At 45.8% G+C, this 72,089-nt stretch overlaps 1 protein-coding gene across 1 annotated transcript; it reads left to right on the top strand.

The window, feature by feature from the left end:
• Positions 1-29,512: 29,512 nt before the first annotated feature.
• LOC140411388 (probable G-protein coupled receptor 139) lies at positions 29,513-39,352 on the top strand. The gene is made up of 2 exons (XM_072500501.1): positions 29,513-29,579; positions 38,442-39,352. Exons 1-2 carry the CDS (start codon positions 29,513-29,515, stop codon positions 39,350-39,352), a joined length of 978 nt encoding a protein of 325 aa, XP_072356602.1.
• The last annotated feature ends 32,737 nt before the right edge of the window (positions 39,353-72,089 follow it).

The following is a 72,089-nucleotide window of genomic DNA, read 5'->3' as shown; positions in this document are numbered from 1 at the left end:
TGTTCCAGTGAAAAGTCTTTTCTGCTGATGAAGGCTGCCGTTTGCTCTGTGGGAGCTTTTTAATCACACGCGTACAGTCGATGGTTTCCCATGCTTGTGAGCATACTATACTGGCCTTGCACCTTAGAGTCCGACTGATTCAATTCGCTGGACCTCTGGAAGGTTGTAGTGATGACCATCTGCATTCGGTAAAGAGCCACAGACTGGGAGATCACCTAACTATCTCAAGATGATCACTGGGAAGATCATGAGGGATAAATGTCTCAGTCACTTTGGTTAGTATATTAATTTGGAGCTCGACAATTTCTCTAGGGCTCAGCACATTCTCAGTCATGTTTCACAACTTGATAATCGTCTCCCTGAAGAGGTAGTCCTCAGTAGCATTGCAGGAAACTGAACGTATGTACGGCAATATCCTAGTGGTAGGTAGCGCCAAATATGCAACACCGTCCAGTTGTTTGCTTATCTGCACCCGCCTCGTTTGAACTTCCACTCAGTTTCATAATCCTGTTGCCACTCTCTGTGATGTGGCTACTGCTTTCATGTGGCTACTGCTTTCTCCCTGTCGAATATGCTTCCTCACTGGAAGTCTCAAAGGCTGAGTGAAATAGTTCATAAGCAAATAGTTGCACTCACTGTTGCAGGCAATCTGACGCCCTCTTTATTGTTGCCATGCCGCCCTCTTACCATGGAAAAATATAATTAAATTCAAGTCAATTTCCTGGTTACAAGCCACAATTACATCCCGCCAGTTTTCAGCTTCACTGGTTTCCAAATAAAATCCCTTCCCTGCACTCTGGCAATATTCTTTTCCAACATAATCACGATGGGCTTGTCTTCTCTCACTGTGGCTGCCATTCAACTAATGGACCTCACTCACAGTTGTAAAAGGCTGATCCCTTATCTCTGAAGTTCTTCGCCGACCTGCTGATTATTTTCAGCACCCTGTGCGGCAACTTGGCACTGCTGCTTTCCGCTTTGAGTTGTGTAGTGGTTACACTGCAGGATACAGTGGGAAGTGATTTCGAATTACCACTTGGAGATGACTGAGGACAAGAAATCTCAGAATACCTGGAGTTCTGGCCCAAGCACGGAAAGCGGCAAGTGGGACACGCTACACATGTGCAAAGGGTGGATTAAAAATTCCCCTTCGTGAAAACCCGAACATCGGTCCAGAATTTGATAGCAAAGTAACTGACTAGGTGACTGGGTTTATTTTATGGCACGAGAGATAACGAGTAATAAGGTTGGACCACAAGTCAAAGTGTAGAAAACCGCCAGCTGCGTGCAGCTGTAACTCGGAGAAACGGTAAGAAAATTGCTCTTCATGAAGTCCTGGACGGGTGACAGCTTCACTGAACTGAGAAGTTCGGTTTTTGTAACATCCTAGAGCAGTTGTATGTCCATACTGTTGGTAATTGCGGGTCAGTGAAGTCGAGGAACAGTGTAAACGACACAATACAGGTAAATGGTGGTTTACAGAAGCCCTGGAGCAGTGGTAACTGAATCAAACAAGCCTTAGATTATTAGACAGCTCAGTGAAGTTGAAGTGAAGCTTTCCGCTCTGTGGAAATTAGCATTTTAAGTAAACAGAAATCTGTAGCGATCAGCAGTCATCCGGTCAGTACAATTAGTATTTCGCAGTTAGTTATTTACTGGGGCACAGCCTGTCAATCCAGTAGAATGCAGTCTTGAAACAAGTGATTGAGGGTTCAGAAGTTAGCTGCCATCAGGAACTCGGCTCCAGTGTTAGCTGAGCTGAAAACCCATTGTCACGAAGTGCGTCACAAGAGTTAACATTACACAAAACGAGCCACATAAGAAGGCAGTTAAGAGGTGGGGCTGAAGGGCCGTCTCACAGGAACAGTGAAATGGAGAAATGGCGACATTTATCGGCAAAACCCCAGAGTGTAGGATCTAGTCAGCTGAGCGTTCAACAACCAGCGATGGAGTGAAGAAAATCGGAGATGCACAATAGGTCAAATTTGGAAGGTTACATATATCTCTGGAGATTTGTACAGTGGAGGGGAGTGAGCGAGATATATGGGGAGGGCCAAAGTATGGCAAGTATAACAGACTAAGAATGATAAGTTTATGTGTGTGGCATTTTATAAATCAGGAGCCAATTAATGTCTGTGAGCACAGCGGTAATAGGGGAGTGGGACTTCACGCAAGTTAGGATACACAAAGCAGAAGTTTAGACGAGCACCAAGTTGAATATGGAGGAAGATGGCAAAATAACCAGGAACATTTTTAATAATCAAGACTTTGACACAAAGGCAGTGATGACCGATCCAGCATAGGCGGGATGAGGCCGATGCAGAAGTGTAATTAGGTGATATTACAACGTGGTAACAAATTGTCTTCCTGGTGGTTTTGAAGTTTAAAACTCAGAGTAGAGATGAACTGCGAGTTGTAGTTGGAAACTGCATTCCACAGACCAAGTTAATCGTTACCGTGGAGCAGGGAATTGTTTGGCATGGGCTGTAGATTGCGGAAGAGGCTGAAGTCAACATCACTATACTTTCCAAGGTTAACTGGAAGAAACATTTTTCATCCAGTGTTCAGGATTGGAGGAGCAACATCAGAAAAACGGTGGAGAGTGGGGACGAGATAAGTCATGGAAAAGTAGAGCTGAGTGGTATCCGTCGACATGTGGAACCTTTCGTTCAGTTTTCAGATAATGTTGTCGAAGGGTGGCTTGTAGTTGAGAAATAGACAGGGGACAAGGATAGATGCTTAAGGGATACAGAATGCGACGGCGTTAGAGGACAAACAGAACATACAGGAGGAAATTATTCTACTGATAGCGGATGAATAATCATGGAACCACGTTAGTGCAATCCCATCCGACTGGGGAATGTAGAAAATGTGTTGGATGATGTTGATGTGGTCAAGTATGTGGAGATTTTTGGAACGTCGGAAGGCTTGTGAGTCCAGGGGGCGAGAGAGGCTGACGTTTTTGCCTTTGCTCCGTTGGTAGCCCGGAGAAAGATATCATTGGCATGGAGAGACTCGAAACCCCCGAAATCAGGGGTATGGATCCGTGAAATGGCTGGGTTTCTCAGGCTTGAAAAAATTAAGTTCGCCCTGAGATGGTCAGTATTAGGATTCCGTCGGAATGGCAGCTGTTTATCGACTTCTTCGCGGAAAACTAAACTGTTAGCCGATTCAATAATGGGCGAGGGTGTTAGGGAGTAAGGGGTGGGTGGGTAGGGGGAGTTAGGATACGTTTTTGTCTAGCTTAGGCGGGGACAGTGGGAGATGGAGGGGTGTGTTACGCACTGAATTATGCTTACATTTGTATTTGTATTTTTTGTTGTTATAAAACCATAACTGCCTTAATAAAATGTTTGTTAAAAAAAGAAGCATGTCAAGGCTGCAAACGACTGGAAAAGGATAAAGGCGGACACAATTTGTAACTTTGAAAGCATATCCTTTCCTGCTCTGGCATGAGCAGGAACCTAATTGCAGAGGTACTAACATATAGTTGTAGCAGCACAACATTAGGTATTCCAATACCAGCCAGTCTCGATGATTTTCCTGTTTTTGCATATCACCCAGCCAGAATTTTCCACTCAATGTTTAATACAATAATAATGCTGATATTCAATGTTATTAATAATGTTATTTCTGATCATAACAGTTTAGTGTCAGGCATGTATTTATTTTTAACATGACATCAGAGAGCTTGGTACTTACTGTCCTTTCTATATTTCACATTTTGGATTTATCGGAGCCGCAGACAGTATTTTCGCTCCTGAATCTCCCAGTTTATTGCGAGTCAGTTGAAATGGAAAGACGGGGAAACACATTAAAGTAGGCTAATTTTTACCGAAGAAGTGAAAAGCAGAGCTGGGTGTATTTTACCGCTAGAAAATTACCACTATGGGAATTTCTGAAGTCATGATTTTTCAAGCACAAGACATTACTTCGGATGGAGATGGGTTTATTGCTCACTTAGGACGTAGAAACAGTGGAAACTGCCATGGATCGATGTCAGATTAACATAATCATTTAGACTAATTCGGCAACCATCATTGAGGGTGCTGGTTGCTCTGAGGAACAGATCAGCAGTTGATGTCAATTCTTCCACAGCACCAGAGGGAAGTGAGTTGTCTCAGTGATGCCCGATTCCCAGCGCCCGGGGCATGGCCTCTCTGATCGATGTGGAATTGGAGGTCATGAGTGACTGCATGGACGCCACTTCCAACAGGAAGGCAGGAGGAAGTGACCTCTTTATACCATTTGACAAATGTCCTATCCAACACATGAAAGAGGGTAACCAGGGCCTGCGAGATGCAATGATACACAGCTGTATACTATCTGCAATTTAGGTCCACTGCTAATCCTAGAAAGGAGCCAGTAGTGAAACGGGTCAAGGCCACAATGATTGTGGCCTGTGTTGTGAGTTCTTCAGCAACAAGGGCACAAGGATCTGTGAACAAATGCCTGAAGAGTCAAAATACCCTGCATCGCAGGGTCTTGATCATGCACCGATAGCTCCATCTTCAGTTGCTGTGTTATGGGAGCGTCCGTTGTTGCTTGCTGCCCCCTCTTTATTTTGGTCCAGTGCAGCCCCGGGCTCTGTTCTTCCGCTATTGCCTCTCATTCAGCATAAGACAGCGGTACTTTCATTGCTAGCAGGAGCTTTCTTTCTGGGATATCAGCGGTACATTTCACTTGGCAACCTTTCCCTGCTCCTCTGTCTACGTGGTCACCTACCGACCCCGTTCAATTCCAGTGCTGAAAGCACACACACATTGCCACTCACACAGCATTAATGAATGCGCAGTTCTCCCACACGCGCTAACTGTCTAATACCCATGTACCACTCATCCTCTTGCGTGCGCGGTGCGAAGCACCACGGTATCAATAACAGGCTCCACATGTCTACCCACTACCCTTCAGATGAACAGAATCTGTAAAGTCTTTTAACTTGAATCTCCACCTACCTTGTGTGGTAAATGAGATTTTGATCGAACTTAGTCAAATTCAGTTTGGTTTGCTGACCTAAGGGGTCAGCATGGTGGCGCAGTGGTTAGCACAGCTGCCTGGCTGCGCCGAGGATCCTGGTTTGATCCCCGCCCCGGGTCACTGTCCATGTGGAGATGGCACATTCTACCTATGTCTGCGTGGGTGTCATCTTCACAACCTAAACAGCTATGCAGGGTAGGTGAATCAGCCACGCTAAATTGCCACTTAATTGGAAAGAAATGTTTCAAAAAACGTTTCCTGAACTTCTCCACCAACGCCTGGTGATGACTGTGGGGTCCAGGATTGTCATTCTGAAACTGACAACACCTGGCTCCAGTGTCTTTTCTATCCACACTCCGGTACCCCATTAGCCAGAGCCTGGCTGCACTTGAGTGATCTGCTAACTATAACTCTGCTTTCTGCCTGTAAGCCAATCCTTATTGCATGGGAGTATGTTGACTCCTACCCCACACGTTTTTAGTTACTGATCAACTTTCGAGGGGGAAATTGACAAAAGCCATCTGAAAATCCGAAAATACTACTTCCAGCGACTCTCCTTCATAATTTTGTACACAGCATCTGCAATTAATTCCAACACATTCGCCCAGCATAATTGTACGTACGTAAGCCCTTGTTAACGATGCCTAATCAGATCATGATTGCCCACGTGTCCATTTCTCACAATTCTTTGGAACAGAATTTCTCCTATTATTGATGTACGTTACCAGATCTGCAGTTTCCAGTGTCTGCAGTTGCTCCTACAGTCCAAAGATGTGCAGGTTAGGTGGATTGGCCATGCTAAATTGCCCCTTAGTTTTCAGGAATTGTAGGCTAGGGTAAGGGGTTATTGGAATAGTGGGAAACTGGGCTTGTGTGGAGTACTCTTTTAGAGGTTCGGAGAAGAATCGATGGGTCAAATGGCCTCCCTCTGCATTGCAGAGATTCTATGATTCAATTTCTGCTATTCTGCCACTTTGTAAATGCCTAATTTTAATGGTTACAGCATTGCCAGCTGTGGTTTCTGCTGACCTGCCCTAAATTCTGGAATCCACCCCTAAACAAGTCCACTTCTCTTGCCGACTCTCCTCTGTAAGATGCTCTGTAAAATATATCTTTCTATTCATGTTTTTGGCATTTGACTGAATCTGCTTTTGTGGTTCAGCATCAACTTTGTTTCTTTTAATAATAACGTGATTATTAAATGTCTTTGGACTATTCATTGTATGGTGGGCGAGGTAGGGAGTGTTGGTGGGCCAGTGGTGAATATAGCTATTTTCCAAGCAGTTGACCAGTGTTTGATTCCCCGCCATGACATTTCGTCGAACCAGAAACCCAAAGCTTGGTGCTGACATTGGTCCGTTTCGGTGAGATTTTGCAGCAAATTCACATGCGGGTGTAATTTAAGTGAAACGATTTCCAGTCTCCACTTATCTTCCATTTAGAATGTAACTCGGGTGTGTTCCTGATTGCATATAATTATGGTTTTCCCTAATCCTAATCCTAACTGAACCGAACATTCAATATGTAATGAAACTTTAAAAAGTAATTTCGATATCCTTTTGAAGTTGCGTGATCAATGGGCCTTCATTCATGCCTCTATGGCTCGCACATTGATTTAAAATCACCTATGTTCCTCCTTCGTTGATTTCATTGGATCAGATTTCATTCAAAATGTTTTATTATTTCGACCTACGTATTTCGCTGCTATATTACAATACTCCGAAAAGACAAGTGGATTGAGAAGTAACACACAGTTACACAGACATCTCTGATGAATAACATACAGATACATCCACAATTCATTTGCAAAGACCACAATATGTTTTTAATTGAGATCCCTGCTTTTGCAAATATTGCAATTTGGGGGCAGTGGCTTCGGCAAGGTGGCTGGGTTGCATCTGGACAGCATTGGAAACAGCGTCCGTGCAGGGAGTATGGCTGGTGCTGTTTAACAAGGTTTAAATTAACTTGGGAATGGGAGATACACAGCCACATTTATGACACAAGAAGTGAGCCAGAAAGGCATAGAACCTGCAGTCCAGTTAAATTCGAAGTGAGTTTGGTAAGTGTGCATGGTATTTATTTCAATGCATGAGTCTCACTAAAAAAGAGATGAGTTGTAATGTCATTGTTGTCGCTGAACCATCGGTGAGGGGGTCAGGGTTCGCACCTCTGTATTACAGGGTGTCGGATATTCAGCTGAGACACGGAAAAAGGTGAAAGAGTCAATGTTGTCGCAATCCTGAGCAGGAAATCGATTCCATCAGAAAGGAGGGATGACAATTTAGAAAGTTCTAAATATCAAGCCATTTGGGTAGAATTAAAAAAACAAAAAGGAAATCACATGGCTGGGATTGCTTTTGATCCCCAGAACGGTCTGAGATAAACAGAAGAGCAGACACTGAGACAAGCTTTAGAGAAGCGTATAAGTAATCGGCGAGTGATAGTAATTGATTTCAACTTCCCCAGAATTAACTGGGGTAGTCCTACTGTTAAATGCGAGACGAGGCGGGATTCTTAATATGCGTCCAGGAGAACATTTTCAACCAGTACATTAAAAATCCTGCAAGAGCGGGAACGGCCCAGCACTTAATTATAGGTACGAAACCGCTCAAATGGTTGAAGCAGCAGGGAGTGTGAATTTTGCAGACAGAGATCGTAACTCTGTTAGATTGAAGATTGTTATGAAGGAGAAGGATGGGCCTGAAATCAACGTTCTGAACTGGGGGGAGACCGATTTTAATAACATCAGATATGATTTAGCCAGAGTGGACCAGGAGCACGTATTTACAGGTAAATCTGTAAGAGAACAGTTGGACGCATTCAAGAAAGAAATAGGGATTTTACAGGGCCAAATGTTCCAATAGAATAAAATGTTGGGACGAACATATCCATTGAACCCTGGGTGCTGAGGGAGAAAGAGCAGTCGATAAAGGAAAAGGAGAGGCTTATGGGTTATATCGAGAGCATCAAAAATCAGGAGCCCTATTGGAGGATGGAATGAGAAAGAGAGAGCTTCAAAGGGAAATTAAGAGAGCAAATATGGGGCATGAAAGGATACAGGCAGGTAACGTAAAAGAACATCCTTAATTGTTTTATGACTGCATTTAGGTAAAAATTATAACAATGGAAAGAATAAGGCCCATTACGGATAATTTATGTGTGGAAGTAGCGGACTGAGGCAGTATTCTAAATTAATCCTTTTTGTCCGTGTTGACTAGGGAGAGGGATATGGGATCGGTATAAAATTATGAGAAGGACTGTGATAGAATAAAATAAATTAACATAGAAACAGTGGACGTGTGGCAGGTTTACATTGGATATGTATCCAGTGCCGGATGAAATCTAGAGACACCACATCCACCGGTTCCCCGTTGTCGTCCGCGCACATAATGCCTCATCCTACTCTGCTTCCTGCCACTTACCCAATTCTCGATCCAATATCCCAAATGCCTTTGAATTCCAAGGGCTCTTACCTTTACGATCAGTCTCCCATGTGGGACCTGATCAAAAGCCTTGTTAAAGCCAAAGTAAACTATCTCAAATTCATTGCTCTCATCTGCACACCGTTTGGCCCATCGAGTCTGCACCGGCCCTCAGGAAAGAGCACCCCACTTAGGCCCAAGACTCCACACTGTCCCCGTAACCCAGTAACCCCACCTAACGTTTTTGGACACTAAGGGCAATTTATCATCGCCAATCCACCTAACCTGCGCATCTTTGGACTGTGGGAGGAAACCGGAGCACCAGCAGGAAACCCACGCACACACGGGGAGAACGTTCAGACTGCGCACAGACAGTGACCCAAACCGGGAATCGAACTTGGGACCCTGGAACTGTGCTAACCACTGTGCTACCGTTCCGCCCATTGAAGATGACACTGAAAGTCGGCAGAGGGATTGTACGTAGTTTACGTGAGTCTGCAAGATCTGGCAGATGGATAACAATATTGGTAAATGTGTGATCATCCATTTTGTCAGGAATTACAGAAAACTGGGCTATCATTTAAATGGTAAAACATTGCAGCATGCTGCTGTGCAGGGGGACCTGGGTGCCGTTGTGCATGAATCGAACATAGTTGGTTTGCAGTTTCAGCAGGTAATTTAGAAGGCAAGCGGAATTTGTTGTCCTTTATTGCAAGAGGGATGGATTTAAAAACAGAGAGGTTATGCTGATGCTGTATAGGGTGATGGTGAGGCCACACCTGGAGTACTGTGTACAGTTCAGGTCTACTTACTTGAGAAATGATGTACCGGTACTGGAGGGGGTGTAGAAGAGATTCATTCGGTTGATTCCGGAGTTGGGTGGATTGGTTTATGAGGAGAGACTGAGTAGACTGGGCTATACTTCACTGATTTTTTTTTAAGGCAAAGACATAGATTTTTCAACAGTAAAGGAATTAAGGGTTATGCTGACCGGACAGGGAAGTGGAGCTGAGTCCATAAAAAGATCAGACATGATCTTATTGAATGGCGGAGCAGGTCCGAGGGGCCAGACGGCCTACTCCTGCTCTGACCTCTTCTATTCTTATGTTCTTATAGTCAAGAGGTGATTTTTTGACTGGAAGCATGTGTCCGCTGGTCTTCCGCTGGGATCAGTGTTGTGTCTGTTGCCGTCTGTAGTTTGTATAAATGATTTAGAGATGAATGGAGGTAAATTGATCGGTAAGTTTGCGGATCATACGAAAATTGGTGGGGTGGGAAATATTGAGACGGATAGCTTTTGATATAGACGAAGATATAGACGAGCTGGTCAGATGGGCTGATCGGGTAAAGTGGGATTTAATTTTGATAAGTGTGAGGTGGTGCACTTGGGCAGGATAAAAATGCAAATGAATGTAAGAGTGCAGGACCCTTGGAAGTATCCGGATAAGAGCGAACTTGGTGTGCATGTATCCCATTCCCTTAATGTTACAGGGAACATGGGTAATTTGGGTAAGAAGGTACATGGTATAATTCGCTTTAGTAACCGAGGCACAGATTTACAAACAGGAAGGTTATGCTGGAACTGTATAAAACGTGAATTAAGCTAGAGCAAGAATATTGTCTTCCGTTCTGGAATCCACATTATATTATAGATATGGTAGTACTGGAAAGCATGCAGAGGAGACTTACCAGGATGTTGTCCAGCCTGTATAGTTTCTTTAGCAATAGATATTGGACAGACTAGGGTTGTTTGTATTAGTTCATAGGAGACAGTAGGGTCACATGATGTACACTTCATATTTGACCTGCTAATTAATTCTGTTTTAGTATAAATAAGCCTGTGTCCTCACTTGCTTTGCACTGAATCAACATTAATTTGTTTTAATTTTGAACTGAGATGCATAAATCATGAGGGGCATAGAGAGATTAGACGGGAAGAAACGTTTCCTCTTGGTGGAGCGATCAATGACCAGGGTGCACAGATTTAAGAGAATGGACAGGGGTTTAAATGTGGATGTCAGGAAAAAGCGTACGAACGTGGAAACACGTAGGAGTCTGCAGGTCGCTGACTGAAAAGGAAGATGGAGGCAGAGACCCACATAACATTTAAGAAGCATCTGTGTGTCCACTTTAGATGCCCAGGCATACGCGGCTATTTTCCAAGTGCTGGGAAATGGGATTAGAATAGATAGATGGTTATTCTGGAGTAGCACAGACGTGATAGACAGAAGCGCTTTTTTCATGTGCTCCAGGCATTTATCACTCCATGGCCCATTCATATTTTAAAATATTTCACATTTTGAATCACAACGATTTTTACGGTTTCAAAAGTGCAGTACTCCATTGGCTGACTTGACTCTCTCTCTCCCTCTCCTACTGTCTCCTTCTCCCTCTCTCTCTCTGTCTTCAAGGCATCCTTTGTTCCAATGGACTGGAAATAAACAAATATGTGTCGTTTTGGCCTTGTTGGCTGGACGAGGAATATTAACGTGTGAGATGCTTTGACTTGTTAATATCTATTTAGTGTGATCCCTACATCCACTCCAGAGTTATGGGGTGAGATTTAGGGAACAGAAAGTATATTATCTGGAGTTTGGAATATCGATCCTGGTGAGAGCTTTCTTCAACAAATTGGTGGACATATACATATCGCCACCCTGGAGTGTAGGGTTAAAAGTGCTCAAGGCTTAGATTCAGAGTTAAATGAACACTGAAGATATAACAGAATATGGGACCAGTCCTGGATTACTTCACCATTATGATTTTCTAAGATTCATTTGTGTCACATAAGGATCAAGAAACTTGAAACCGAGAGACAACAATCGGATATCCAAAACATGTTTGATTGATTTCATTTATTGTCACATGTACCAAAGTACAGAGAAAAGTAATTTCCTGCGGCTAGGGGTACGTACACAGTACATACGTAGTAGACAAAAAAGAATAATCGGCAGAGTACATTGACAAATGCTACATCGACAAACAGTGATTGGTTACAGTGCGGAACAAGGAGCCAAACAAAGGCAATACATGAGCAAGAGCGTGAATAGGGCGTCGTGAATAGTGTTCTTACAGGGAACAGATCAGTTCGAGGGAGAGTCGTTGAGGAGTCTAGTAGCTGTGGGGAAGAAGCTGTTCCTATGTCCAAACTTCTGTACTTTACCAGATGGAAGGGTCTAGAAGAAGGCGAAGCCTGTGTGGGACGGGACTCTGATAATGCTGTCTGCCTTCATGAGGCAGGGGAAGGTGAAAACAGGGTGGGAAGCTTGTGTGATTCGTTGGGCTGTGTTCAGCACACTCTTGCGATCTTGGGGCGAACAGTTGCCATACCAAGCTGTGAAGCAGCTAGAAAGGATGCTCTCTGTGGAACATCTGTACAGGTTTGTCAGAGGCATTGCAGACGTGCCGAATTTTGCTAGCTTCTGCAGGAAGTAGAGACGTTGCTGGGCATTCTTGACTATTGCATCAACGTGAGTGGACCAGGACAGACTGTTGGTGCTGATGGCCCCCGACGGCAGTGGGAGAGGGGGGCGGGGCGGGGGGGGGGGCGTCGTGCTACGCTTCCTGAAGTCGAAGATCAGATCCTTGGTCTTTCCGACATTTCGAGAGAGGTTGTTTTCGGTACACCATACAACCAAGTGAGCTCTCTCCATTCTGTTGTCTGATTCGTCATTGTCTTGATACTTGCCATCACAGTCGTATCATCCGCAGACGTATAGATTGAGTTGGAGTTAAATCTTGCCACATAGTCGTGTGTGTATAGGGAGTACATTGAATGACTGAGCACTCCTCCTTGCGCGGCCCCGGTGTTGAGGACTATTGTGGAGGAGGTGGCGGTGCCTATCCTAACAGATTGCGGTATGTTGGTGAGGAAGTCAAGGACCTAGCTGCACAGGCAGAGATCAATCCAAGACTGCACAGTTTGGTTACAAGTATCGATGGGATAATGGTGTTGAAGGTGGAGCTGGTCTAAGAACAGTAATCTCACGTAGTGTCCTTGTTGTCGAGGTGTTCGAGTGTTGATTGTAGCGCCAGGGAGATAACTTCTGCTGTGGACCGGATGCGGTGATAGGCAAACTGCAAAGGTTCAAGACTACCTGGAAGGCTGGCGTTGATCCGTTTCATGACTAGCCGCTGGAAGCATTTCATGATAAAACACGTCGGGCCACCGGTTGGTAGTTGGTATGTCAGATAGAGAATGCAAGGCAATGATATGGATCACAAGTCTATCTCTTCATTAGTTGAAAGTGACAGAAGAAGACTTACAAAGCAACTGATACGGTCAGAACGGAATAAAGATAGAAAGATGCATGCATTATAACAACGCATTAAAATAGACAGAATTCATCAGAGAAAATGAGAAGTGAAAATATGAACTTCAAAACGGCTACTGTGGAAAGGCAGCAATTGTGTTTTTTTTGTAATGTGTACATGGGCAGAGAGACATTGATATCCATGTACTCCATGTTCCTCATGTAGTTCGATAAACATGTCGGGCAGGGCTGGATTCTCCGGTCCCTCAGTAGCGTGTTCCTCTGTGGCTCGCCATTCGCTGGCAGCGGGATTCATTACTCTCGTCGCTTGTAAATGGTTTTCCCATTTAAGACATCACTCACCACCGGGAAACCCGCGAATGGAGGTGTCGTGACCGTGGAACTTGAATCGCAACGGCTGGACATCTGCCTCTGAGATACTTCCTGCACCTGCATTCTAACTTTACCTAATTCATTTACCAGGCAATTAAGATCCCTCTGTACCTCATCTTGGGGAACTCCTCACAATTAACGGATGGCACGGCAGCACTGTGGTTAGCACTGTTGCTTCACAGCGCCAGGGTCCAAGGTTCGATTCCGCTTGAGTCACTGTCTGCGCGGAGTCTGCACGTTCTCCCCGGGTCTGCGTGGGTGTCCTCTGCGTGCTCCGGTTTCCTCTCACGTCACTAAGGCGTGCTTATTATGTGAATTGGAAATTCTTAATTATCCCTCATGTACCCAAGCAGGCGCCGGAATGTGGCGACTAGGGGGTTTTAAACTAACATCATTGCCGTGTTAATGTCTGATGTGGAGATGCCGGCGTTCGACTAGGATGGGCACAGTAAGAAGTCTTAAAACACCAGATTAAAGTCCAACAGGTTTATTTGGAATCACGTGCTTCCAGAACGTAGCTCCTTCATCAGGTGAGTGACTCCTGTCAACCCGAAACAAGATTCATACTTTATGACTCACCTGAAGAAGCTCCACTCGAATGCTATTGATTCCAAATAAACCTGTTGGACTGTAACCTGGTGTTGTAACACTTCTTACCGTGTTAATGTAAGCCTACTTGTGACGATAATAAAGATTATTATTAATCTGTTTTTCTAGTCACCTAGTTTTTACTCAAGCGGAATATTCTCAATTTCCTACAGTGTGGAACGGAAGTTAATATGAGGATTAGTTGCCCGCTTCGAGAATACATTAATATCTAGTTGCTATTAAAAAAAGGCACTCGGTAAAGCATGATGGGATTGCGTGACTATATTTTGACACTGTTTTTGAACAAAGCTTAGAAGGTCGGGTAATGTAACCAAAATACCATATTTTGAACTTGGCCGTATTATGATGACGAATTGTTTTAGTAAGGGCAAGGAATAAGTACTAGATAATGAACCAAGAGCATTCTCAAGGTTTGTTTAACATCAACACAGCCAGCCAGATGCTGTCTACTTCTTTAGTTGTTTATTCCAGATTATAAAGGTATGGTTTCTGCTGTGTAATTTCAGAGTGCTGTGAAGTGGCTATTTGGCTACTGCAGGCTCTCCACGATATCGTGTCAATAAAATCCTAAAACGAAGCTTATAAGATTTATCTCAAGCATTGAACATCGGAAATTGAAATCAGGTTAAAGGAAAGAAATTCAAGCGGAATAAAAGTAATTGAACATTATACGTTTTTAGATTATATGTAGGGACCCAAATGACATTCCAAATTCTCCGCCCACTCTCCGCCCCTTTAGGTTCTGTAGGAAAATTAACCATTTCAGCAGACAGTTGATCTGTTCTCAATTGTCAAAGAAAAATATACGTCTCTAAAATAGCTAATGCCAATAAAATCAATCATTGCAAAATTGACTAAAATGATGATACTCTTATGGAGCTTCTTGGTCAGCTTTGAAGGATAGGATTCCAGTCCCACCCGGCATAAATGGGGTCTAGGCTCCCAATAATAATCAGCTGAATGAAGGAAATAATCCTTTGATCACTCGTTAGCAAATAGGGGTAAATAAGCTATCATGAACGTGGCCAAGAAAATAGTGACATAGGGGAAGTGACTCGGTGTTCGCAGAAGAAGAGCGAGAGAGTGTCCGAATTTGTGGCTGGATTTAAAAATTGTTGGGAAGAACATGCTGGTGTTTCGTTGGATGCACATTTTACGTACTCTTACCCCAATCCTAATCAAATCCAATAGGGGTGCCACGGAGAAAATGTGTTACAGGCGACTAAGTGCAGACTACCCAAATCAATGAGAGAAAAACCCACGACAACGGTAAAAAATAGGAGACCATTATGTGGACCTTCTGGTCGATACCGGCGCTACTATGACCTCTGTACCCTCCACCGTGGGAATACCCCCCCCCCTCCGGTGAATCCTCTATTGTCACTGTGAGAGTAGCCAGTATTCCCATTACGGAGCCATTATCACGCCCAATAAACATGGAAATAGACAATGTCACCCTGGTAGATACTGTGATTATTTGAAAAATAGTGCCCCTTCACATATTGGCAGACAGACATTCTACAAATTAGGAGTGGTAATTCATTGCCGTAATGAGGGACTAATTATGTAAATACCTCCATTACGAACTCATCAGTTGTTAAATGTAATAACTTTGGAGGCTGCACCTCATCTGTGTTGTATTGCTGGCAGCTGAACGTTAACAGTAAAACTGTTGAGAAACTTCAGGAAATCCTACAAAAGGTTAATGACCCTTGCACGCCGCTGTTAAAGCACCTGATAAAGCACCAGCCGAGAAAATATTATGACTCATTGCACGGCTTCATATGCTCGTAAGGACGAGCAAGCATGTCACTTGGAAAAGCAGACTTCATTGCAAGTGAATTCCGGAGCAGTGCTCCGAAAGCCAGTGATTTGAAACAAACCTGTTGGACTTTAATCTGTTGTTGTAAGCCTTCTTACTGTGCTCGCCCCAGTCCAACGCCGGCATGTCCACACCATATAACATTGGCCGGAAGACATCCCGCCGAGGCAAAGCAAATAGGAGAACAGATCAAAGAAGCCAAAGGCAAAAAATTAGACGGTGAGATTTATATTGAAATAGACAGTAAAAAATGTCTGATAGAATTTTCCAGTAACCGGAGGGGTGAGTGACCTGGAAAAAGGAGTAATGGCCCGCTAAATTTGAAAGACAACAGCCGCCCCGAAACAACCGCCATTTGCTCCCTTCAGTACTGGCCCAGGTACCTATCACATCTATGGGCCCAACATAAAAATCATGTTGGAAAAGTACATTCTGCCCCAACGCATTGGGTGCAGTTACAGAGGAACGTTGCCCTGCCCTCCTTAAAACAGTACAGGTTGACGTCGGAAGCAGAAAAGCGGATAGAGGAAGTGATAAATGCACTTTCACAGCAATGGGGTACTGAAAAAACACAACGCCCCTGTAACACCCCCATACTCCCCATTCCAAATGTAGGAAAACCCAAAGAGTGGTGGTGTGTGCAAGATATCAGAGCCATCAAGAACATAGTCATTGCTATTGCTCCATTGGTGCCTGACACAAATGTCATTTTATCATCTACACCAGCAACAGCGGATACTTTCTCCGTCATGGACTTATGTTCAGCCTTTCTCATCATAACATTGCACTCGGATAGTTAATATCTATTTGCGTTTGCATACCGGAATCAACAATACACTTGGACACGCCTGCCAGAAGGCTATAGGGAAAGGTCAAGCAGTCTGTCCTGCGGCAGTTAAAAGAGACTTGGACGAGTGACAGTTGTCTGCAGGCTCAACACTCCTTCAATATGCTGAGGATTTATTGATAGCCTCAGTTGCGGGGGGGAGGGGGGTGGGGGACTTGCTTGTCAACAGGGCACCCTTCTGTTATTATCACATCTGGCAGAGAGAAGGCATAGAGTCTCAATGAAAAAAATAAAACCAACTACACCTACAAGCGAGCACCAGCTGTCAACCGAGCTACGCTCTTGCCCGACGCCGCAGAAGCAAAACATTTGTTCGATCATGACTGTTCACAATTCGTTGAAGCCACCACAAACCTTCGACCTGATTTATTGAATCTTCCACTTGAAAATCCTGACATTATCTTTTTTACCGATGGGTCATTACATCAACCAAATGATATGTCCCTCCTGGCCGGCTATGCAAAAATAACTCCATTCGATGTCTGCTTTCGGGAACGTCTACTCGAGCGGCCGAGTTGTTTCACCTTACTAGAGCATGTATTCTAGCCAAAAACAAAACGGTTAATAATTATACTGATTCTCGATATGCATTCGGGGTAGTATATGATTTTGGCCAATTATGGAAAACAGGGAATTCATAACTTCCTCCGGCGAACCTACTAAACATGGTAAATTGGCTCTAAATTTACTAGATGTTGTTCAGCTCCACAGCAATATAGCCGTTTTAAAGTCGAAGCACATACTATTGCAGACGGCGAAGTCTCCTGCGGTAATAGATTTGCTGCGAAAGTTGCAAAAGGAGTGGCTCTCAAACAACGGCCAAACCTGCAAGCTGCTGCAGTTGAAACTCCGTCCGCCATAACAGAACCACAGTAAAAACAGGCTCAGGAGCAAGCCTCCCTACGAGAGCATCGCTGTTGTCCAAAAGCGGGTTGCTATCGAAACAAACATCAAATCTCGATCCACCCAGTTACCCGAGTAGTATGCCCCAGAAATCTATTCTTGACACTGTGTCGCCTTGCCCAAGGGCAGGCTCGGGTAAGCAAAGGAGCGATGACACACGCCATATGTAAACAATGGTATGCATCAGGTATTACGGTAATAATTGAAGAAGTTGCCCACATATTTATGATTTGTCAGAAGAAGAATTGGTGAAACACCCGCAGTCTTTGATCACCTCCCAGAGCCCGACATGCCTTTTGAAAATGTCCAGATAGATTCTAGACACATGCTGATGGCTAAAGGATTCAAATACATGCTGGATATAGTGGACATGATTTCACGATGGGCGGAGGCTTTTGCAACCAAAATAGATGATGCCAGAACAGTGGTAAATATTCTGTTAAAATAAATTAAACCGAGGTTTGGAATACGACTGGGTATTAACAGTGACAGAGGAACTCATTTCACTAGCAAATTGACCAAAGTCCTAACAGACGCCATAGGATTTGACTGGAAATTGCATATACCATATCAGCCACAATCCTCAGGAATTATCAAGGGGAAATCGTGCTTAACAAATCTGTTGGAATCCTTTGAAGATGTAACCAGTACAGTTGACAAGGAGGAGCCAGTTGATGTGGTATATCTGGACTTTCAGAAGGTGCTTGACAAAGTCCCACATAAGAGACCATTGTGTAAAATTAAAGCGCAAGGTATTGAGGAAAGTGTATTGAGGTGGATAGAAAACTGGTTGGCAGACAGGAAACAGAGTAGCAATTAATGCGTCCGTTTCAAGTTTTTAGGCTGTAACCAGTGGGCTGGCACAGGGATCGATGCTGGGACCCCAGTTATTCACATTATATATTCATGATTTGGATGATGCAGGGATCCTACAGCATGATCTGGACAGGTTGGGCGAGTGGGCAAATCAATGGCAGATCCAGTATAATTTGGAAGGAAAAACAAGAAGGCAGATTACTTCCTGAATGGTTGTATATTTGGAGAGGAGAGTGTGCAGCGGCACATGGGTGTTCTTGTGCACCAGTCGCTGAAGAAACCATGCAGGTGCAGCAGGTGGAAAGAAGGCTAATGGCATGTTCATTGCGAGAGGTTTCGAGTACAGAAGCAGGGATGTGTTGCTGTAATTATACAGGGCCTTGGTGAGACAACACCTTGAATATTGTGTGCAGTTCTGATCTCCTTTTCTGAGGAAGGATGTTCTTGCTCTCGAGGGAGTACAGCCAAGGTTTACCAGATTAATTCCAGGGATGGCAGGACTGTCATTTGAGGTGTGATTGACTAGGTTATGATTTCTCTCGCAGGAGTTCAGAAGAATAAGGGCGGATCGTATAGAGACTTATAAAATTCTAATAGGACGAGACAGCATAGATTTAGGGGATATGTTCCCAATGATGGGTGTGTCCAGAACCAGGGGTCACAGCCTGAGGATTCAGGGTAAACTATTTCGGCAGAGATGAGGAGGAGACATTTCTTCACCCAAAGAGTGGTGAGCCTGTGGAGTTCATTACCACAGGAAGTAGTTGATGCTAAAACATTGAATATATTCAACAGGTGGCTACAAATAGCACTTGTGGAGAATGGGATCAAAGGCAATGGGGAGAAAGCAGGGTTAGGCTATTGAGTTGGATGATCAGCCTTGATCGTGATAAATGGCGGAGCTGGTTTGATGGACCAAAAGTCCTCCTCCTGATCCTATCTTCTATGTATGTATCTATGTCTGAATGGTGGAAAGGTCGAATGGAATAATTAAAACTGCAGTAACAAAAGCGTGTCAAGAAAATTGGCCGCTATGGCCAAATGACATACCCATGGTAATGTATGCCCTGAGAAATCAGAAATACCGCAACACGGCTTAACCCCGTATGTGATATTAATGGGATGCCCCATGAATACTAGAATAAACCCCTAATTACGCCAGCGGCCGCAGCCGTAATATGGACAGATCAGGCAACACTAAAATATGCCCAAGCCATGTGTGAAACCACTGGAAAAATACATGAAAGAATACGACAGGCTCAGATGCAATCAAAAGAGGGAAATACACAGCCCTTTGAACCTGAATATCAAGTATATGTGAAAGCATTAAAAAACGATTATTTTTCTCTAGACGGAAAGGACCGTATCAAGTGCTGCTGTCAGATCTAACAGCCATTAAACTGAAAGAAAAAACAGACACTCAGCAGACAGGCAGGAGTCAGACTACGGCAAAGTTTGACGAGAACCAGCACTCAACACAGAGCCGGGTATCATGAACTCCAATGTCATCGACAGTGACAAGTTGACAGTGCCGACATGTTCACATTACCCTTGAGCGATTTTCCATCGACCCTGAGAGGATGAAATAGGGTGATTTGGGGAGTTGGAGGGGGGATGGGTACTGGAATGGGGCGGATGGGGTCATGATGGACGAAGCCAACGTTCCTGTAAGACACAGGCGAGGATGAGGGCCTCCCTGTCCCTCCGGGTATTACAGACGCTCGCGTCTAAGAACTGTTCTCCATCCTCTGGCTGGTCCTGCAAGCCCCCCCCCCCACACCATCACCACCACCACCACCACCACCCCCCCTCCAGTCTCATCCTCCAGCAACCCCTGGTCTGGCACATCCTCGTCCTCGTCAGTGACCGCATGTTCCTTGCCCTCCAAGGGCAGCTTCTGTGCCAGGTTGTTTTGGGCACAGCAGGCAAACACAAAGCGGGCGATCCTCTGGGGCTGTACCTCAGTGCGCCACCAGAGAGGTCGAGGGATCAGAGCCGCATTCTCAGCATTCTCAGGTGAGGAAGGGGCTGCCCTCCGAAAACTAGTGTTTCGGAACAAACCTGTTGGATTTTATCCTGGTGTTGTAAGACTTCTTACTATCCTCATCAGGGACACATCCTCCAGTAACCGGGCCATGCTCTTCAGCGCCTCAGCCATGCCCACCTGTGAGTGGGAAAATTTCCGTCGGGCCTCGGCCATTTCCATCTAAGAGCAGATGTCAAGCAGAACCCCCATCAAGGACGGCCTGATATTATGCAACATCCCCAAGTGAGGCATGCATACTGCCGAGACCATCACCTATTGCCGTCACCAACTGCGTAATGCCTTAGACACCTTCACTAATGGTGCCGACGTCGTGCACCACGCTGTCACTGCAGTCGTCATCCTAGCTGTGTCGGCCTCAATGCCACTCATTTCCGGCACTATCTCCTGCACTTCCTGGGACTCCTCCAATCGGCGATGGATTTGCTGGACTGACGCTGACATCGCTCTCTGAAACTTCAGGTTAGCTCCTATCCTCCATCATCTCCGGGCAACTCTGTTCCAGGGGCTCAGTATCATGCTGGGACCCAGCTGGATCCACGGATCCAGCAGACCTCCCATTGCTGTCAAGCCTGGAGTTTTCTGCCTCCGCCAGATATACATTAGAAGCAGTGTGGTGATCACCAGATTGTGCCCCAGAAGTCTGACCATTAACATTTCCCACCGAAGTGTGTGTATCTGCATTGGTGGAGGGTGAGGATGACAGCTCTACCGCGACAATAAAGTTGCATCCTCCCAGCTCCACTCCGAGGTGTTCTTCCTAGAGTCAAGAGAGGGAGCGGCCCGGGATGGAGCGGCGGCGTTGGCTGCTAGACCTACGGGAGAATGGGCACGTGGTTATTGGGAAGGATCAGTCAGTCAGTAAGGCAATCACTACTTACATTTGACAAGCACCAGAATAATGAGAGCATTTTATTTCATCAATTTCATTGAATTGTCCCGCCAATATTATAATATTTCTTCTCCTGGTAATAAAATATGAGCTTGTAAGCCATTGGCTTCCTAAATTAACAAGTTATATGTTTTCGCGAAGTACGGTGTAATGTTGAACCAGTGCCGTGTGTAGGCCAACTCTTTGTGTGTAGAAAGATATTAGATTCGGTCAGAATAAAATTGTAGTTAATGTGAGGCAGTAATAAGTGTATTGCACGACCATTCAGCAGCCATGCACTACTGGTGGAGCCTGGTGGTCCCTCACCTCTGTGGCGTCTGCCACCCTCCGCTTTGGTGACTGCCCGGTCCCTGGTCACACCGGTCACCTCCAGGGATGGCTCCTTGAAGGAGGTGAGAATTCTCAGGACCGGCACCCCACTGCCAGTCTAGACCCTGTCCTGCCGATTATGGGACAGCTTTTCTTGATGGGGCTCAGAGAAGGCATTGTTAGCCATATACGGTTTTCACAGTTGTGGAGGGTTGTGTGAAGGGAGGGTTAGCGTGGAGGGAGAGTTGAAGGGGTGGTGGAGGGAATGCTGGTGAGAGGGGCATGGAGGGTTGGGGGTCGCTTTGTGGGGCATGCTACCTTGGGGGTTTGAACGTTCGTGTCTACTCACTCGAGCTGCCTGGCGTAGGTTGTTCACCTTCTTCTGGCACTGGAGGCCTGTCCTCCTGGTCACACTGCCCGAGCTAACTGCTGCCGCCACCTCGTTTCAGGCAGCACTGGCTACCTGTGGCTCACCCTTAGGGACCAACAGTGTAACAGGACAGCCCTCTTGGCCTCCACCGCATCTAGCAGCCTCCGCAGGTCTGTATCCCCGAATCGTGGGGCCGGTCCCCTGGGCGCCATTGCTGTGAGATGGATGGGGTTGGTTGAGCAAGTGCAGCTTGAGTGTTGTTCGACATTGATAGCGGGATAGACAGATCACTGATCAATATTGCATGATTTTAAATAAGTAGCAACTCATTGAATTCCAGTGTGTGATCCACATTTACTACAGATTAGTACAATGACCGACACTGTCAATAGTGCATCGCTAATGAATGTTCGTGTAATACACTGATTAATGACCCATACAAGGCATTCACTATAATTTTATTCTGACCGAAACTAATATCTTCCCACCTACAAAGCGCTGACCTACACACCGCTTTGATTCAACATTACACAGTATTTCACAAACTCAAATAACTTGCTAATTTAGAAAGCCAATGAGTTACAGACATATGTTTATTATCAGGAGAATAAATATTATAATATCGCTGGGACAATTCGTCGATATTTGTTGTCTAAAATGCTTTCATTATTCTGATGCTTGCATAACCTGATGATTGGGAGAGCATTAAATATTTGTCATCCACAAATTAAAACCAGACCGCAGGTTGCACACATTGGGAAACTTCCATGGTTATCGGCACTTACCAGGAACACTAATAACAGCAAGCATCAAGATGTATATGTTCAGGATTTGGTTAGTCGCAGAACGCAATATCGTTGGAAAGAATCAGATCCTTTGTTCTGCAGGAAGTCTCTCACTATTACACTCCGAGATGATACATTCAAAATTATTTGCGTTTGTACAATATGCAATCTCATGAGGGATATCAATCTTGCAACATTGTTCCACGGATATTAATGAACAAACAGATTACCACACTGAATTATTTCCAACTTTTGATAGAGTATATTCAGCACTGAGACTGAATCATACATGTCCGATTACAATGCTTAAAAAACAAGTAACTAAGCTGAATTCGACCAGCAATAGTACTTTCCACTCGGCTACCATCACTACAATCTGCAGATATAAGTTTGTTTGAGTAATATCCTTCACTCAAATATGAAAACTTAGTAACTTAAATACAAATGTTAGAGTGTTTTAAACTACTCTTTGGGATGTCGATGCCATCTATATCTGTGGACATCCACTTACGTAATTAAAATGGATTATTTGTGACTATGCACTGAGTTCCGAAACGTATATAAAAATTGAAGATTAATTTGGATTTTCTATATTTGAGTTTGTGCTTTTGATTTGAGTATTATGAAAATTGGGTTCGGATGAATTTTGGGTTTTTATCGTGACATTTTGAATTAGGTTTGGCAACACTTGAGGTAACTAAATTGTCAAGTTATTTGAGATTACTGAAATTGAAACAGAAATATAAAGTATAAAAATTATGTTGCTGCCGAGCAGCAGGGGTCCATAAACACAGGGAATGGCATAAGTGGTGTTTAGTTCAGACTTTATGTGTGTGCCTGAGAGGGGAATGATGAACATCCAAGATTCCTCAGTTCGAAATGTTGATGACTTAGTTTCGCGAACCACTGTGTATTCCTCACAACTTAATTGAATCATTGGTTTTTTTTCGGTGTCTTAGGGGTTATCTCATTTTTGGAAGGAAAGTCAGTGAATGTTCAGAGGTCCAATGTGAAAACAGTGGTATATTTTCACTGGTGTGTTTGTTCTGACGGAATACGTCCGATATAAATCAGATGGACAAATTTGAATCATTGATTCTTGGTATATGTTATGACATATTTGAGCTATTTGATGTAATGTAGTTAATGTTTCCTCTTCAATACATGTTTTGTTCTTTTGTTAAAAAGTCAACAACATGCTCCTATGCATCATTTCAGTATATATCCACCACGTTTCGTTAAGTTATGATCTATCAAGCCACGTTCCAATCTGGGACCCGACATGTCCCGTATAATAAGAGGTGGGACGAGAACCGTCTCAGGATTCAGAACATACAGTATATGGATCCATTTCAACATTAGAAATGGATGCAACAAGTTAAATAACTTAAGTTACTGAAAATAATGAAATGCTTTCACCATTATACATATGCGCCCAATTTTATCGGTGTGAGTGAGTCTTGTGAAAGGAAACCCTGTTTTCACATTAAGGGTATTCTGCTCACGTGTTGAGTGGCACCACGTTCTGCTAATAATGTTAACAGATCTTCAAAATTAAAACTGGGTATCCATGCGGGGCCATCAGCGAAGCAGAATTGTTTTCAACCACAAACATGAACATTTCTCACGCATACATCTCACACCATCATTTCCTTCGTACCGAGGGATCGACACTCTTCCAACGGAGACTGCAGCAGAGCATACCTGGGCGACACCAGCATACCTGGGCGACACCAGAGCTAAGTGATCCAACAATCAATTGATGTGGTGCTGCCGGCGTTGGACTGGGGTGAGCACAGTAAGAAATCTTACAACACCAGGTTAATGTCCAACAGGTTTGTTTCAAATAACTAGCTTTCGGAGCACTGCTCCGTCCTCAGGTGAATGAAGAGGTAGGTTCTAGAAACATTTATACAGACATTTATATAGACAAAGTCAAAGATGCAAGACGATACTTTGAATGCGAGAATTTGCAGGTAATTAAGTCTTCACAGAGCCAGAGAGAGGGCTAATCCCAGGTTAAAGAGGTGTGAATTGTTTCAAGCCAGTGCAATTGGTAGGATTTCGCAAGCCAAGGCCAGGTGGCGGGGGGGGGGGGGTGAATGTAATGCGACATCAATCCAAGGTCCTGTTTGAGGCCGTACTCGTGTGTGCGGAACTTGGCGAGACGTTTCTGCTCTGCAGTTCTGCGTTGTCGCGCGTCCTGAAGGCCGCCTTGGAGAACGCTTACCCAAAGATCAGATCAAGCTAACTGTCCTGGCTTGAGACAATTCGCACCTCTTTAACCTGGGGTTACCCCTCTCTCTGGCTCTGTGAAGACTTAATTACCCGCAAATGCTGGCATTCAAAGTATCGTCTTGCACCTTTGACATTGTCTGTACAAATGTTTCTGTAACCTACCTCTCCATTCACCCCAGCAAGGTGCAGTGCTCCGAAAGCTAGTGATTTGAAACAAACTTGCTAGACTTTAACCTGGTGTTGTCAACTAAATACTCTGCATTCTCACGCACAGTATGGAATGCACTGAACAATTCGCCAATGAACTCGAGCAGGAGGACCAGCAACTGTTCCCATTCTCAATAACGGGTGTTCCCTGTGCATCAATGTAAAATACAAGACTGAAGAATTTGCGACAACCTTCAGCCAGAAATGTGACGTGGATCTTCTACTGAGGTGCGAAGCATCACATATGTCAGTCTTCAGTCAATTTGATTCATTCCATGTGCCATAAAGACATGAATACACCAAAATCTGCTGGTTATGATAACGTTCCGACAATAATACCGAAGGGTGATCCTGCAGAAGTCGCCAAGTTATTTCCATACTGTCGAAAAATGAACAATGTGGGAAATTGCCCAGGTTGTTCCTTTCCACAAAGATTCAACAAGTCAAAATCCAAACAGACAGTTATCATCCTATCATTCACAATCGGATAATCCGGGAAGTCATGCAAGCTAAACGAAATTAACTGTGGATGCTGAAATCTGAAATAAAACCATAAAACACTGAAAATTTGCAGCAGGTTTGATAGTATCAGTGGAGAGAGAAAGGAGCTAACATTTCGACTCTGGATGACCTTTGTCAAAGATGGAAATAGAGGCTGTATTCGAAATTTGTTTTTAAAATATCTAGAATTATATATTTTTTTTAAGTTTCAATGGTCTCGTGTTCGTTGACATTGTGTTCTATTATAAAGCCAGGAATGGAGAGATGAATAAAAAAGAAAATCCCGAATCAAAAGCGCCTACAAAGACCGCTAAGTCGGCAACCTCAGCAGTGAAGATATTCATCTCACCCTCCGGCTTAATCCCCGACTCTTTTGATCCTTCCCTGCACTCCCCCCCCCCCCCCACCCCCACCCCCGCCCCCCGCTGTGTGTCTGTTTTATGTGTGTGTGATGGTTAAGCGTGGGACGGTGTTAGCCAAATAGTTAGATTAGCAGACCGTTGTTCCCTTATTACCATGACATGCGTATCTCTTCTCTTGTTATGAATAAACAGGATTTTATGTTTTGTTTAGAAATCTGATGCCTGTACGTCATCGGGGCACTCAAGAGTCAATGATCTCCCTAAAATATAAGAATTATTGGTTAATGCATCTATGTTGCAATTCAGGGGATTGTGGGGCTGAAATTGGCCATGCATTAGCCCAGGGTGTCGTAAACCATTACAACATTGCCTACCTATAAAAATACTAATGGCGCGTTGACCGTTCACCGCTTCTGTTACTTCCAAACGTTCCTACAGGATTCCCAATCTCTGGAAGGTGCTCCAGAGCCAACAGCCCACTTTAACTTTGTAACCGTTTGCTACACCTATTTTATATCTGTGTAAACATCTTCAACACATAATATCAAAGATGAGACCAGGGTGATTTTTGTTTCTTATTCTAATTGTACTTTATTTCTAAGACAGCTTCCATCTCCCTCTTTGACAAAGAGTCACCCAGACTTGTAGCATTAGCGCCCTTCTCTCAACAGATATTGTCACACCTGCTGCGATTTTCCAGTATTTTCTAATTTTGTTTCAAATTCCAGCATCCGCAATAATTTCCTTTTAGCTTCCATCTTTTTCCTAATTATGTCAGTGTGAAATGATAGGTAATATTTTTCTGTTTATAATTTTCTTGTTGATCTTTGTGGACAGGAAGAACCTGGCAATTTTCCACATTGTTAGTTTTCCGATCGTTTTCGGCAGCATAGCTCTTCAGCATTATCGCCGGAATGTTATGAGTGTCAAGACCCTTTCGTGTATTCAGTGCCTTAAATCGTTTTATGACACATGGTGTGAATCGAATTGAATGAACATTTGTATATGTTATGCTTGGCGTCACAGTGGAAGGCTCAGTAGAATGTCAGTGTCACATACATAGATACATACATAGAAGATAGGAGCAGGAGGAGGCTTTTGGCCCTTGGAGCCTGTTCCGCCATTTACCACGATCATGGCTGATCATCCAACTCAATAACCAAATCCTGCGTTCTCCCCATAACCTTTGGTCACATTGTCCCCACGTGCTATATCAAGCCGCCTCTTGAATATATTCAGTGTTCTGGCATCAACTACTTCCTGTGGTAATGAACTCCACAGGTGAAGAAATGTCTCCTTCTATCTGTCCGAAATGGTTTACCCTCAACACTCAGACAATAACCCTTGGTTCTGGACACACCCATCATTGGTAACATCTTCCCTGCATCTATCCTGTCCAGTCCGGTTAAAATGTTATAAGTCTCTATGAGACCCCCCCCCCCTCATTCTTCTGAACGCCAACGAGAACAATCCCAACCGAGTCAATCTCTCCTCAAATGACAATCCCGCCATTCCTGGAATCACTGTGGTAAACCTTCGCTACACTCCCTCGAGAGCAAGAACATCCTTCCTCAGAGAAGGAGACCAAAAGTGCACACAATACTCCATGTGTGGCCTCATCAAGGCCCTGCATAATTGCAGTAACACATCCCTGCTTCTATACTCGAAACCTCTCGCAATGAAGGCCAGCATACCATTAGCCTTCTTTACTGCCTGCTGCAGCTGCATGCTTACCTTCAGCGACGGGTTTTTCAAACTGGAGGCCTGTGACCAGTGGTGTGCCTCAGGGATCGGTGCTGGGTCCACTGTTATTTGTGATTTATATTAATGATTTGGATGAGAATTTAGGAGGCATGGTTAGTAAGTTTGCAGATGTCACCAAGATTGGTGGCACAGTGGATAGTGAAGAAGGTTATCTCGGATTGCAACGGGATCTTGATCAATTAGGCCAGTGGGCCGACGAATGGCAGATGGAGTTTAATTTAGATAAATGTGAGGTGATGCATTTTGGCAGATCGAATCAGGCCAGGACCTACTCAGTTAATGGTATGGCGTTGGGGAGAGTTATAGAACAAAGAGATCTAGGAGTACAGGTTCATAGCTCCTTGAAGGTGGAGTCGCAGGTGGACAGGGTGGTGAAGAAGGCATTCGGCATGCTTGGTTTCATTGGTCAGAACATTGAACAGGAGTTGGGACGTCTTGTTGAAGTTGTACAAGGCATTGGTACGGCCACACTTGGAATACTGTGTGCAGTTCTGGTCACCCTATTATAGAAAGGATATTATTAAACTAGAAAGAGTGCAGCAAAGATTTACTAGGATGTTACCGGGACTTGATGGTTTGAGTTATAAGGAGAGGCTGGATAGACGGGGACTTTTTTCCCTGGAGCGTAGGAGGCTTAGGGGTGAACTTATAGAGGTCTATAAAATAATGAGAGGCATAGATAAGGTAGATAGTCAACATCTTTTCCCAAAGGTAGGGGAGTCTAAAACTAGAGGGCATAGGTTTAAGGGGAGAGGGGAGAGATTCAGAAGGGCCCAGAGGGGCAATTTCTTCACTCAGAGGGTAGTGAGTGCCTGGAATGTGCTGCCAGAGGTAGTAGTAGAGGCGGGTACAATTGTGTCTTTTAAAAAGCATTTAGATAGTTACATGGGTAAGATGGGTATAGAGGGTTATGGGCCAAGTGCGGGCAACTGGGACTAGCTTAATGATAAAAACTGGGCGGCATGGACTGGTTGGGCCGAAGGGCCTGTTTCCATGCTGTAAACTTCTATGATTCTATGATTCTATGATATGAGCTCATCCGTTTTATCTCGGAAATATTCTCACAGACCAAACACTCCAGTGAATATGTGCCACTCTTTTCACACTGTATTTCTGAACATTCACTGGGTTTCCTTCCAAAACTGATATCTCCCCGAGACATCGTGACAAACTCATTATGTAAGAAAGGTCCGAGGACCGCACCAAGGTTCTTGAAACTCATGTTCTCGGCAGTCAGCCAACAGTTCTAACTGAAGAATTTTAGATGTTCATTTTTTCTCGTCTCTGGAACCCTGTTGCTCGGTAACAACATAATATTTCTACTTTATATTTCTGTTTCCATTTCAGTAATCTACTAACCCCTTGATAACCCAGCTGCTTACTTCAAGGCTTGTCTCACCTAATTAAAAATGTCACGATGAAGATCCCTGAATTTATCCAAACCCAATGTTCACCGTTCTCAAATCAAAAGCACAAACTGAAACATAGAAAACCCAAATTAAACTTCAATATTTATATACGTTTCGGAACCCAGTGCATAGCCACAAATAATCACTTTAATTATAACTGGATGAACACAGTTATAGTTGGCAGTTTAAAATCTTTTAGAGAGACACTTTAACATTTGAAATCAAATTACTGAGTTTTCACAGTTTAGTGAAGGACATCACTGACACGAAATTATAACTGCAAATAGGAGTGATGGTGCTCGACTGGACAGAAGAATTGCTGGCCGAATTCAGCTTTCTTTTTTGTGTTTAAGCATTGAGATCTGAAATGTACAATTGAGTCCCAGTGCTAAATATATTCCATCAAAAGATCAAAATAACTCTGTGTCGTAATATATTCATTGAAAAGCATGGAACTATGTCGTAACATTGATATCCCTGAGGTGATCGCATAGGGTATATATGCAAGGCTTTGGGAATGTATCATCTCAGAGTTTAATAGTGAGAGAGTTCGTCCTGGACAAAGGATCTGATTCTTTCACCGAAAATGCGTTCTCCGATTGACCAAATCCTGAAATTATATTACCTGATTCTAGCCGTTCTTGGTGTTCCTGGTAAGTGACCATAACTATTGAAGTTTCCTAAAGCTGTTTGCAATCTGCGTTCTGGTTTTATTTGTGAATGATAAATGTTGCACACTGATCCAACTATCATCTTTATGCGTACACCACAATAATGAGAGAGTCTATTCAATCAAATGACTTGTATTGTCCCAGCAATGTTATTATGTTTCTTTCAATAGCAATCAACATAAGTTTGTAACTCATTGGCATTCTGAATTAACAAGTTATTGGAGTTAGCGAAATAACGTTTAATGTTGAATCAGAGCCGAGTGAAGGCCAACACTTCAAGGAAGAAATTAATTCAGGTCACAATAAAACCATAGTGAATATGGGTTATTTACCAGAGTATTATACTAATATCCAGTGACCATGCCCAATGGGAGTATCGGTCATTGTTCAACAGTACTAAATGTGGATGACGGAGTATACTGAAATAAGTTGCAACTTCATTGAAATCACCCAATTTTAGACAGTGATCTTTCAATTTCATTGGCCTGCCTCTATCTTTTACCAATCTAAGAATTTGGAAAGAGAGTTTCACGTTAAATGAAGATATTTTGCGGCATACCGTGACATGTCTCGATACCGTTTTTATCTATTAAACAGTTCCAACAATAAAATATATCAACATTCAAACAATCAGACATAATTGTAAGGTTATTCCAATCGTCCTCACAATAACACATTCTGACACTGTATAGTTACTACTGAAAACAATTTATTTTATTCTAAGTTTTATTTAACTTCAACCACAACACGGTCCTCAAAAAATATTGACCGTGAATACTGCGGTTTATTATCATCTTCTTATTGGGATTAATATTGGCTAAGATAAATAAAGAGCCGACTTCAATAATTGGTTAAGAATTTTTATATTGGATCTTATCAACGTTCTAGAGCGTTTCTGAAACCCACCTGTAGAAATACCTGCGCATAGTTCAGTGAAATGTATCTTTGTGAGGAGACAAAGCTACAGCTAAGAACGTAACATAGCGGATTTTCAATTGGGAGATCAAACGATTGAACAAATAATAAAGAACAATACCGCATAGAAAGAGGCCCTGCGGCACTCCACGCCTGTACCGGTCATGATAACACCCTTTGCAAAAACACTCAGCACTTTCTATAGCCGTATCCATCTAAACACTTGCTATTCTTGTATGTTTCAAGATGCCTCCACATGCTTCTGGTAGTGTGGCGAACATAATTCTGCGCAAATCCAAGTGCTGCCTTATGAGGTTTCTATGCAACTGTAGCATGGCTTGGCAGTTTTTATACCCGATGCCCCGTCCAAAGAAGGCAAGCATTCCGTATGCTTTCTTGATTTACTTGTCCACTCTGTTCCACCTTCAAAGATCTGTTGACCTGCACGCCTAGATCTCCCAGAGTTTCTATATTCCTAAGCGTTTTGCCATTTACGGTATATTTCCCTCGATGTTCGACATAGCAAAATGCATACCTAAAATTTGTCCAGATTAAACTCTATTTACCATTTCTCTGCCCAAGGCTCCAACCTATCTATGTTCTGCTGTATCCTCTGACAATCCTCAACACTACCCGCCACTCCATTAACCTTGGTGTCATCCGCAAACGGGCTAATCAGACCAGCTACATTTTCCCCCAAATCGTTCATGTAAACTACAAAACAGAGGCCTCAGCACCAATCCCTCTGGAACACCACTAGTTATAACATTCCATTCAGAAAATCACCCATCTACTGTTACCCTCTGTCTTTTGTGATCGAGCCAGTTCTGTTAACATCTTGCCACCTCACTTCTGATTCCGTGTGACTTCATCTTTTGTACCAGTCTGCCATGAGGCACCTTGTCAAAGCCTTCCTGGATACATCTTACAAACTCTGCCCATCCAAGCCCCTGGAACTAAATGAGTCCCAGTCAATATAGGGGAAGTTAAAACCCCCTACCACAACAACCATGTTACTTTTGCACCTATCCAAAATCTCTCTACCTATCTGCTTTAATGGGTAACGTTTGGAAACTGCTCATGATTTTAAAATAAATCAGGTGTGGGTGCTGACAATGAGGGATGAAATCAGTCCCTTCATGAGTGACCGTAATTCTGTGGCCATTGGGATTCTCCTTTCCCGCTCGCAGCGCACCCATGCTCATGGGCATCTGGGAGGCTGCGGTGTCTTGAATGGGAAATCTTATTGACAAGCCGCGGGAAGAGAGAATCCCACCAATAGCAAACGATGCGCTGCCGATAAAGCCATGCCTGGGGAACCGGAGACCCCAGCCCTAACGATGCGGAGTATGTATTGGTTGGATCTGAGAAACAGCAAGTGGAAGTACCATACCACTAAAGAGTACGGGTCAGGCTAGACAAGGCACAAATCAGAAATTAGAGGGGAATATAACAAGGGCAATGAAGTAACCATCGTCAGATACAATCGACATGTCGACATGGTAAGACGAATTTGCACTCATATTTGGAGAACGAATTCCTGGAATGTGTAAGAGATATTTGCTAGACCAGTATATTAAAGGCATGAGGTATCCTCGATCCAATATTTTGAGATGAGGATACCTCACGAAGAATGTTGGTGGAAACTTTTTAATGAAGAGAGACCGGAATATAGACAAGTCTCCATTGAATTTAAAAGCTTTATACTTCAATCAAAGAAGGCCGGCTCTTAAAATAAAACCAACGGTCAAACAAATAGAGGGATGATGGGTAAATTGGTCGTGGCAGATTGCAAAATACATTAAAAGGCATGATGGTAGACAAGCAGAGTATAGGTTTACAAAAAAATAAAATAATGCATGACTTGCAACAGATAAACTTTAATTATGATCTTAAGAACATAACAGGAAATATGGACCAACCATGGCGAATACGGGGCAGTTGATCGCATTTGATCACTGCCATAAGTTGTGACTTTGCCATGAAAAAGTAATCGGACGAAGATTGGGAGCACTCTATAATTAAACACATCAAGACCAATGGACTGATATATAAAGGCAGAATATAGCATCTACATTATTTAGCAGAAACGTAAAACCGAACTGCAAAAACGGACTTTAAAAGGTTCGGAACCTACATAAAAGACAACAGATTAATAAAGTTAAATGGCGGTTCGTTACAGTTCGAGACAGGAGAAATTATAATGGGGAATTAGAAAATGTAGAGAAGCTGAATAATTACGTTGTGTTTGTCTTTACCGGGGAAGGTGAAAGAAACACTGCCAACAATACAGGAGAAAATGCAGTAACCGGAACGAGGAAGTGAAAGAAATTTGCATGAATCAAAAATATTTTGGAGACATGTATGGTATTTAATAATGGTAAATTCCCTAGACACGATGACCGACAATACGATGAATGTTACGGGCGTAAGTATTGGCGGGTGCATTGACTGTCATCTTTCAGACTTCTATGTACTGGAATGCTAGCTGTCGTTCAGAAAACCCCAACTGCAACCTGGATATTTAAGTCTGGAGGGATAGAGAAACGTGTCACTTCAGATCTGTTCGCCTGACGTTAGCAGTAGGGAAAATTATGTGATAACTGAAAACTTGGAAAATAATGATGGATTACGCAGAATGGACATGATGTCGAAGAAGGGATATCCTGTTGGCAAAACTCTTGGAGTTTTCTTATTCATTATATTACCAGGACAATAAATAAGAGGGGACAAATGGACCATGTTGAATTCCACTTTCTAAAAGTTTTCAACATATTTCGCAGAGGTGGTAATACAAGAAAACGAAACGAATAAATTTAGGGGCTCATCTATACGCATGGACCACTGACGTCATAACGGGCATAAAGCAGAGAGTAGGAATAAAGTAGCTGTTCTCTGGTTGTAACGTTGTGAAAAGTGGAGGATCCTTCTCAAAGATCTTGATGTTTGATCCAAATGTAATATTTGCAAGCTTGTGATTGAAATAAACTAGGAGAGAAGGTTGATTCTGAGGATTACATGCACATGCCCAGTCACTCGGCCTGTCCAAATCACGTAGAGGCATCTCCGTATCCTGCCGACAGCTCACCATCATAGAATCATTGAATTTACAGTGCAGAAGGAGGCCATTCGGCCCATCGAGTTTGCCCGGCCCTTGAAAAGAGCACCCTACTTAAGCCCACGCTTCCACCCCATCCCTGTAACCCAGTAACCCCACCCACTCTTTTGTTTTAGACACTAAGGGAAATTTATCATGGCCACATCCCACCTGAACAAAAGTCATGAAAAATAGTCCCGTGCCCCGAACACCTTATCAGGAAGCCTTGGTACTCGTGTAAAAGTGCAGGAGATAGAATCCATAGAATACCTAGAGTGCAGACGGGGGCCATGCGCCCCATTGAATCTGCACCGACCCTCTGAAAGAGCACCCTATTTGGGCCTACTCCCTTAACATATCCCTGCAATCCCGATTCCCCAACTAACCTGAAAATCCCTGGACACTAAGGGACAATTTTGTCATGGCCAATCCATCTAACCTGCACACCTTTGGACTGTGGTCGGAAACCGGAGCACCCCGAGGAAACCGACACAGACACTGGGAGGAAGTGCAAACACCACACAGACAGTGAACGAAGACCGCAATTGAACTCGGGTCCCTAACGCGGGGAGGCAGCAATGCTAGCCGCTATACCATGTGCCACGCAGATAAACCCCCGTCACATTTCCTCTAAATAACAACCACCTGTTAATGGAGAAACAACGACTTGATTGAATTAAAAGCTCATGGTGGAATCCCTTGTACTTGAGGGGAATGCCACTTTGTTTGCAAGCGTGGATCTGAGATCTCAATCACTTCTCCCCTTAATTATATATCCAACTCCCATTCCGACCTCTCTACCCCACAGAAGTGAGGGTCCGAAGGTGGAGTAACTACTAACATGTGAAGTGTTCAAATCTGATGCAGCACTGAATTCATGGATACATCTTAAACCGGTGATTCTCCGATGTTGCTGAGGGAAGTAAGCTGGTAAGTGTCCGTAAACAGAAGGTGTGCGCTTCTGAAGTATCCACATCTAGTGAAGTACTGTTTCCATGATCAAGGCCTATCTCGTGATGGCCTGATGTCGATAAGGGAACAAAGCTGATAAGTGCAAGAACCCTGTGAGTTAGACCATAAGACACAGGAGTAGAATTCGGCCACTCGGTCCATCGAGCCGGCTCCGCCATTCAGCCATGCCTGATATTTTTCTCATCACCATTCTCCTGCCTTCTCCCCATAACCCCTGATTAATCAAGAAGTTATCCATCAATCAGGGCAGTACGGTAGCCCAGTGGCTAGCACCCCGATTTCACAGCGCCAGGGCTCCAGGTTCGATTCCCGGCTTGGGTCACTGTCTGTGTGGAGTCTGCACATTCTCCCAGTGTCTACGTGGGTTCCCCCTGGTTGCACCGGTTTCCTCCCACTAGTCCCGAAAGATGTGGCAGTGTTCCACAGATTCACCACTCTGAGGCTGAAGAAATGCCACTTATCTCTGCTTTAAAGAATCGTCCCTTTAGTCTGAGATTTGTGCCCTCTAGTTCTAGTTTTTCCTGCCAGTGGTAACATCCTCTCCACGTCCACTCGATCCAGGCCTCGCAGTATCCTGTAAATTTCAATAAGATGCTCCCTCAACCTTCTCAACTACAATGAGTACAAACGCAGAGTCTTCAACTGTTCCTCATACGACAAGCTGTTCAGTCCAGGGATCATTCTTATGGACCTCCTCTGAACCCTTTCCAAGGCTAGCAAATCCTTCCTTAGATACGAGGCTCAGAACTGCTCAAAATTCTCAAAAGGTGGTCCGACCAGCGCCTTATACAGCCTCAGAAGTACATCCCTGCTCTTGTATTCTAGCCCTCTCGACATGAATGCTGCGATTGCATTTGCTTTCCGGCATGCACGTTAACCTTAAGAGAATCCTAAACAATGACTCCCAAGTCCCTTTGTGCTTCTGATGTCCTAAGCATTTCCCAATTTAGAAAATAGTCTATGCCTCCATTCGTCGTTCCAAAGTGCATAACCTCACACTTTCCACATTGTATTCCGTCTGCATTTCTTTGCCCACTCTCCTGGCATGCCCAAGCCCTGCTGTAGCCACCCCCGCCCTCAATACCACCTGTTCCTCTACATATGTACTTAATGTATGTACTTAATGATCTGTTGAGCTGCTCGCAGAAACATACCTTTTACTGTACCTTGGTGCACGTGACAAAAAACAAACCCAATCCAATATCTTGCTATCATCTGCAAACTTAGCAACAGTGCCCTCAGTTCCTTCTTCCAAATCGTTAATGTTCAAACGCTTTGAGTGGCCGAGGTTGGGAAGATTAAAAATCCAATGGGGGTTAAAAAATACTCCTGTTTAACATTCAAACTTAGTGAGGATCTGATTATGTTTAGGATCTGTACATGGTGAGGATCTGCAGAGGTCCTGAAAAGCTTCAGAACCTTAACCCGGGTGGATCAGATTGTGCTGGGTGTATGGACTATGCCAGGATGCAGATTTGAACGGGGTGGGTTTCAATACCGAGGATTATTTATGCCTTGGAAAAATCCGAAGTTGAAGATGTTTCGAATCTGGTGAGAGTATGGACCTGGTGAGACCTTGAACCTCGTGAGACACAAATTAGGGGAGGCGTGGCACCTGTTGAGAGTGTGTAACTATTTATCCTGAGGATCCAAATCTGGAGAGCCCAAGAATCTGGTGAGGGTATGTGCCTGATGTTTTCTACACCTCGTGAGGGTCCGAACCAGGAGAGTATGTGAACCTCATGAAGTCAAAAACAGAAAATGATGAGGGTCTAAACCGGAAAGAGCGGGATGCTGATAAGCGTCCAAATTTGATGACAGCATCAGACGTGGGAGGGTCTTAAATTGTGACTAGTGAAAAGCCTAAAACCTTCTCCTTAGTGATGGCCACTGCACTCACTTCTGCCCCTGATTCTCCTGGAGCTGTGGCATCCCACTGGTGTCTTCCACCGTGAAGACTGATGCAAAGTAACTATTCAGTTCTTCTGCCATTTCTCTGTTTCCTATTATTACTTCTCCAACAACGTTTTCCTGTGGTTTTATGTCTATTTTTGCCTCTCTTACTTTTATATATTGAAAGAAACTCTTCCTAGCATCTTTTATATTACTAGCTAACTTGCACTTATATTTCATCTTCCCTTATTGATTTTTTAGTTGTCCTCTGCTCGCTTTTAAATGATTCCCAATCCTCTGACTTTCCACGATACTTGCCACTTTGTATGTTTTTTCTTTTGCTTTTATGCTGTCCTTGCCCTCGTCAACCGTGGGTGCCTTGTTCTGCCCTTAGCATGTTTCCTCCTCCTTGGGATGAATTTCCGGTGTGCCTGCCGAATAACCCCCATCCCTGCCATTGTTGTTTCACTGTCTTCCCGGCTTGTCTCCATTTCCAATCAAACAAAGAACAAAGAAATGTACAGCACAGGAACAGGCCCTTCGGCCCTCCAAGCCCGTGCCGACCATACTGCCCGACTAAACTACACTACAATCTTCTGCACTCGACTCTGACCGGCTCCTTCCTCATGCCTTTGGAGTTACCCTCATTTAATTGTAATACCGTTACATCTGACTCCAGCTTCTCCCTCTGAAATTGCAGGATAAATTCTATCATAGTGTGTGCACTGCTCCCTTAGGGTACCTTCACCTTAAGATCCCTCATCAAGTCTGCCTCATTACTCATCACCAAATCCAGAATTGCCTGTTCCCCAGTGGGCTCCACCACAAGCTGCTCCAAAAAAACATCTCTTAAGCATTCCACAAATTCATTTTCTTGGGATCCACTATAAGTGTGATTTGTGAAGTCCACGTGCATATTGAAGTCGCCCATGATTGTTGTGATATTGCATTTTTTACATGTTTTCTCGACCTCCTGATCTATTTTCTGCCCAACATCCTGACTTCTGCTAGGGCGCCTGTACACTACTCCCATCAATGCCTTTTTACCTTTACGATTCCTCAACTCTTCCCACAGAGATGCTATGCCTTCTGATTCAATTTCGATCCTTGCTATTCAATTAACTTAATTCCTTACCAACAATGCGGCCCCGCCCCCTTTGCCCATCTGCCTGTCCTTTCGATAGGACACATATCCTTGTACATTTAGATCCCAGCCCTGATCCCCTTGCAGCCACGTCTCTGTGATGCCCACAACATCGTACCCGACAACTTCAATGTGTGCAACAAGCTCCTTTACCTTGTTCCATGTACTGCACGCATTAAGGTACAACACCCTCAGTTCTGCATTGAGCATCTCCCTTCTCATATTTGTCACCTTTTTTGCTCTGCTTGAGGGTGATGTTCGATTATTTTTGTTCTCTATTTCCCCTTCAGTTGTGATACCTTCTCAGCTAACGCTCTGGTTCCCACATCCCTGCCATATTGGTTTGAACCTCCCGAATGACAGTAGCAAACCTTCCAGCCAGGATATTGGTGCCACTCGAGTTTAGATGCAACACGTCCTTCTTGTACAGGTCGCACCTGCCCCGGAAGAGATCCCAATGGTCCAGAAATCTGAAACCCTCCCTCCTACACCAGTGGTTGAGCGACGTGTTGAGCTGCACTGCCTTCTTATTTCCAGACTTACTGGGACATGGAACAGGGAGTAATGCTGAGATTACTAATGAGGGAACAGCTGTTCAGAGAGACACAACCATAAAGCAACACACTTAAAATATGTAAATTGAATTGGCTAGGAGTTTTGATTTATTAATGTGGAATTCCGACAAACTGTACCACTTCTCACCCGCCCCAAAGCAGAACTCCAGTCCACTACCTAGAAATTGTTGTTTGGTGTCAAAGCCCTTCCAGTAATACCTGGGTCAGCCAGGGAAGATTGATTTCCACTCTATTTCCTTCTTTTGCAGTTAATTTTCTGGCAATTGTGATACTATCCCGGGGAAAGTGTGGCCTCTCCATCTGCACCACTCGCTACCTAGTGGCCATGGCAACAGCGGATCTACTGGTCATTATCACCGATGTCATGATGAGGCGGATCAGTTATTATTATTTCCCACAATGTTTCTTGTACATCACACCTGTGTGTAGCGTTAATGCTGTTTTGTTTTGTGCAGCCGCAGACTGCTCTGTCTGGTTCACTGTCACTTTCACCTTTGATCGATTTGTGACTATTTGTTGCCAGAAACTTAAAACAAAATATTGCACCGAAAAAAATGCGGTTGTGGTTCTAGCAACAACGGGCATTCTGTTCTGTTTAAAAAACATTCCCTGGTACTTTACAAAGGAACCTGGAGAGGTTATTGACAATGTGCCTTGGTTCTGTAATAGAAAACCAAGCCTTTATACAGAGACCGGATGGGTTGTCTTTGACTGGTTTGATACAGTTTTGACCCCATTGCTCCCATTCTCTTTAATTACGTTGCTCAATGCTCTGACAGTCAGGCATATTTTAGTGGCCAGTAGAGTCCGTAAAGGACTGAGGGCTAAACAACAGGCAGAGAATCGCAGTGACCCGGAAATGGAGAGCAGAAGGAAGTCGGTGATTTTACTTTTTACCATATCCGGCAGCTTCATACTTCTGTGGTTGTTGTATGTTATATATTTCTTGTATTATAACATCACGAGAACAAGTCCGAAAGATTTCACATATGCGGAATATATATTTCAACAAGTAGGTTATGTTCTGCGGGGTTTAAGTTGCTGCACGAACACATTCATTTATGGGGTAACTCAATCCAAGTTCAGAGAACAGGTCAGAAGTGCGGTTAAATATCCCATTTCGTCAATTATGAAGTTAATGAATAAAGAAAAAAAGTAGGAATAGCCCAGACCCGGCTCGTAGTGTTTCCAGTCCATAAATTGAATATATATCGCCAAACTCCCATAAAACACATGAGATAGATTAGAGCAACATTGTGCAAGAGCTGAGGGCTGCAGAAGCTGACGTAATAGTGGAGGGTCTGGGGGCCCGGGAGACAGGAGTAGAGTCACAGCTCACCCTGTAGGATAGACCCGAATATGGAGAGTGTCTCTGGTTTCAACATATTCATATTATCATGTGTCCCCAATTTGCCGATAATCACTCATGGAGGAACAAATAAGAGTCTTTTCCCAGCGACTGACAGTAGCCTGAACCAATCAGACACATTCACGAAATGATTCTGGAGCCAGTAAATCCTTCGGGACTGACAGCCGACAGAGCTAATTAAAGTGTTCTGCCTGGAGAGTGTTCGCTACCTCAGATAATCAATAAGCACTGCAACGTCACTGCCAGTTACCTCAGCCAATCACCGTTCACGGATCGGCGACTGCAGTCTTCCTCGCCAATCAAGTGATTCTAGCCGGTGTGTGCCAGTACTCGGAGGGAAAAAGGGAGCTCTGTCGAGTGACTGACAGCCACCTGTTCCATTCAGGAAGCACTGGGGAGGACTGACAGCCACCTCAACCAATCAAGGTTCACTACCCTGCGCCTGACGGCGTTCTCTGTCAACCAATGAGTGCCGCCGCTGACTGACATCCGCCTCAGACAATCTGTCAACCCTGGATATCGTCGCCATTTCGCAGTCCAGATCGAAACATAATGCAAGCCTATCTTTGACCGACAGCATACCCAACCAATATAATGTGCCTAAAGTGTGACCGACATCTAATAGTAGAATTGGAAATTTTCGCTGAGTGACAGCCCCCTGATCCATCCAACGAGTTCCAACTGTGTGGAATGTCTTGGAACAATGGAACAACTATTCAAATTCCGACCAATAAGTTAGACTTTTGCACAGCATCCATATGGTGATTAATATTTATTGTTGTCTTTCTGGATCATGATCAAATATTAAAACATGCTGCTGTGCAGAGGGACCTGGGTGCCCTAGTGCATGAGTCGCAAAAATTGGTTTACATGTGCAACAGGTGATTAAGAAGGCGAATGGAGTTTTTTCCTTCATTGCTAGAGTGGTGAAGTTTAAGACAAGGGAGGTTATGCTGCCACTCTATAAGGTGTTAGTGAAGCCTAACCTTGGGAAGTGTGTTCAGTGTTGGTCTCCTTACCTGAGAAAGGACGTACAGGCTCTGGAGGGTGTTCAGGTTAATCCCACAGTTGAGCTGGTTGGATTACGAGGAGAGATTGAGTAGACTGGGACTGTACTTGTTGGAATTTAGAAGGATGCAGAGAGATCTTATCGAAATTATAAAATTATGATGGTAATAGATAGGATAGATGAAGGTAGATTGTTTCCATTGGCGGATGAAAACCGAACTAAGGGGCAGAGCCTCAAAATAAGGGTATGTAGATTTCGGACAAAAGTTTGTGAATCTATGGAATTCCCTGCCCAGTGAAGCAGTGAGGCTCCTTCATTAAATGTTTTCAAGATAAAGAGATAGTTTTTTGAAGAATAAAGGAAAAAAAGTGTCCGGGCAGGAAAGTGGAGCTAAGTCCTCAAAAGATCAGCCATGATCTCATTGAATGGCGGAGCAGGCTAAATAGCCATGGTCTACTCCTGCTCCGAGTTGAAAATGAAATGAGAATCACTTATTGTCACAAGTAGGCTTCAAATGAAGTTACTGTGAAAAGCCCCTAGTCGCCACATTCCGGCGCCTGTTCGGGGAGGCTGGTACGGGAATTGAACTGTGCTGCTGGCCTGCCTTAGTCTACTTTCCAACCCAGCGATTTAGCCCTGTGCTAAACCAGCCCTTATGTTCTTACGTTCTTATGTCCTTACTATGTTCAAACGTAATTCGGCCCACTGTCCAAAGCCGCAAATTGATTCCGAATCAAGCGTTAAGAATTCATACAGCTCAGTTGTGGGTGGAGGTTGAGCAACGATTCTTAAAGCCGAGCCAAACTGACAATTATAGTAGTGCAAAGACATTTTACTGATATTAATTAAAGCAGCAACCAGGTGGCAGTCATTGAGCGAGTATAAAGAGGAACAAAGGGAGGAACAAAGATGAAACACATTCGCAGGACGTCTATAACGGAGTATTTGCATAGTTTCTCAAATCATGCAATTCACTTACTGCCATTTTCCCGCCTTCTCCTCGTAACACTGTATATTCTGTGTATCTGCATAGGTTCTCAAATCATGCAATTCACTTACTGCCACTCTCCCGCCTTCTCCTCGTAACACTGTATATTCTGTGTGTGTTTTTGATCAGAGTCAGGCTCATTTTTGAATATTTCGATCGAATGTAACAATCTAAATCTCAGGCACTGCATTCCACACCTTTCCTACTTGGTGCTAAAATAGAATTTGCGACACGTATTCTTTGGTTATTATTTGGTAATAATGTTAAATATATGCCATTGCATTAACTGCATTCCAGCTGATGTTAATTATAAAAAAAAGTCGATCCCAGAGTGCAACCATGCTCGGTAGTGTCTAACTTTAATATTTTTGGAAACAGTAGTGGAAAGTTGCTAAACAAAATCGCAGCTTTCTGCTTATGGTACTGTAACACTACACTTATCAAACAAGAAAATAACGACCGATGTGACCTCCGTAAATATCTTATAATAGAAACTCCAGCAAATAATCTAACACTCCGCAATGCTTCGTCCAAGCATATGTTTACGGCTACATAGAAATTTGGGGAAATAAATCAACTTACTATATGTACGTTGTGCTCTAAATGTGTGGTGCACGTGAATTAACAGCCGAAATGTGGTCGGACACAACATACGGAAAACAAGGAGGAAATGCCACAAAATCAGATTCCGTGGACTCCCTTCAACCCGCGCATCAAGCATCTACCACACACCCCACCCAGCCCGCCTAAGCCCCTCTGTGTGTAGGACAAATACGCAGCCTGAAACGTTGTATTTCATACGATGCCTCAATTCACATGGTGCAAACCGTATTTCTCTCAGTTTTGCTCGGCATGATCTTTTCCACGATTTATATCCAGTACTTTTGCTGGTTCCTTGTTCTGAAACATGTTTAAAGTCCCATTCCTGGTGTGGATTCGTCTGCGTTGTATTGGGAAGTCTCCGTGTCCCACCACGTGTCCGGCTCCTCTCGAATGACTCTCCTCATCAGAACCCCTGACCTGCCATTTCGCAGTGTATGATTTTCTTGTCCACCCTGTCACGATCCACAGGGCAAGTTCCTCTCCTGAAATGGTCTCTGCATGTGCTCAGGAATGTTTCCGGGCATCAAGATGCACACGACCAAAAATTGTATCTGTGGCAATTCCAGGCAGCCACATGTACAGAGGGCTTGAAGCCCCTCCCACCGATTTAACATATCACTTTCCCTCACATACTGCCAATCCTTTCCAGTGAGAGCATTGTTTCTATATCTATCCTGCCTCGACCCCCACGGTTAAATGCTTCAATGGAATATCCTCTCAAACACTTCCTCCCCAGAAAACACATGTAACTACTCAAATCTATGTTAGTATCCGAAGAGATTTATCGCTGTACCTATTCTTGTGAATATAGACTGCAAATTATCCAGTGCGTTCATATACTTACTAAAGTGCAGCACCCAGAGGTGGGTGCAGCACACCAGCTGCAGCCGATCACGTGATTTTTACAAGTACGACGTATTGTCATGGCTCTTGTACACTCGTTACCGATTAATAAAGCACGGTGGTTAGCACTGCTGCCTCACGGCGCTGAGGTCCCAGGTTCGATCCCGGCCCTAGGTCACTGTCCCTGTGGAGTTTGCACATTCACCCCGTGTTTGCACCCACACCCCAAAGTTGTGCAGGGTAGGTGGAATGGCCACGTTAAATTGCCCCTTAAGTAAAAATAAGATGGGTACTCTAAATTTATTTTTTTTAAATTAAGTCCCTGGTATTGTATGCTTTATTCACCACTCGTTCAAACTGCTCTGCCAGATTCAGCGTTTATACACAAGTAGGCCTAATTTTCTCAGCTCAAGTAGTCGCTTTAGTTTGTACCCTGTCATTCTTCAGAATTCTACATTGCAAAATGAATTCCTTGGAGTGAGCTGCGTCTGCAACATGTCCAAGCAATCTACCAAATTTTCTGTTTCCATTAAATGTTTGACTCTCTGCTCCTCAAATTTCACAATGCTTCCAAGTTTTCGTTGCTCATGAGGCGCAATTTAAAACTACTTCTTGAGGATGACGCTGGGCGTCTTAAAAGGGACATTGACACGTTGGATAAATGGACAGACACCTGGCAGATGAACGTCGATGCAGCGAAACGTAAGAAACATGCGAAGACAGTATCTGCGCAATGGCATAACTTTGAGGGGAGTAGAGGAACAGAGGAATTTCGAGGTTCAAACTTTTCATTCTCTGAAGGTGGTCTGGCACTAAGAAACAGTTGTTATGAAGCCTGAGAGGGACCTTGGGTTTATAAATGGAGACATAGAGTATAAAAACAAGGAGGTGATGCTACACATTCACAAACCATTGGTCACACTACATTTGCAGTATTGTGGTCAGTTCTGGACACAATATTTAAGGAAGGATATAAATGTCCGAGAGAGAGTACGGAGAATATTTACCAGAATGATACCAGGAATTCGGAATTTACGTTTCACGGAAAGATTGAAGAAATTGGGCTCGTTCTCCTTGGAGCAGAGAAAATTAAGAGGCGACCTTATTGAGGAGTTCAAAATGATGATCAATTTTGACAGGGTAACGAAGCATATTTTGTTCCACTGGTTGGTATGCCAGTGACTCAAGGTCAAAATTTCAACATTGTCACCACGAGAGCTGGGAGTGAGATGAGGAGAAACTTCTTTGTCCAGAGAGTTGTTGGGATTTGGAATGCGCTGCCGGGATAATGGTGGAGGCGGATTCCATGTATGTTTCAAAAGAGAGCTGGAAAAATATTTGACAGTGATTAATTTAGCGGGCTACAGAGTTAGGAAAATGTGAGTAGCTGGATAGCTATTTTTGGAGCCGGTGTGACCACGGTGGGCGGAATAGCCTCCTTCTGTGCTGCAAATAACAAACAAAAATGTGATATCAAGCCGCATATAACAATTAGCTGTAAATGTGTTATGTGCTATACGGCAGTTATTAAGTCCAATTCACACTCGCAGTAACATGTTGGGTATGAGCTCAGTTTAACAAGTATGATCTAACTCTAAGCCTGTGGATCAGTTGTCATACCCAAGAAAATAAAAAATGAACCGTCATTCCCTGAATTGCTTGCAGAAACATATCTAACAAATAAATGTTCGTTTCCACAATATTGTATATTTATCTTGAACTGTTTTGTGCGCATAATTATGACATGCAACAGCAACGGGTATTTTCTGAAGATCGTTTTCAAGTTCCTTCTCACATGTGCGTGTTTGTGTGTGTGATGGGAGGGGGCATTGGACAAGGGGGCGTGAAATGTGCGTACCTGTATTTCTCCGTGTCTAACTGTGCGTGTCTGTCTATCTGAGTATCTCTGTCTGCGTGTCCGTGTCTTTGTATGTCATACACATATATTCCAGCAGGAGGAGGTCTTCAAGTTGATGCCAGTTCATTTTCTGTGTGCGTGTGTGTGCGTTTGAGTGTGCTTGCGTGTGTGCATGAGTGTGTGTGGTGGGGATGAAGGCTGGCTGGGTTGGTAGGGATGTATAGGCATGCTGTTCTGCCAACATGGAAAAGTGCAGAGTCAATTTCCGAGTCACTGCGCAATTGAATTGACCAATAATTCGGATATAAATACTCAAAATCTTTAACTCTTTGTTGCCCAATAATTGCACTCGCCAGGCTTGTAAGTTTAAACACAATTACGCCTTATTTCTAACAAGAACTATAATAAAAATAGTAGTAAATACAACCGGTTAGCTATCATCTACCATCGAATCCCACTTTAACTGCCCCACCCTCTATCGGCACACACAAAAGACAGACAAACACCCAATGATGGGGGTGAGAAAATATTACGGATGAAGGTGAAAAGATAATAGTCTTCTCTTCAGACGGTAGTTCCTCAGCACACGCTCTTCGCAGCACGCTTGATGATGAAAGTCCCTGGTTTTCAGCAAGTAATCGCCTACTTTGTCGAATTATTCATTAAAGGTCACCACAGGTTAGAAAATATAATACTCACAGGCAGCGGCTTTATGGAAAAACATTTTTTTTCTCATGGGGCAGCACGGTAGCATAGTGGTTCGCACAATTGCTTCATAGCTCCAGGGTCCCAGGTTCGATTCCCGGCTTGGATCACTGTCTGTGCGGTGTCTGCACGTTCTCCCCGTGTGTGCGCGTGGGTTTCCTCAGGGTGCTCCGGTTTCCTCCCACAGTCCAAAGGTGTGCAGGTTAGGTAGATTGGCCATGATAAATTGTCCTTAGAGTCCAGAATTGCCTTTAGTGTTGGGTCGCGTTATTGGGTTATTAGGGTAGGGTGGAGGTGTGGGCTTGGGTAGGGTGCTCTTTCCAAGAGCTGGTGCAGATCCGATGGGCCGAATGGCCTCCTTCGGCACTGCAAATTCTATGATCAAACTGAGCCTTCAGCTCGAGGTTCGCCTTCAAGCCTATATGTTTCTGTAGTGCGAGTTACACGGTTCTGCCTTTGCCATTAAGGAAAGAGTTGGTCAGTTCTGGAATCTGGCTGTACATAGATTCATGCAGCCTTTCTACCAGTAGAGAAGCACAGCCTTTCTTCATAAAAACGGAGATAGGAGGATAGCCAGTCCTTCCCTGCTCTGCCAAAACCAAAACTGAAATCAAACTCGATCTTAGGAGTTCTGAAAGCATTTCAGTTCGATCAGACCCGATCAGCAGTCAATAGCGGGCAGAACGCATGCTTTTGGGCCAATTCATTGGCAACCAGCGAAATCAATCAAACTGATTCCCAGTCAATCTCTGTCATTTCTGCAGGTCAGCCTCCTGTTCAAATCAGCACACGCTTCTATTTGAATTAAAGGCACAGACCACGTTTTCGTTCTGATTGAATTAAAGACAAACGCTTCCTTAAAGACACATGTGCATAAATCATCCACCGATCAAATATGTAACAGCAAATCAAAAGAAAGGGGAATCAACTGGACGGACTCTGACAATCGAGACAGCATATATTCTATGTGTGTCTGCTGATGTGTATGATACAAAGAGACTGAAGCAGAGGGAGATCTCTTGAACATCTCTGTGTTTGCGGTGCACTATACCCCATTTTTAATTTTAGCAAGCACTATGTTAATCAGTTGCTTTCCCAACTTTTCCTTGGTCATCACACATATGAGCCGTTCCGACACCCAATGGTTGAAGCCATCGGTTGGGAGCTGGAAATATAAACATAATAATAAACGTCATAAGTCATGGAAGTTGAGTATAACTGTAACTCATCTACATCGAGATGTATCTTGGAAATATGAAAGCATAAATGCGGCTGTTGGACATCTGGGCGAAAAGGATAGTGTTCAGCCTTCCGAAGATAAGTCATATTGTGTTCTAAGCGTCATGTCTCTATTCTCATTGTTGTTGACAGACCTGCTGGGTTTTCTGGCAATCGCTATTTTCATCTAGGAAATAAGTAGATTGATATTGAGCTGAACTGTCGGTTCCGATGTTGAGCTGAACTGTCGGTTCCGATGTCTGCATTATAATATGATAGACATTATTTTTTACTTATATAATTATAATTATAAATCGAACTAGTGTTTAAGGATGTTGAAGACCGTCAGTTTGACACATAATGTACGTGTCGAGATTACACTTCATGGAAAACAGGAACAGTCATGGAATGTGCCTTTGCACGTTTGTGAATAAAATATATAGTTTCGCAAAACGACAACGTCTCCTTCTGAACTTGCTGCATTCCCTTCTCTCAAGTCCAACGATAACTTGGTTATCAAACCTTTTTAAAAATATATTTTTGTTAAAGATTTTTCACTGATAACAAAAACAACATCAATATCAGAGCCCAGAACGCGACTCCGACAGAGTATTGTGTCATAATAAAATACCGGAAAAATCTACCGAATCTATAGCTCCCACCAGCCCGACAACAAATACCTGCCCTCAAGAATAACAAAAATCACATTCTCCCGCTTCCCTCCCCCCACCCCGAACATCTGATGGCGGATTTTCTTTTTCAAGATCAAAATATGTAACAATTCTACAACCATTGTAGTTTTAACTAGTAGACAGGACGCGGAGCCTGTCCAACAAGCTTCAAAGGTTGAGATCACAAGGTGATCGAGACAGACACATAAGAAGTACCTTACACGAAAAAGAAAACTGCTGTTTAGCGCGAGCTCGGCAGGCTGTGGCCCAGGAGTACGTCCAATCTGCCAAGTGAGGACCAGGAGCTGGCTGTCTTCCCCTGGCAGGAACCCTCAATTTACTACGAGTGGTGGGTGCATCATTGTGTGGGGGCTCCGCTGATCGGCCAATGCCGCTATGCATCTGCTGGGTATGTTCTTTCATTTGTTTCCCTTTGTCTCTTGCGGTTTTCCCCTTTTCAGGTACTTGCCCTGCGTTTTCTCTTGGTGCTGTCTCTCCCCCCCCACCCCTTCCCCGTTCCCTCCCCCCTTTCTGCCCTGCTCCCGCGGTTTTATCTTCCCCACTCCTTTCTCTACCTTATTTCGTGACATGTCCTGTACAATACCGTCCCCACTTTGTCTGACTGTGCACCTGTTATAATCAGCTCTTGGAACATGTTGGTACATGTTCTCCATGTTTCATAGAAGCCCCGAGATCCTCTGATGGCATTATTATTTATTCTCTAGTCTAAGAAGTTCTCCCAGTTCGGGCAGACTTTGGGTAGTTCTGTCGATTGCCAGACGATCAGGAGTCTCTGGCGGACGATCAGGGAGGCAAAGGCCAGGACAGGACCCCTTCTCCCCATGATGAACGCTGGCGGTTCTGATACCTCAATGGTAGCCACCAGTGGGCACGGCTCCACGCTCACCCCACAACCATGGACATGTGGTCGAAGAAGTACGTCCAATATCTGACAAGTCTTGGCAGGCGTGGAAAATGTGGGTGTGGTTGGTCGGCCCTTGCACCGTTAACAACTGTCCTCCACCTCTGGAAAGAACTGTTCATTCTCGTCCTGCCTATGCACCGCCTTTGGCTGTGTTAAGCTCACCTCTGTGCACGTGGTGGTGAAATTTTGCCTGTACATTGATTCGATCCAGAGGCAGCCTGCTCTCTCCCTGCCGAGATCAGCAACCCACTTTCTTCATGTCTCATCCAGCCATGTCCTCCAGCAGCCGTCCGTACATGTCTCCATACGTTCTCCCTTATGGTTCGGTTGCAGTCAGTAGTCCGACCAGTCGTGTGATTCCCTTTATCTGGGGGAATGGCCTTGTTTCCGTGCAGAGGAGGTTTCGAATTTGATTATAACTACCTTCGCTCCCCTTCGGGAGCTGTAACTTGTTTGTAATCTTCCCCAGGACTTACGTGGTGCCAATCTGTAGAAGGAAATATTCAGAGCTGGTGACGTTTGTCCGTATGCTTAGTGTCCCTTCCGTATGCTCGGCATGGGAGCGAAGTATTATAGTTTCATCCAGGACGTGTGTCTTGGCCAAAGGTTCTTCAGTACCTCCATGACGGACGTCCATTCAACACGGGCGAAGGCCTTTTCTCCATCCCAGGATATGATCACCCCCAGTGTTCTCTCGCGGATTGGTGCACTGAACACGTTCAGAAGTTCGCTTTTAATTGCGTGCCCTTGACAAAGCCCTCTGATCTTCTGTGAAGACCTGTGGTAAATAGCTCACCATACGCCTAGCCAGGTAATTCGCCAGGATCTTATCGCCAGTGTTAAGGAGTGAGATGAGTCTGTCTGCATGACCCACACTCCGTCGTGTCTTAGTCGTTTTGGTGGATCAGTGTTATTGGGGCCTCAGCCAGCGTTCGTTGCAAGCTCCCCTTCACAGCGAGTAAACGACCATATTCCGCAGGTGCGGGGCCAAGTGCTGGCACAAATAGTTTGCAGAGGTCCGAGGGAATCTGGCCGACCATGGTGTCTTCTCCACCTTCAAGGATTTGATGCTCTCCATGAGTTCCCTCAGCTCCAGTGGTTATTTAATTCTTCCTGGAATGTCGCGGGACTTAACGGCCCAGTGAGAGATTCCAAAATCTTCGCCCATCTGAAAAGCCTGAAAGCCGACGTCCTACAAGAGACACATCTGAGGGAAAAGTACCGACTGAGTTTAGGAAAGTGCTGGGTTGGACAGACATAACCACCGTCTTACCAGCCGAGGTTTAAAGGGAGTGGCCATTCTGCACAAGAGGCGAACAGCAATGAAGGCGACGAATACCGTGTCTTGTTGAACGGTGTTCTGGAGGGGCACCAATGGTGCTCGTAAATATGCATTTCTCCAACGGAGGCGACGATGAATTTATAAATATAACCATGGCACAAATCCCGGTCATAGTTTCGCACCACTCCTTATGGGGGTGGCGGGGGGGGGGGGGGGGGGGGGGTGGGGGGGGGGGGGGCTTGGCTTTATCCGCATACAGAACCATCCGACCGAGAGATCATTCCCCAAATCGGCCAAACAGTCAAGCATTGCGAGGAAACTAAACACCTTTAAAGCGCAGGTGGGGCACACAGGACCGATGGTGCTTCGTGCACCCAAGGGAGAATGAGTTCTCCTACTTGTGCCAGGTACACAGAGTCTACAGTAGGATTGACATCATGTTCTGGGGAAATCAGTGCTTCCAGTGACTTCAACTTACCTTTAATTGGAGTTCTACCTGAGGTTGGAGACGGCCCGCGCTCAACGTTCCCCTCCGGAGGTTGGATATGGCCCCTAGTCGACATGGCATCCAATGAGCGGATGTATGTAATCTGAAACCAAAACGGCGACGTCGCACCCTCCACGTTCTGGGATGCATTGAAGGCAGTGATAAGGGTGGAGATTATTGAGTACACAACACGCACGGACAGGAAGGACAGGGCAGGAGACAACAACGGATGGACTCCGTACTGGAGGTGCTAACGTTTCGAGTCCAGGCGACCCCTTTTCTTTTATCTTTGACAACGGGTCATCTGGAATCGAAATGTTAGATCTTTTCTCCATACAGATCGTGCCAGACCTTTGGATTTATTTAATGTCACGTGTACCGAGGTTCAGTGAATTGTATTTTTCTGCGCACAGCTCAAACAGATCATTTAGTACATGAAAAGAAAAGAAAAAAAAATACATAATAGGGCAACACAAGGGACAAAATGTAAATACATAGACACCGGCATCAAGTGAAGCATGCAGGGCAGTACATAAGAGGTCCATTTAGGAGTCTGGTAACAGCGGGGAAGAAACTGTTTTTGAATCTGTTCGTATGTGGTCTCAGATATTTGTATCTCCTGCCCGATGGGGGACTTTGGAAGAGTGAGATTTTCCAGCATTTTCTCTTTTGCTGCTCCCAATGTGGTTTCCTCTATATCGGAGAGACAACACGTAGATTGGGTGGTCGCTTTGATGAGCACCTTCGGTCTGTGCATACTCAGGACCCTGACCTTCCCGTTGCTTGACATTTCAACACAATACCTTGCCCCCATGCCCACATGTCTGCAGTTGGCCTACTGTAATGTTGCAGTGAAGCTCAATGCAAACTTGAGGAACAGCATCTCATCTTCCGGTTCGGCACACTGCAGCTTTCTGGTCTCAACGTCGAATTCAACAACTTCAGATGATTAGTTCTACCACACCTCGACTACTTTGTTTTCATTCCATGTATATTGACCTGTTTTTTTCCTTTTATTCCTTTATTGTCTTTCTTTATATATAGATTCCGCCGCCTCCCCCCCCCCCCCACCCCATATTTTATTGCCCGTCTCCTTACCTTTTCTCTCCTTTTCCTCTCCCCTTCCCCTTCCATCTGTCACAGCTCACACTCTGATTTCAGTTTCTCTGCTGTTTGGTCTTTCATACCATTTATTCTCTCTGGGGACTGCCATTAACACTCTTTGCCCTTGGTTTCTGACGTGTTAGCATTCTTTTCCCTTGGTTTCTGTGGCTAAGACATCTTTCATTCCCTCCCCCCGCCAGATTCGGGATTGACACTCGAGAGGCTGACAAGCTGCAGCCACTTCTAAGCACTCCACTCCCCATAGGCACTCAACCCAACCAAGAAGGTGGCTGCAAGGAGAGAGGCACTGCGGTTCACCAACGATGAACTACAGCCCCTACGCGGTGCAGTGCAGAGAGGTAAGTGACCCTGTATCCCGTGGGGGAAAGGAGACTGCCAGCCGCCGCCGTGCAACAGGCCGGGTGCAGGTTGGAGAGGATAAGAGTTCTGTGGCAACATGACAAGGATCGGACCGAGCAGATCCGCAATAAAGTGTACACAATCACATGGCGGCCAGGATGAGTAGCAGCACTGTGCCCTTGGCACTAACCCCCGTCCCACACACCCAGAATCCCACTGCTTCTCCTCCAACCCCACGTGGGTGTGCATAACCCCCCAAACTGCATCACATAACATCCATAACGGCCGCGATGGCCATGTACCCTGGCCAATATGGCTACCCGCCGTCTGCTCTGCATGCATCCGATTGTATAACACTGTATGCTTTCAGTCTTGCCGACACCCCCGCCCACCTCCACCTCCAATAGAAGGCAGCGAAGAACCGCCGAGAGCGGGAGAAAATCTAAGGGGGACCTCTCAACCTTCGGCCCTTCACTGCAGCAGAGCATGGGCCTCTGAATCTGATTGGCGGTCCTACATGGAGGGCAGTCTACATGACCGAGAATGGCATTGGGTGAGAATGTGAGGCCTGGGTGAGTTGCAGTTACACGTGGCATTTGTGTCACCACCTCCACCCCACACCCACCATCACCCATCTACCGACAACACAGTGCCCCCAGCATCACCACACACCTCCGCGGAACCCTCCATTGACCCCAAGATGCACCATGGCACCCTCCACTACCACTCCACATACCCCAACACTGCCCTCTCCACCGTAGCCACCAATCGTACACAACCAACCCCCACGATCGCCTCCACCATCACCACCAGCCCGCCCTCCCACACACTCCTCGCTGCGCCACCCGCAACAAAACCTCACCCACCACAGACACTGACACCTCTAATACGAGCGACGATACCAACCCGCGCTCCAATCATGCGTCTTGACTTTAGTCTTGTAGGATCACGTAGCGAGGATTTGCGCCCTACTGGTGTCGACCACCTGAACCCCAAACCCAGGTGGAAAGTAATGATGAGGAGGATGACACAGACGCGAAAGGAAGCACTCGGTCGGCAGCCAGAGACACCCAGAGCACTTTTTTGGGGGTGCCACTGACATTCCGTCACGGCTGACTCCAACACCCTCCACCATCCGAGAGACACTCACCTCGGTTGGACAATTTAGCGAAGTGGCTCCTGTAGCACTACAATGTGCGCACCACACACGTGTCGCTGTATTGCAGCTGCATATAGTGCATAGATGGTTAGGGGATGGCCCCATCTCAGGGAATAATAGACATCCGGAGGGGTGGTCAGCTTCCGGAAAAGGCATGTCCATGAATTGTGGAGCTGCGGTCTCAGAGCAAAGGACCACATTTGGGAGGCAGGCCAACCGTCAGCACTTGTAAGGTGCGGTTGGACGAGTAGAACGTTTGCAGTAGCATGTGATGGTTTCGACCATTTGTGCCACCAAGGGAAACACCGCACGGATGGTGTCCGTGGTGGAGGCCTTGGGGGCGAAGATTTCAGCCATAGGTCAAGTTGTGCAAGGCCTTGGGCACTCTGTGCGCGTGTTGGCCGAGGCCCAGGAGATGACTGCCACCACAGACAGCAATGTGCCAGGGCCACGTGCACATTGCTGTGGCGCTCCTGAGCATGGCCAAGTCACAGCGTGCTATGGCTGCAAGAGTTAGCGGCATCATCCAGGCACTGGACCATGTTGGCCAGACCAAGTTGGTGGTGGCACAGTAAGAGCGTGATGTGGCACTGTCCCAGTGAAGGTCCACTCCCTGCGCTCCATGCCTTGCGCAGCGAGACCTGGGTGGGGCGGGCCTCGCCTACAGGTCTGGAAGCGCCAGGGTCGCATGGTAGCACAGTAGTAGCTTCACAGAGCTAGTGTTGCGGGTTTGATTCGCGCTTGGCTCACTGCCTGTGCGGAGTCTGCAAGTTCTCCCCGTGCCTGCGTGCGCTCCTCCGCGTGCTTTGGTTCCTCCCACGAGTACCGAAAGACGTGCTTGTTAAGTGAATTGAGCATTTGTAATTCTCCGTCTGTATGCCCGAACAGGCGCCGGCGTGTGGCAACTAAGGAATTTTCACAGTAACTTCATTGCAGCGTGAATGTAAGCCTACTTGTGACATTAATTAAAATTATATTATGACAGGTGGCGGCAGAGCCTTAGCAGATACCTCTGCTGACATCCAGGTCCCATGGAGTAGCCCGGGTTGCTCCGTCAACACCAAGGGCGGAGAAGGTAATAAGGCCCTTGCTGGTGACTATCGCAGGGGATGTGACAAAACAGCTCGGTCGCCCCCCCCCCCCCCCCCCCCCCCCCCCATCCATCCCTGGTTCACTTGACCGGTAGCTGGAAGAACAAGGTGGAAATACACCACCTAAGACATAAGCTGGGGCCATCAGGCTGGTGGTCCCAAACGACAGCCGCCAAAATGGACCAGGTCACAAGGCGGAATTCGCTGCAGGCCGCCTCCAGTCCTAATGCACCGTTTGGGGATCCAGCTAGGCATTGCATTTGTGCCCGTAATGCTAGAAAGGTAGACAATAATTAATTTTGCACGGGTTCAGGGCACGATATAGCGTTTGCGGCTCGGACACTTTGCTCACATTAAACAGCTGTGCGCAATGTTACAGTCTGTCTGTGCTCTGTCAGGAGGGTGCGAGGAATGGCCTGGGCTGGCCAAAAAGTGTGCGTAAGAGACGGGGAGGTGCGGAGGATGCGACCGCTGTATGTGGGCTTCGCCCAGGGGCCGCAGTTCAGCCAGGTCCATTGTCCGCCCGGGTCTCCCCTCCCATGTCTCTACCTCCGCAAATCAAAGGATTCTATGGAACCGGGTGATGGAATGGTTAGCTTTCATGCAGGGATCACCCAGTTGGACACTGGAAAATGCTACTGTGACCAGCACCCACACGGCATCAAGCGATGTGGAGCACCACAGTTCATCCCAGAGCAGGTTGTCATCATCCGCCATCCCACGGACCAGAATCGTTGATACTGCTAGCCCTTGGCCCGCACCCCTCAGTGAGGGAGATAACTATCGTGGAGGGTGTTGCTAAGGGGTGGATGCGCAGGGAGGGTGTTCATGGGTCTAAGTGCTTAGCCAGCTGAGGAAGGGTGAGGATAGGATGACCGTGCCACTGGCCAGTCTCCCTTGAATGAACTAGAGAGGATTAGACTGTCCATTGATGTTGGCACTGGCACACACATTGTGTGGCTACCGTGTCTGCCGGGCTGTATATCCTGCCCATTCTCACCCTCTCTGGCATCCTACTCATTGGACGAGGCTTGGCTTTCATCCCGCTTATATAGCACGTCACTCCTCAGTTGTGCAATGTTGTGGAGGATGCAGCAGGCTACCAAGATGTGAGAAACTCACCTAGCGCAATAGTGGAGGAGTCCTACAGAGCAGTCCAGGCACCTAACTGCATCTTAACATGCCGAATCACGGACGATCACGCCCGTTGTCTGTGCTTAGATACATAGATCCTTTAAAGATAGGAGTGGAGGAGGGTTTTTGGCCCTTCGAGCCTGCTCCGCCATTCATCACAATCATGGTGGATCATCCAACTCAATAGCCTAATCCTGCTTACACCCCATAGCCTTTGATCCCATTCTCCTCAAGTGCTATATCTAGCTACCTCGTGAATATATGCAATGATTTAGCATCAACTACTTCCTGTGATAATTAATTCCACAGGCTTGCCACTCTTTGGATGAAGAAATGTCTCCTCATCTCTGTCTGAAATGTTTTACCCTCAATACTCAGACTGTGGCTCCTGATTCTGGATCATAAGTAACATCAGCAAAGCGTTTGATAAGGTTCCCCACGGTAGGCTATTGCAGAAAATACGGAGGCTGGGGATTGAGGGTGATTTAGAGATGTGGATCAGAAATTGGCTAGCTGAAAGAAGACAGAGGGTGGTGGTTGATGGGAAATGTTCAGAATGGAGTTCTGTCACAAGTGGAGTACCACAAGGATCTGTTCTGGGGCCGTTGCTGTTTGTCATTTTTATCAATGACCTAGAGGAAGGCGCAGAAGGGTGGGTGAGTAAATTTGCAGACGATGCTAAAGTCGGTGGTGTTGTCGATAGTGTGGAAGGAAGTAGCAGGTTACAGAGGGATATAGATAAGCTGCAGTGCTGGGCTGAGAGGTGGCAAATGGAGTTTAATGTAGAGAAGTGTGAGGTGATTCACTTTGGAAGGAAAAACAGGAATGTGGAATATTTGGCTAATGGAAAAGTTCTTGAAAGTGTGGATGAGCAGAGGGATCTAGGTGTCCATGTACATAGATCCCTGAAAGTTGCCACCCAGGTTGATAGGGTGGTGAAGAAGGCCTATGGAGTGTTGGCCTTTATTGGTAGAGGGATTGAGTTCCGGAGTCAGGAGGTCATGTTGCAGCTGTACAGAACTCTGGTACGGCCGCATTTGGAGTATTGCGTACAGTTCTGGTCACCGCATTATAGGAAGGACGTGGAGGCTTTGGAACGGGTGCAGAGAAGATTTACCAGGATGTTGCCTGGTATGGAGGGAAAATCTTACGAGGAAAGGCTGATGGACTTGAGGTTGTTTTCGTTAGAGAGAAGAATGTTAAGAGGAGACTTAATAGAGGCGTACAAAATGATCAGAGGGTTAGATAGGGTGGACAGTGAGAGCCTTCTCCCGCGGATGGAAATGGCTAGCACGAGGGGACATAGCCTTAAACTGAGGGGTAATAGATATAGGACAGAGGTCAGGGGTAGGTTCTTTACGCAAAGAGTAGTGAGGCCGTGGAATGCCCTACCTGCTACAGTAGTGAACTCGCCAACATTGAGGGCATTTAAAAGTTTATTGGATAAACATATGGATGATAATGGTATAGTGTAGGTTAGATGGCTTTTGTTTCGGTGCAACATCGTGGGCCGAAAGGCCTGTACTGCGCTGTATTGTTCTATGTTCTATGTTCTATAACATCTTCCCTGCATCTACCCTGTTTAGTCCTGTTCGAATTTTATATGGGATCCCCCTTCATTCTTCTAATCTCCAGTGAGAACAATCCCAAAACAGTCAACCTTGCCTCATACAGCAGTCCCACCATCTGGTAAACCTTCGCTGCACTCCCTCTAGAGCAATAACATCCTTCCTCAGAGTAGGAGACCAAAACTGCACACAATACTCCAGGTGTGGGCTCAACAAGGCCGGTATAATTGCACTAACACATCCCTGCTTCTATACTCGAAAACTCTCGCAATGAAGGCCAACATACCAGCCTTCTTTACGCCTGCTTCACCTGCATGCTTACCTTCAGCGACTGGTGCACAAGGCCATCCAGGTCCCGCTGCACACTCCCCTCTCCGATTTACCACCATTCAGTTATGTCCAGATCATGCTGAAGTATCCCTGCATCCTCGTCACAGTTCACCCTCCCACCCAACTTGGTATCATCCGCAAACTTTGAGATGTGACATTTTATTCCCTCATCCAAATCATTAATATATATTGTGAATAGCTGGTGTCCCAGCACCGATCCCTGTGGCACCCCACTAGTTACTGCCTGCCAATTTCAAAAGGACCCATTAATTCTTGCTCTTTGTTTCCTCTCTACCAACCAGCTTTCTATCCACCTCAACACATTTCCCCCAATCGCATGTGCTTTAATTTTTGCACAATAATTCCTTCTGTGGGACTTTGTGAAACGCCTTCTGAAAGTCCAAGTGTACCACATCGACTGGCTACCCCTTGTCAACTGTCCTGGTTACATCTTCAAATAATTCCAACAGATTTGTCGATAATATTCATTATTGAAATATAAGTATTAATAATATTAATAATATTTGTCAACACATGGGCGTTGTTGTAACGGGTCTCTGCAGCGGCCTCTGGCTTCTGGATGGGCGTCATCAACCATCACTGCAGTGTGTAACCTCGGTCATCTAGGTGTCAACCCCTCAGACGGGGGGGTGACTCAATGAGGTCAGGAAGCATCGAGCATGTCAGGATGAAATCGTTGTGCATGCTGCACGGGTGTCAGGAACAGGCGTGCATTAGACATATCTCATGGTCGCCCACCAGATGCACATTCGTTGAGTGCAACCCTTTTTGGTTTGTGAAGACCGGTCTGTCATCGGCCGTGTCGGAGACGGACTTGCATCCCGTCGATCAACACATAGACTATGGTAACTTGACGATGACGGCGAATCCCGCTGATCGGGCATCTGGTGGTCACAGTCCATGTTCGAATTTAGGTATTGTGGCGACCGGTCATATAGGGCATCCGTGACGGCGTGGATGTACCTATGCACTGAATTCTGGGAGATTCCGGAAATGTCCGCTTTCAGCACTCAGAATAATCCATGGCGTAAAAGTTCAGGACGATCGAAGCCTGTGGTCCAGCGAAGTGGATGTCCTCCAACATTCCTGTTGCCAGATGGGCTATGACATTGCAGATATGTTGCACTGTCCGTCTGCTCAACCGGAGTCTTTGAATGCATGCCCGCTGCTACTGGTTCTCAAACGATATGTGCGGCTGACATACACAAGACCTCATGCGGTGCCTCCATTGCATCTCCTCCTTCACGCCCTGTTGGGGGGCTGGCTCTCTATCGTCGCCAGCTGCCTCCTGATTCTCTGGAGCAGGCTCCGCTGCTGTAGCGTACTCCCCGAGCAGGTTCAGCTCGGACAGCTTTAGTACATCCCCCAAGGCTGAGGCGACTACGATGAAGTCTACCATTTGTGGTTGAATTCCGGTCCATTGTCTGCAGAGAGTGAAAGTCATACACGTTAGCAAGCCATCCCTTACCAAGACCACCGGCTACACGGTTGCCCCGTCTGCAGCGCATGCCGTGCCCTTGCATGAGACGCCTACTCTCCTCCCCCAGTCTCCATATCCAACGCTGGGCGTTCCCCCTGCACTCTGCCTACCGCACAACTGACCCCCGTCAATGCTGAGCAACATGAGGGCCCCTGGTCCTGGCGCAGTTTCTGGCAAAATGGTTACAGATGGTTGACGCTCCCCGTGCCGGCGGAACGCCCCACCAGCCCGGAGACGCCCAGCAGGGATTACTGTGGATTTTACTTGGGTGTGACGCCTGCTGCGCGCAGGCGGCAGGCGGCAAGTTGGGGTGGCGGGGTGTTGGTGGGGGGCGGCGGGGGATGCAGGGGTGCCCTGTTGGTGGTACCCATCCGACCGGATGTAACTCTGCATAACCAGTGGCCACGGTGGGCGGCCGTTGGGTGTGCAGCAAGCTGGCTGCTTTGCAGTTCAGAGCAATGGCGGTCCGTGCCTGGACTCCCCAGTCCCGTGGCACATCCCTTGGCTCCTCCTGTCACTTCCCGCTGCCAGCGGCAGGACTGAAGTGTCTGTCTGCCCTACTTCCTCACCCTCCATCATCGACCACGAGAGTTGCTTCCCAATTTTTAAAACAACCACTCACTCTAGGCGTCTCTAATTCACCCGTGTGGAGGCGGAGCATTGCGATGGCCCGAGAGATAAAGCATCAGGCCCGCTAATGAAATACAAATGGGGTTGGTTTCGCCGAGCATCTGCTCCGAAACCGCGTTCTGCGCGGGGGCAGAGAATGCCATTTTACACGGAAATCGGGACTGGCGCAGCTCGGGAATTGCTTGTGCGCGATCAATGCGGCACGGTGGGGGGCCATTGAGAAATACCCCCATGTGATTTTCCGCGCAAAAGTGTCCGAGTTGCCGACGACGTGATTCTCACCACGTATGGGCCGTCGGGAACCACGAGTGGCTGCTGCGGACTGAGCCTGCGGCCGCCCTGGTGGGGGGAGGGGGGAGGGAATCGGTCACTGGGGGAGTGGGGCGGTTGCTCATGGACGGTCAGGGGAGCGATCGGGCGGCACGGAGCCACGGGCGGCCGCAATCTCCGGGAGCGGCCTACATTTTTCAAGATGGTCTGCGGTGCTGTTCCGCCATGTTGCAGGGAGGCAGCATCCGCAGGCCGCCGCGGTGCACATGCGTGGACTCCAGACCGGAAATACGTGGCCCCGTATCCGCAGACAGAACTGCGAGGAGCACTCCCCCGCCCTGCAGCCCCTGCAGGTAGGGGAATCGCTCAGGACTTTCTTAAGGAAACTCCAGTGTGAAACGCCAACGTTTTTACGCTGGCATGGGGACAGAGCCAAATTTCTAGAGAATCCAGCCCATGGCATTTACTGTACGTGTTGAGTAGGATGCACTGATGGCGCTATTGACGAACAGGAGTACTGCAATTTGGTGTACGCCGGGCAGCCACCACAATTCTCCACCTAATCGTCTTTCTCGATTGTTCTGTCGGCTGCGGAAAATGCTGCCTATTCTGTTTTTGTTCGTGGGGCTGCTCCTTCTCGCATTAAGCTGTTTTTGTGGTGCATTAGAATTTTCGAAAATTTTCGAAAACACTGAACATTGTAAACAACATTCGAGTACCTGAGAGTGGGGGATATATACTGTTATCACAGAATCTTAGAATGTACAGTGCAGAAGGAGGCCGTTCAGCCCATAGACTGTGCACCTGCCCTTGGAAAGAGAACCCTACTCAATCCCACATCTACACCCCATCCCCGGAACCCAGTAACCGCACATAACCGTTTTGGACACGAAGGGCAATTTAACATGGCCAACCCACCTAAACTGCACATCTTTGGACTGTGGGAGGAAACCAGAGCACCTGGAGGAAACCCAAGCAGACAGGGTGAGAACGTGCAAATGCCGCACAGACAGTGACCCAAACCGGGAATCGAACCTGGGACCCTGGAGCTGCGAAGCAACTGGGCTAACCAACGTGCTACCATGCTTTCCCTAAGGATGGAAAATATTTCAACAGACATCAATCATCATTCAAGCAACGCCAGTGAAGTGTTTCGACAAGATTTCGCTCCCATAAAATCTTGCTGAATATTCCTGATTTGCATGAGGGGTTTTTTGCGTGCCCAACTGCAACCTCGTGAAGGGTCGACAGGTTTCAAGGTAACTGATCCATAGTTTACTATCTTCTTACCTCATGAATCGAGGGTTTATATTTAATTATTTCCAGTCTGTTGGAAGTTTTCCAAAATCTATGGAATTTTGGAAGTTTACCACCAACGCATCTCTACTCTCATTAGCCACCTCCTTTCAGACACATCTGCACACGGATACTTGCTATCCCGCACAGCCACACTTGGCTCAGCATGGTCTTCCTAGTGATTGTAACTTCAATAAATTCTTTCCTCCACTGCACGACTATAAGCTCCTGGAGCGTTTTCTTTATCCTTTTATCGTGAAGATAAAAGTAAAATATTCGTTTACACCATCCGCTATATCTATTTTGTCTATTATTAACTCCCCATTCTCACTATCTAGAGGAAGAACACTGACGTTACCATCTATTTTCCTTGTTTAAATACCTGCAGAAACTCTTGATATTGGCTATTACCTTTTTGTTGTAACCTGAACTTCGCTTGCTTCCAAACTCCATTGGTCCTAGTGTTTCGTGCATCAGTTGGCCTTATCCTTTTGATGGTGTCTCTTTCCAGTGATCATAGATTAGTTGCTCTAATGCTCTAATATACATCGCAATTTGCAAAAGCTTCTGTAATTATGAGCGGGTGCGGGGGAATTACATTTTTTGGTAATAGATGGATGTCAGTTAGGCAGGCTATTTATTGAATGGATTTTGTCCAGATTCTTACATTTGTTAGATATCCACTTCTTGGAACTAATGCAGTGTTTTAAATTAACTGCTGATTTCTGAATTATCCGTGGTGGACAGTTTGGGATGCAAAAAGTTATATCAGCAACCCCTGACGACTGACCTGTCTTGCCATTGTGTTTATAAGACTGGTAAAATTACATTTCTTGGCAATGCTTCACCCCAGCATGTTGGTTTTCGGGGCTTCAGCAACGATAATACCAAGAAATTTCAAGAGGCATAAATAATGTGTCTGCTTGTTTCAATATGCGTACTATAACCGGTAAGGCAGATTAAGTTAGAGCTTGGATTAGTACTTGAAACTATGAATTTGTTGCCATCACAGAGACATTGGTTCAGGGAAGGACAGGATTAGCAACTAAACGTTCCAGGATGTAGATGTCTCAGGTGGGATAGAGGGGGATGTAAAAGGGGTGTGGGTGTTGCATTACTGGTTCAGGAGAATATCACAGCTGCACTGTGGAAGGACACCTCAAATGGCTTATGCAGCGCCGCAATATGGGTAGAGCTGAGCAATATGAAGGGTGCAGTCAAAACTTTGGGTATTTACTGCATGCCTCCCAACAGCTAGCGGGACACAGGAGCAGATGCGTAAGCAGATTTTAAAAAGGTGTAAAAGCAACAGGGTTGTTGTGATGGGTGATTTGAACTTCGCCTATATTAACTGGGACTCACTTAATTCACGGGGCTTGGACGAGGCAGAGATTGTAAAGAGCATCCAGGAGGGCTTCTTAAAACAATATGGGGATAGTCCAACTCAGAAAGATTTGTCTGTTATTGGGAATTGAACCTGGCGAGGTTGTCGAAGATTCAATTGGGCAGCACTTTGTAAACAGTGACTATAATTCAGCAAGTCTTAAGGTACTGTTCGATACAGATTAGACTAGTCCTCGGGTGAATGTGCTAAAGTGGGGGTGATGCCTTACCGTGCAAGTACTGACGCAGTTCGTAGATCATGAACGGCGAGCCCCGGTCACTGTGAATGTACGTGGGGAAACCAAACAGGGTTAAGACACTATGTAGGGCTTTAATGGCGGTGGCCACGGTCATGTTGGGGCAAGGGATTGCAAAGAGGAAGCGGGAGAACTCGTCGATGATGTTGGCGAAATATGTGTTGCGGTTGTTGGAGGGTAGGCGCCCTTTGAAATCGATACTGAGGCGCACAAAGGGCCGGTATGCCTTTAAGAGGTGTGCCTTATCCTGTCGATAGATGTGCGGCTTACACTCCACACAGATTTGGCTGTCCCTGGTCATGGATCTGACCTCCTCGGTGGAGTACGGCAGGTTGCGGGCCTTGATGTCGTGGAGAAGCCGGGTGACCCCCTGGTGGCAGAGGTCATCGTGGATAGCACGTAGTCAGTCATCTTGCGCGGGACAAGGCATCTGGGGCTTCGTTGAGCTTCCCAGGACGATATACTATATCATAATTATACGATCCTCCATCTCAAGATCTTATCATTCTTGATCTTGCCCCGCAGCGTATTATCGAACATGAAGGTTACCGATCGTTGATCGGTGACGAGGGCAAACCTCCTACAAGCGAGGTCGTGCCTCCAGTGCCGCATGGCTTCCACGATGGTTTGGGCTTCCTTTTCGACTGAGGAGTGTCGAATTTCGGAGGTGGTGAGGGTTCGTGAAAAAAACGCTACTGGCCTGCCTGCCTGCCACAGCAGCGAATGCGACCTGTGATGCGTCACTCTCCACCTGGAAGGGGACAGACTCGTCCACCGCGTGCATCGCGGTTTTGGCAATATCCGCCTTGATGCAGCTTAAGGCCTGGTGGGCCTTAGCCGCCAGTGGGAAGATGGTGGCCTTGATTAGTGGCGGGCTTGGTCCGCAAAGTTGGGGACCCACTGGCCGTTACATGAAAAGAACCCGAGGCATCTTTTCAGGGCCTTGGCGGAGTGGGGAAGGGGGAGTTGCAGGAGGGGGCGCATATGGTCGGGGTCGGGTCCTAGAACACCGTTTTCCACGATGTAGCCGAGGATGGCTAGTCTGGTTGTGCGGAAAACGCATTTCTCCTTAATGTAAGTGAGGTTAAGGGTTTGGATGGTTTGGAGAAATCCCTGGAGATTGGCATCGTGGTACTCTGATCATGGCCACAGGTGGTGACGTTGTCCAAGTACTAAAATGTGGCCCATAGCCCGCACTGGTCCTCCATTCGGTCCATCGTTCTTTGGAAGACCGAGACCCCGTTCGTGACGCCAAAGGGGACCCAGAGGATGTGGAAGAGGTGGCCATCTGCCTCAAAAGCCGTCTAGTGCCGGTCCCCCAGGCGGATTGGGAGCTGGTGGTATGCAGACGTCAGATCCACCGTGGAGAACACCCGGCAGTGCGCAATCTGATTAATCATGTCTGCGATCCGGGGAAGGGGATACGCATCGAGGTGTGTGTACCAGTTTATGGTTTGGTTGTAATCTACAACCATCCGGTTCTTTTAGCCGGTCCTGACGACCACCACCTGGGCACTCCAGGGGCTATTGCTGGCCTCGATGATTCCATCCCGCAAGAGTCGCTGGATCTCGGACCTGATAAAAGTCCTATCCTGGATGCTGTACCGCCTACCTCTGGTGGCGACTGCTTTGCAGTCGGCGGTGAGATTTGCTAAGAGCGGGGGAACGTCGATCTTTAGTGTCGCAGGGCTACATACGATGAGTGGTGGTAGGGGCCCGCCGAACTTCAGGGTTAGGCTCTTGAGGTTACACTGTAAATCCTGTCCCAATAGGAGAAGAGCGCAGAGGTCGGAGAGTACATATAATTTAAAGTTGGCGTGCTCGGCGCCCTGTATTGCCAGGGTTGTGGTAGTTCACCCCCGTACCTACCGAGTGCGACCCGGAGGTGAGGGCGATGGTTTGATGCACCGGGAAGATTGGGAGCGAGCAACGTCTTACCATGTCTGGATGAATGAAGCTCTTTGTGCTCCAGGAGTCGAAGAGGCAGGGCGTTTCGTGCCCGTTTACTCAGACGGTCATCATAGAGCTCCGGAGGTGTTTGGGTCATGACTGGTCAAGGGTGACCACGCTGGGTTGCGGTTAGCCGGCGTGGTGGGCGGTGCTGGGGCAGTCCCAAGATGGCCACCCCCATTGTTTGCATGTGTCGAGCAGATGGCGGCCCCCGTCGGTCGCATGTGTCGGGCGGTGAGGAAGATGGAGGCCAAGATGGAGGCCCCCATGTATCGTACGTGGCGGGCCGCGTGGGCGAGGATGGCCAAAATGGCGGCCCCCGTGATTCGCACACGCTGTGCGGGCTGGAAGATGGCTGCCCCCACGGACAACACGAGGCCGATGACGCGTCCGGGGGGGGAGGGGGGGGGGAGCCGGCAGACACGCTGCCACACTGCAGGATCTGCGGGCCTGTGAGTCTCAGGGTCGAGCCTGCGGTTTAGTGTTTTGAGACCTTGTGAGGCAAACATTATCAAAATGTCCTTTTCTGCTGCAGACGCTGCAGTTCGCGTTTCGGGCCGGGCAGCGCTGCCTGGCGTGTTGAGGCTGGCTGCAGAAATAGCAGGGTAGCCCCCCATGGTGCGCGGGTGGCACAGGCCTGGGGTATTCGTTGGCCGGGGATCCACGAGGGGGTTGCATTATCGGACGGGAATGCGTTACGGCTTTGGAACGCTACTTCCAGAGTTGAGGCTAATTCTGCCGTCTCTTCCAGGTTTAGGGCACCTTTTTCGAGTAGCCCCTGCCTCACGTAGTTGGACCTGACTCCAGCCACGTAGGTGTTCCGGATGGCGAGGTCCATATGTTGAGTGGCCATAACGGTCTGGTAATTGCAGCTTCGTGCAAGGACTATGCGGTCACGTCGATACTATTCCAGTGACTCCCCGGGTCGCTGGCGGCGAGTGGTGAGGAGATGCCGTGCATAGACCTCGTTCACGGGCCTTACATAGAGGCACTCTAGCATCGTGACGGCGTCTGCATAGGTGGAGGCTTCCTCGAGTTGAACAGAGATTCGATGGTTCACCCGTGCGTGGAGGAGACTCAGCTTCTGTTCTTCGGTGATGGAAGGCGAGTTCGGCCTTGAAACAGCAGAGCCAGTGCGAAAAAATCTCTTTCGCCTCCGCGGCTTGCGGAGCGAGTTCCAGGCAGCCAGGTTTGAGGGCCGATTCCATAGTAGCGTTGCAGTTGATTAAATTGGTGCGACCATCGATTCACACTGAACCAGGTGTAGAAGTAAACTGTGGCTTTAATCAACTAGAACAGCGCCTGCGTGCGACTGTCTGTTAGTGGGAGCCGCCTACAGGGCGACTGCTCTTATACTTCCCCTCAAGGGGAGGAGCCAGGGGCGGAGCCCACACGGCCCCAACATACTACGTCAGGAGGTAATACCTTACAATGGTCCATATGTGGAGCCCACATGGGCAACAGCTTAATACAGATATGTACATGGTGAATTGTTACAGCAATACATTCACCACAGGGGGAATGCTAATTATTTAGCTAATTAGGTACACACGGTTATGAGGGGCATGGATAGAGTGAATGGGCAGGCACTCTATCCCAGATTTGAAGGGCCAGTCACTGGGGGCACAAGTTTAAGGTCCGTCGGGCAAAGTTTAAAGTATATGTGCGCAGCAGTTTGTTTATGCAGAGGGCGGTGAGTGCCTGGATGGCGTTGCCAGGGGAGGCTGTGGAAGCAGATATATTAACAGTGTTAAAAAGGCATCTTGACAAATACTTGGATAGGATGGGTACAGAGAGATATGGCACAAGGCAGTGCTGAGGGTTTCGGACAAGGTTGGTATCATGAATGGTACAGACTTGGAGGGCCGAAGGTCCTGTTTCTGTGCTGTATTGTTCTTTGTGCAACATTATTCGGCAGAAACGGAAAAATCGCGATTCGGGGCGGATGTTTGAGGATAAATCAACATCTGGCATGTTGATAGGACTATGCATCCTTGAGAGCAAGAAGGATATATATCGCAATTTTTGGAACCTTAGAAAACGAGGGATATTGTGACCCTCGTCCAGAATAAAAAAGAAACATTTCTGAGCGCAAGAAATCGGGGAACAGATAAAGCCCGTGAGGAAGATAAGAAAAGTAGGAAAGAACTTAAGCCAGGAGTCTGGAGGGCTAAAACGGGGTCACGAAAAGCAGTACATTTAAGAGTATTGACAGGAATTGGGATCTTCTGGTACAGGGCCACATATCACTGAAAGTGTAAATGCAGGTGCGAAAGCTAATCAAAAAAGCATATGGCATGCTTGCCTTCATCGGCCGGCGCATTGAGTATAAAAATTTGCAAGTCATGCTGTAGTTGTACAGAACCTTAGGTAGGACTCCTTTGGGATATAATGTTTAAGGTTTAAGATGCGAGATGCAAATTTTGGAAGCGATGTGCGAGGAATCGTTTTTTTATACAGAGAGTAGTGTGTGTCGAGAACTTGCCTCTGGAGGAGGAGGTGGAAGCTGATAAGATAGGGATGTTTAAGGGGCGACTTGACAAATAGTGGGTAGGATAGGAATACAGGGATATGTACCGTGGAAGTATTGTAGGTTTTGTTTTAGCGGGCACCTCAGACCTGGACACCGAACGGCCTGTTCCTGTGCTGTACCTTCCTGTGTTCTTCGTTCTTTGCTCTTGGAGATCTTAATTCTCTGACATTTGACTGTCGCAATATTAATTGTCATTTATCAGCATTGTAGCAATTAATGGATCTTTTCAAATTGGCAACCAGCGACGAATGGGGTATCGCAGGGAGTATGCTAGGATCCCAGCTGTTCACAATGTATGTCAACGATTTAAATGAGGAAACAAAATACCATATCTGCAAATTTGAAGATGACACTAAATTGGAGGGGAAACTGTGAGCCGAATGCAGAGGTGATTCACTGTGATTTGGACAAGTTGAGTGAGTGGGCAAATGAATGGCAAATGAAGTATAATTTCGATAAATGCATGATTATCTACTGTGGCAGAAAAAACGTTCAGGCAGACTATTATCTGAATGGCCATAAACAGGAGAGACGGACGTGCAGCGATACCTGAGTGCCCTCGTCCACCAGTACGAGAGGATTCGAGTACATCAGCAGGGATCTTTTGCTGCAATTATACAGGGCCTTGGTGAGGCCACATCTGGAATTTTGTGAGAGTTTTGGTTTATCTGAGGAAGTATTTCCTAGCTATGGACGGAGTGCAGCGAAGTTGTGCCAGACGGATTCTTGGGATGGCAGGACTGATATACGAGGAGACATTGAATTGTTTCGGATTGCATTCGCTAGAGTTCAGAAGAATGATGGGGATCTAGTAGAGACATGTATAATTCTAACAGGACTGGACATGGTAGATGCAGGAAGAATGTTTCCAATGAAGGGTGTGTCGGGAACCAAGGATCACAATCTGCGGATACAGGGTGGACCATTTAGGGCAGAGATGAAGAGATATTTCTTCACCCAGAGAATGGGAGCCTGTGGAATGTTTTGCCACAGGAAGTAGCTGAGTCCAAAACATTGCATATTTTCAAGAAGCACTTAGATATAGCACAGGGTGAAGGGCATCAAAGAATATGTGGGAATGCAGTATTAGGCTATTGATTTGAATAATCAGCCATGATTAAAATTGATAGCAGAACAGGCTTGATGTGCTGAAAACCCTCCTCCTACTCTTATTTTTTCTATGTTACTTGTCAAATCTTACTGAGATGATTGCCATCCAACAACAACAACCAATGTCCTTTGGGCGCAGTAGGCCTCCGGCTGGCGGTGTTTTCCATCGACTGCCTTTCGCTGTACTAGAGGCGGCGAATATTGATATATTTGTTTCCCAATAGTTGCAATTATATCAGAGTTATATTGCAAACTATCTGTGGAATTCAGTAGTTTTGTGTGTTCATGTTCGGGCTGAGGCTCCAATGAGGCCGAGAGGAGAGTGGCGTTGGTGGAACCCAGATGACCATCCTGCGTAGCTGTTTCTTAACTCTGCGCCACGCGATAGCATTGTTGAGTTCAGTTTCCGTCACATCGTTGATGCATGAGTTGTCCGATATGATAGTAATTGATAGGCTGCATTTGCCCTATATTATGGAAGAGTGACATAACATTCTATTTTTCATTCTGGATGGAATGCTTCGCCTGTACTGGAGGATCGCTATTTGAGAATTTGGCGGTTCTCGAGGAGACGCCTTCATCATTAGGGTTAGGATATTATTAGAGCACATCGCTTTGCTGTGTATTGTTAAATCTGCAGAATTGTGAGATGAGTGGCGTGAATCGATACACTGAAGATTTTCATATCTATTTACAGGTCGCTCACGGCGAGGGCAGGGATAAATTATATGCTCTGCAGCTCTGTTTTGAGAAGCGTCCAAATATTTCAACTAGGCGTTTTGCACTCACGTGCCTCTTTCCTCATCAGTCAGCTGCTTGTAGAGGCGACTCCTTTGATTAGTCATTTAACTATCAGTCGCCAAATATATATATATTTTTTCTTTTAATTTAGAACAGCCAATTATTTTTTCCAATTAAGGGGCAATTTAGAGTGGCCAATCCACCTAACCTGCACATCTTTGGGTTGTGGGGGTGAAACCCACGGAGACATGGGAAGAACGTGCAAACTCCACACGGACAGTGACCCAGGGCCGGGATTCGAACCCGGGTCCTCAGCGCAATAGGCAGAAATGCTAACCGCTGTGCCACAGTGCTGCCCTTAGTGGCCAAATATATTGAATGTGAAACGACAGAATAAAGTTAATCTATCCCATTAGTTGTAGGAACACAAATTCTCTTCACTGCTTCACATACATTTAGTCCTGTATTGTCGTTTCACCAGGTTGAAATTTAATTTCAGTTGTGGTCAATGCTGTTCTTTGCATTCTTTTTTATACCCCCCCCCCCCCCCCCCCACTGAACCATTGTTTGGCTCCTCACTTTGTGGTGAGGGTACAGTGAGGAATATGATGTGCTGCGATGTCCCCAATTGTGTTTAAATAAAATGTATTGCTCTGTCAGCTGACAATATCTGATAGGTATTCCATTAGGAAATGATGCATTTGTTTTAAACTGTGTAATTTTATAGAGGCGATTTGGTTGAGATTGCCACACGGATAAACATCTTAATGGTGTACGTGGGTGAAGTGGTTAAAGGTGTAAGATGTATGCGCTGGGCTAAGTAAGTAGCTGGGTAAGTGAACAATGGTAGGCTATGGGGTGGTAAGTCAGTAATTTGTTTAGGGTTTACAGACATGATATTGCACACTAAAGGAACAATAGATGTGTGAGCCTGCGAATTGGATGAGCTGTGAGGGTGGGTAAGGTGGGTAGTATTGTAGGTGTAGAAGGTTGACACTTGGCTAGAGGAATTTCAGCAGGTATTCGATATAGATGAGGTGGGTACGTGCATAAATAGGTAAGTAGGTATGTGGTAGTGTGATACATGTAAGAATTTTAATATATTATATTTTATATTTGTTGCAGTAATGTTCAAGAAAATATTTCGAATAAAGGTGCAGTATGTCTGCAAAGCTGTAAATAATGCCTTAAATTTGAGGTACTGATTGATTATAATCATTTACTTGATATATATATATAGATCGGTAATGAAATACTGTTATGTTTAGACCATACCTGGGATATAGGTAATTTATGAAGGATTGTGTTCAATCCGCGCTACGCAGGTCATGGGACAGCTTGGTTGGAGGATACCTTTTGCTTTGTGACCGATTATGCAATTAAAGGGAATCGCCAGGTCGGTCTGTACTTAGGCCGTTTTACCTTTTGATTTTGGTGGAAGAGAAGTGTCAAGTGGCTGCTCTTGAAAAGGTCTCTCTCTAAAACGTCTGTACACAACGAACAGCAAGTAACCCTGACTTACATAGAACATACAACATAGAACGATACAGCGCAGTACAGGCCCTTCGGCCCACGATGTTGCACCGAAACAAAAGCCATCTAACCTACACTATGCCATTATCATCCATATGTTTATCCAATAAACTTTTAAATGCCCTCAATGTTGGCGAGTTCACTACTGTTGCAGGTAGGGCATTCCACGGCCTCACTACTCTTTGCGGAAAGAACCTACCTCTGAGCTCTGTCCTATATATATTACCCCTCAGTTTAAAGCTATGTCCCCTCGTGCCAGCCATTTCCATCCGTGGGAGAAGGCTCTCACTGTCCACCCTATCCAACCCCCTGATCATTTTGTATGCCTCTATTAAGTCTCCTCTTAACCTTCTTCTCCCTAACGAAAACAACCTCAAGTCCATCAGCCTTTCCTCATAAGATTTTCCCTCCATACCAGGCAACATCCTGGTAAATCTCCTCTGCACCCGTTCCAAAGCCTCCACGTCCTTCCTATAATGCGGTGACCAGAACTGTACGCAATACTCCAAATGCGGCCGTACCAGAGTTTTGTACAGCTGCAACATGACCTCCTGACTCCGGAACTCAATCCCTCGACCAATAAAGGCCAACACTCCATAGGCCTTCTTCACAACCCTATCCACCTGGGTGGCAACTTTCAGGGATCTATGTACATGGACACCTAGATCCCTCTGCTCATCCACACTTCCAAGAACTTTACCATTAGCCAAATATTCCGCATTCCTGTTATTCCTTCCAACGTGAATCACCTCACACTTCTCTACATTAAACTCCATTTGCCACCTCTCAGCCCAGCTCTGCAGCTTATCTATATCCCTCTGTAACCTGCTACATCCTTCCACACTGTCGACAACACCACCGACTTTCGTATCGTCTGCAAATTTACTCACCCACCCTTCTGCGCCTTCCTCTAGGTCATTGATAAAAATGACAAACAGCAACGGCCCCAGTACAGATCCTTGTGGTACTCCACTTGTAACTGAACTCCATTCTGAACATTTCCCATCAACCACCACCCTCTGTCTTCTTTCAGCTATCCAATTTCTGATCCACATCTCTAAATCACCCTCAATCCCCAGCCTCCGTATTTTCTGCAATAGCCTACCATGGGGAACCTTATCAAACGCTTTGCTGAAATCCATATACACCACATCAACTGCTCTACCCTCGTCTACCTGTTCAGTCACCTTCTCAAAGAACTCGATAAGGTTTGTGAGGCATGACCTACCCTTCACAAAGCCATGCTGACTATCCCTGATCATATTATTCCTATCTAGATGATTATAAATCTTGTCTCTTATAATCCCCTCCAAGACTTTACCCACTACAGACGTGAGGCTCACCGGTCTATAGTTGCCGGGGTTGTCTCTGCTCCCCTTTTTGAACAAAGGGACCACATTTGCTATACTCCAGTCCTCTGGCACTATTCCTGTAGCCAATGATGACATAAAAATCAAAGCCAAAGGTCCAGCAATCTCTTCCCTGGCCTCCCAGAGAATCCTAGGATAAATCCCATCGGGCCCCGGGGACGTATCTATTTTCAGCCTGTCCAGAATTGCCAACACCTCTTCCCTACTTACCTCAATGCCATCTATTCTAATAGCCTGGGTCCCAGCATTCTCCTCCACAACATTATCTTTTTCCGGAGTGAATACTGACGAAAAACATTCATTTAGTATCTCGCCTATCTCTTCAGACTCCACACACAACTTCCCATCCCTGACCGTGACTGGTCCTACTCTTTCCCTAGTCATTCGCTTATTCCTGACATACCTATAGAAAGCTTTTGGATTTTCCTTGATCCTACCTGCCAAATACTTCTCATGTCCCCTCCGTGTTACCTTTTTATTTACGTGGAATTTGAAACATATTGTAGTGCTTCCTTGGAGCATAGAAACATAGCAACATAGTAAATTGAAGTAGGAGGTGGACATTCGGCCCTCGAGCCTGCTCCGCCATTCATTATGATAATGGCTGGTCATCAAGTT

This window comes from Scyliorhinus torazame, chromosome 4, assembly GCF_047496885.1.
Source record: "Scyliorhinus torazame isolate Kashiwa2021f chromosome 4, sScyTor2.1, whole genome shotgun sequence".
In the NCBI taxonomy this organism is placed as follows: Eukaryota; Metazoa; Chordata; class Chondrichthyes; order Carcharhiniformes; family Scyliorhinidae; genus Scyliorhinus; species Scyliorhinus torazame.
The sequence above is the reverse complement of the archived record's forward strand: the minus strand, read 5'-3'. Positions and strand labels throughout refer to the sequence as shown.

Bases quoted from the DNA above. Each gene is read 5' to 3' on its own strand.
- LOC140411388 (XM_072500501.1), top strand. From the start codon at position 29,513: ATGCGTTCTCCGATTGACCAAATCCTGAAATTATATTACCTGATTCTA. The intron at 29,580-38,441 runs GTAAGTGACCAT...CTTCTTTTGCAG, and splicing joins AGCCGTTCTTGGTGTTCCTG to TTAATTTTCTGGCAATTGTG.